General features: G+C 37.5%; 1 protein-coding gene across 2 annotated transcripts; it reads left to right on the top strand.

Annotated features, from left to right (window-relative positions):
• Positions 1-15,659: 15,659 nt before the first annotated feature.
• Positions 15,660-61,595, top strand: LOC145766190 (mannan-binding lectin serine protease 2-like). Of its 2 annotated transcripts, none has more exons than XM_082577849.1 (15): positions 15,660-15,730; positions 32,910-33,165; positions 33,638-33,818; positions 34,137-34,298; positions 34,813-34,916; positions 35,695-35,790; positions 36,071-36,221; positions 36,862-37,053; positions 37,163-37,277; positions 47,154-47,257; positions 56,307-56,475; positions 58,333-58,473; positions 59,035-59,188; positions 59,617-59,825; positions 60,830-61,595. In XM_082577849.1, exons 1-15 carry the CDS (start codon positions 15,726-15,728, stop codon positions 61,032-61,034), a joined length of 2,244 nt encoding a protein of 747 aa, XP_082433975.1. In that variant the 5' UTR covers positions 15,660-15,725; the 3' UTR covers positions 61,035-61,595. The 2 variants fall into 2 exon arrangements, with proteins under 2 accessions (XP_082433975.1, XP_082433974.1); XM_082577848.1 differs by lacking the exon at positions 15,660-15,730 and adding an exon at positions 26,880-26,961.
• The last annotated feature ends 10,494 nt before the right edge of the window (positions 61,596-72,089 follow it).

The raw sequence follows: 72,089 nt of genomic DNA, 5'->3' as shown, positions 1-72,089 counted from the left end.
TCGAGAAACTACAAAAGTTGCAAAACAAAGCAATAAAAATAGTTGCTGGAGGGTTGTGGTCAAAACACGTTAGCCTACGCCATACTTGAAGCAGGTAAAAGTTCTAAAAATAAAAGACATTTACAGACTACTGTAGAGATTGCTAAATTAATGTTTAAATATAACCATAATTCTTTACCCTGTAGGCTACTTTTTCGAATTACTTCAAAAAAAAAAACATCGAACGTTCATAATCGCTCAACTAGATGTTCAATCAAAACTGATAATTACTTTGTTCCTCTGTAGGTGCTACTACAAAACTTCAACGAAGCATCAAGTATAGTGAAGTAAAAATATGGAACTCAATCCCACTAGATATTAAAAAAAATCTTTTGACTCATTTAAAAAACTTTACAAAAACTATCTAATTGCAGAATATTAAAGTTGAATGCAGTGTAATTTACTAATGTGGACCGATACGGTACTCTTTTAATCGTTAACTATCAACACCTAATATTAGAGCTTGAAATTTTTGACATATCATGGATGCAAGTTTGTTTCTGTCTTGACTCTTTGTTGCAAGTGTAGATATTTTAGTGTAATGTTTATTAAATGTTTATCATCGACTTGGCTGAAGGTGGCTGCTTGACTCGAAGACCGTCATGGTCACTTCGCAGCTTCCCGTTGTGATTTACGGTACTTACTTCAAAGATGCAGTGTAGCCTACATTTGTTATTTTTCTTTGTTTCAATTGTGTTCGTTAAGCGTGCTGCATCATTTAATGATTTTGCTGTTATAATATTGCACAACAAAATAAACCAATCAATCAATCAATCAATTGGATAAAACGAAGGCGTTTTTTGACGTTTTTGAACGTAGGGAAAGCAACTTTGAAAGTTGATTTCCCTGGAGCCTCAGTGGTGGTTTCTGACAGGAGCGTTTGCGTAAATTGTCATTTATAGGCAAGACATGCGGTTTGGTGAGGACTTAAACTACTCACAAGCGTTACGAGTAATTCTAGTCACGAACACAATAATTTTCAAGTTGAAATAGACGTGATAAAAATAGCCTAATACGAAGTTAAACCTAGAATTCAGTCATTAGCCTATATTTTGCATAGTTTTCGCTCAGGTAAGCACTGCTTTCCTTGCTTTCCCTCATCGATCGTCTCTGGTCTCAAGGAATCATTTTATTCGTGAGTTCGAATTGCAGAATTTAGAACACTAAATTTAACTAGCGTTTTTTAGAATGAATAGATTTTTAATTTGAAAAGTAAGAATTATCGTAATTATTATGTGTAAAACTTGTTTGTGCGGAGGTATATAAAGACATAACAACCAAGCAACCACACGGCATTTAACATAATCCATTAAAATTGAACATAAACTATAAGCTACAAACGTTTTCGGCCATACACACGTTAGCCCTTATCAAGTAACAAAAAATAACTGTTTATCATATCTACAATGAAAATGAATAACTGATCTAAACACTGAATTGAAAAACGAAATGCATGAAATGAAACGGCAGAGCATAGGAGAAAGGCACATCACATGGCGTTTAACGTGGTGTGTGTATAGGCTACGTGGCTAACGTGTGTATACGTGGCTAAGTAAAGGGCTAACGTGTGTATGGCCGAAAACGTTTGTAGCTTATAGTTTATGTTCAATTTTAATGGATTATGTTAAATGCCGTGTGGTTGCTTGGTCGTATATGTCTGTGGTTGAAGAAAGTGACCTCTTTATCAAAATTGTAGGAATGTAGGTACATAAAGCACTTTCAAAATAAAAGAAAAAGCAAGCAATTAGGCCTACGTAATTTAAAATTGGCAAATTCCAACAATATGTTTGCAATTGTAGAACAGCAAAGGTGAAGTCATGCAGTGAATTGTGGAGATATTGAATAGTTGTTGTTCCACAGCAACAAGCCAACAACTTGAAACTGAAGCTATTTCTTAAAAAGTTATTGTTGATGAAATCACACGATTTGAAGTCAAATGCAACGTTTTGCTACAAGGGAGAAAATTAAACCATCAATCCCTACGGAGCAGAATCACTGGTGAAAGGCTGCGGTTGGGTCATTGCGTAGAAAACGATCGATCAACCACTTTTGCACAAAACAAGTGAGCTTCCTAAGAAACGTAAATATTATAGGAGAATTACATTTTGTAGAAAGTTAAAAACAATGGAAATTCATCAAGGGTCCCTACACTCTCAACTTGGAGATCTTCTGGAAACTAGCCTACTGGTGGAATAGAAGTAGCCCATCTCAATCTCAGAAGATGTGCCTTGAACTTATACAGTTCTTTTGGATCAACTTATTTGTGGCAGTAGGCTATAGGCTACTTTTTCGCCCATCCTAAATATAATTGGTCACAGCGGTAAACCATAATCTCTTCGTGGGAAAATTGTAACGTAAGATTCCCAAATCCGTTCGTCTGCATGCAATGACCCAAAAATAAACACACTTTCGAAACGTCTATTCAAAAGTGTATTCCAGTAAAACTAGCCCACGGCTATCGAAAATAGGTGCAACGCCTACACCTCTAAAAAACTGTCACTACAATACAGATTAATTGGATAAAAGACGGAACTTTTGTCCAGCTAGCAAGCACTAAGCCAACAGTTAAATGAGCGGCCAACTTTCAAGCAATCATTTTACGAATGACCAGAATAGATATCAATATCTCAAATTCACGTATGCAGTACTGTGACGCAATAATGAAAAACAATTATGAAGTCATTCAACAGGTGTTCGAGCTAGTGAACCAATGCATTCATGTTTAAACAGGCCCAAACAGGTCCAAACAGATTTAAACAGGTCTGACACAAGTCTTATTAACGCTGGTGCAATTTTGGCTCATGTTTTAGGAATTTCCATGACGTAATATTCAGTAGACTTGAACGGTTTTTATATGACGTTTGATTTGGTGAAAATTGTCGGGAACAATAATCAAGTCTAAATGAAGATCAACAATAGCCTCCTTGCAGCTTGCCTACGCCTTGTAGCTAACTTCAACACTCCTGACTACTAAAACCTAGTCTAGTTCTCCCTGATCTTGCACTATAGGCCCGAGCCTAAAGCTTTCTTTTTTTCAAACTCGGAGATCTACGCTACTTGTTTCATAATTGCTTTTATGTTCTTCTACCGTGCACCAGGAAATAGCTTACCTGCATACCCGAGTAGGCTATATTGAGAGCCCTGGTAGGCTACGACCCTCAAAAAGGTGCCAGTTCTACACTGCTCAAGAGCATGCAGCTGTGTCTTTGGCACGACACTAGGCATGCCTAAAGTTGGACACGCGAAGATTGATTTCCTTATCTTTCATTCAATTAATCTTCAACTGTCAGGAGTAAGCTAAGTCTAAGCTTGGATAGCCTACGACAAGAAAAAATCAGGAGATTTGCGAGAAAAATAGCTTTTCGTTCAAAAGCACATGTAGGCCTTCACATGTTTCAATGAAGGGCTAAGATTGTTTAAAACAACAGATCAAACAGGTAGCCTAGGCTACTTTTTTTTAAGAATTTATGAATCGGCATGTTACATTGGTAGGCTACAAAAATTTTTGGAAATCAAATAAGTTACATTGTCAAAAAATCCCATAGCAATGAAATCCTGTTGAAAATACAAGCAAGAAAACTAAAAATGTCAAAAAAGAAGACATTTGAGCATTTTTGAGTGTCCTCGGAGGACAATTTATTTTTCTTCAAAAAAAAGGGACAAATCCTCTTAAAAAGCCAATTCCGACTCGATACAAAAAGATGAATAATATTTATGCTTAGGCTACAATACCTTTTTCATAAATATTTTTTGTTGTTCGCTGTAGGCTATTGCGTTTTAAAACTTCACCAGAAAATAAAAGTGTTGTTTCTTCTTAGTTTTTGAGAATGTCGCCGTTTTAATTTTGTTCACAACTGAAGTGAAATAAATTTAAACAAAAATGGGAAAAATCTGGCAACACCTAAACAGGAGTCGGCCAGTTATAAACCGAGGACTCGGAGTTGTATGTTTTTTGCCCGACTCCACAGCAAGGATGCCAGCGCTTGGTTTTTCCACCTAGATCTAGGTTTTTTTGACCACATTTGGGTTTTAAGTTGTTTTTTTTCAAATTTGGGTAAATCTAGGTTTTTTGGTTTGTAGATTTTCTTTGATTTAAAAAGTTGCTCCTGCAGCTCAACATAAAATTCCCAAACTAGCATAAACATGATGGCTTTCTCGAGAACAGGTCATCAGCAGCATATTAGAGCAGTGGGAAGCGCTGGTTTTGTATTTTCAGTCTCAATGTAAGACTGACAAGGTTGATGATACAAAACGGATTTATGATGCACTTGTTAATCGTGGAACAAAGCATATGATCGTTTTTTTGCAATTTGTTCTTGAGAAGGTAAATAATGTCGACCTGGAATGCCATTGTGAGCATTTTCGTCTGCACAAGTTGTATTTTATGGTTTCTAAAGAATATAGATATATGTTGAGTCTCTTCATCAGATAAGATTACCTCATGCACAGAAAATTAGGAGAAATAGATCCAAGCAATGCTGAAAATCGTAGGAACATGTCAGATGTGCAGTATGCACCTTGGTGGATGAACAATGTTCCTGTTGGAACAGGAACCCCATTTGTTTTTGTATATAGTTATATGCCATAACAACTATCAACATAAGCATGTGTATTTGTATAGCCTTATTACATATACGTGTTACTATTTGCAGCTTTCTGAGGCTTCTGTGTAATGATATAAAGTGGTGTTAAAAGCACATGCAGGTACTTTTTACCGCTTTACTACGGTACATCTTTTCTGGACCTAGGTTTTTTTTACCTTATCTGGGTTTTTTTAAACACACGATCTAGGTTTATTAGAAATTTGTCGCTGGCATCCCTGCTCCACAGCTTTAGCTGCCACTAATTTAGCTGCAGTTAGCTGCCCTTAATTACTTTGTACAGTACGAGTTCAAAAAAATGCCTCTTCCTAGTAAGTAGGCTAAACTTCAATTTTAAAGTGATCTTGAAATTATTGTTCTTCAAGATCACACAAAAAAGTGACGTTAGTTAAACTTTAGATCAAGATCACCAAAATAAAAATGATCAGATCACGCCCATGTCTGTATACACGCAGCTGGGGCACAAAAGTAAGGTAGAGTGTAACTTTGGACCAGTTTGTAATTTGGACCAGTCCCCTAACTCAAAAAATAAAAATCTTTTGTCAACATTTTTGAACAGGTTGAAAGAAAACATAATAATAGCCCGGATGTGAAAAACTCGGCTCATTTGGTTTAGAAACGTGGATAGGAGATTGGAATTTGTGATTTTGTGTATGCTGATGTCATTTTGGGGAGTTGGTTGCTTAGCGCTCAGATGTTATTGGTATGACGTTTGAGACTGATATGATGTTGGTATTATCTTTAACCTATAAGGAGATGTTGTGATCAATTACAAGACTTATAACCAAGTATGGAGATCATAGTTGGTAATTTTTAACAGTGTATGACAGTGTGTAGTTTGAACCAGTAATCTCACCTATGCAGCATCGCATCAGTTCAAAATTTCCAAAGCTACATTGTTAAGACATGTCAATAAAACGCTACCAATAAATATGCTACACAAGGGTCAAAAACCATTGGTCGAGAACTTGATTTTCCCGAAAATATTGAAGATGAACTGGTCAAACATGTTTTGGAAATGGAGTCAAAATTTTATGGTTTAAGAGCCATAGACTAAAGAAAGCTTGCATATGACATTGCGTCTGCCAATAATATCAATACCCGCTTCAACAGTGAAAAGGGTCTTGCTGGAAAAGATTGGCTGAAGGGATTCTTGAACCATCATTCAGAAATTTCATTGCGAAAACCTCAAGCAACTTCGTTCAAATTACATACTCCAATGGTCCAAAATACACACCCCAATGGTCTAAAACACGCACCATATGTGTAATTTGGACCATTTTTGAACATTTTTTATTGCTTAATTATTCTGTATTTTTTATTGTAGGCTACGTGGTTTATATTTTCTACACTGGTTTGCAAGTGCCTGGGTGAAAAACAATAGGCTACACATTGACCGGAAGTTGGCTGAGTTGTGCTTATTTTTTCTTTAAGGTGTTCAAAATTACACACTTTTCCCTATTTGAAATGAAATTACGAGCTCATTTTGTTCGTACAACCAACCAGCAAGATCAGCAAACGTTAGGCCTACCATATTTTCATCGCCTAAAAAGAGGACACGTTTCGCCAGCGAGTAAAATACAAGTAGAATGTTACGTATGAAAAATTTTTTACATCCTTTTGGATAATTATTATAGACCTATATGCAGCAAAAGTTACAGCAAAAAAAAACATACCAGTTTGTTTGTTTCTCGAAAGCCGATTTGTTAGATTTGTGTGACAAAATGAAAATGTGATGTGGTAATGTCATAAAAATGTGACAAATCAGGCAGTATCTGCAGGTAGTCATGCCTTACTTTTTCAGAAAAAAAGGATCAGCTTTGACGAAATCATAAAATTACTTGCACAAAATATACAGTAATTGAAGTTGTATACAGCTGTTAATGAGATGCTTAGGACAGACTTAACTAAAAGGCTGTTTCTTTCCTTGTACAATCGTGGCAGTATCATAGATTAAAGTCATTCTACATTTGCACTCACATATGTTATAAGTATCGATGCCACAATTTATTTTGAAATAGGCTACATGCATAGTGCACTTTGGATTTTTGTTCCATTTGCTTCACTTGACAAATTAGCCAAACTATTAAGTTGGTAGGCCTAATCAGCAACGTTTACAAGCGCTGAATCAATACAAAATAGATCTGGGTAAAATAATAATTTATTGTAAAAGTGTGAGAACCTCAAAATGTAAATATATCTAACCCTTTTGCAAGTTTTTGCGTTCTTTAATGTTTTATTTCTTTGTGATTTACTTCACTTTTTAATTTTCTTATTTTTTTTTAATTTGTCCAATTTTTCATTTTCATAAACTGGTTGATCAGATCTCGTCAATGAGGAAATTTCCTCACATGTGGATTTGCAGTTCCACTCGCACTCATCGCTGACCATTATTTGGCTTTTAAAGACAATCGCAAAGCAATGTAGTATATTTCAATGAACATCTAAGATCGTTTAGAACAGCAGATCAAATAGTAGGCTACGTCAATGTTTTTTTTGAAAATCTATAAATCAGAATGTTGCATTGGTACAGAAATGGTTGGAAATTGCGAAAAGGTCACATAACAATAGAATCCTGTTGAAAATATGAGCAAAAAAACTGAAAATGTAAAAAAAGAGGACATTTGAGCATTTTTGGTTGTCCTCGGAAGACAATTTATTTTTCTTCAAAAAAGAGGACAAATCCTCAAGAGGACATATGGTAGCCCTAGCAAACGTGGACTGTTATCTTTGTGCCATGGCGGCTATCAAGGCTAAATATCAGCATGCATATTCTTATTGCAATGAAAACAGTAGTGCAATCTACGATAGCAGTCAGACCTCAAGGAGGCAACAATAGAGCAATAATATCAAATTTTGACTTTATTTTGACCTAACTAAATTGCTTATTTCTAGAGGGCACAGTTCTTCCTTGAATTGATACCAGTTACCCAAACATAGTAATTTGTTGATTTCAGACCCGAACGTAATATTTTGTTGAAAAGTGAAGGTGTATGGACAAATATAATCTCGACAAATCTGACTAACTTTTGCTGAAGACAATTTAGCTTGCTTAGGCATTTTTGTATTACAGAATAATCAGTAGGCTATTCCTAAAATCCAAACTGTTGATCTTCGAAAAGACCGCGTTTGTGAAGAGGGAGTGTTTTATAAAAATTATTTAAATACGTAACAATGAATAAACAAGAGACAATTTGCGATAAAAGTTACTTTTGATCTAAGTGGGCATTATGGCATATTTCCTGCTTTTATGGGTTAATATGGTTTAATTGTGTCGCAGTTCCTGATTACACTGCTTCCACGAGGATTTTGACAAAAATTACTCTCAAGAAACACAAAAAGTTTGTCAAAGCCATAATTTGACAAATTTTGACTTTATTGTCAATTTTGACGTTATTATCAATTTTGACTTTACTTTGACCTATAAAATTCTTAGGAACAGTCCCCTAGGTGCTGAAAACAACTTTATTATTTGATTCGTTGATAAACGAGGTCCTTGAAAATTTTTGACTTTATTGACTTTTGCAGGCCCTTATCATAAGTTATGTCAACACATAAAGTTTATATATTGACTGGAACTGATATTATTTTGTCTTATGTTAAAAATAACTACAGACGTATAAGCTACAACATGCCCTTTAAAAAGGAACATGTACTATTGAGCCATCCAGGGCCCTTGACAGGATTTCTCGGGCCCGGTATCAATTTATTTTCGGGCCCCCTTCATCGACAATGTTATAAGTATAAAGGTTGTGTACAAACTTTTATTGATGTCATTTAAGCATGGTCGTTTATCAAATCTTGTGCAATCTTAAAATTTCTTGAACCACAAAACTTACTATCTCTATCTAGCGGTTGTTTTTTTGAACTTTTATTTGTCTCATGGCGCTAGAGTATTACTTCCCAATTTCAATGATGTTTCATTGGTCATTGTAGACTCACCAGAAGAGAATTTGCAGTGCCAAAGATAGTGCAGACAGTCAGAAAGTTTTCAATTTGATTTGGGAGAGGTGTTTGGGCCTAGGTCAAACATTTGCTGATTGCTGCAATCTGAAAAGCGGTTTTGGTTTAATTTTTAGTACAGAAATAAGGATAATCTTCTTATCTGTGCCATTTCAGTTTTTGAGGTTGAACAAATCTTAGCCTGTTTATTTTGAAATTCGTGTTCTGGATAATATTCGTGGTTAGGGAAATCACTATAGCCTACTAAACTAAACTCTTATTTTACTGTTTGGTGGCTGAAGTGGCTATTTTACCACCAGAAAGCTGGTTGGCCCGGTACCCAGAAGGGGGCTCAGTACTTTACCATGTGATAGCTGAAATGGCAGCTTTAACCTCTAATGGTAATTCCTTTATATCTGATTAAGCTTATAATTAAGATCTTGATAATGTTTGAAGTCGCGGGGAGTTTTTTAAATCCGGGCCTTTTAAATATTCCGGGACCACCACCTAGACCCCCCCTGTCAACGCCCCTGAAGACATCTGAATAAAGCTCGAACTGTTTGGTTCCAAGTGAAAGTCAGCAAGTATATCACGACTCACTCAGGAAATCAGTTGTGTTTTTGCATTGCTTCAGCGTCTATAGACTGCTGAGGATCCGCTACTGAACGACAGATCCTTGATTTGATCACTTATTCTTATTGCAATAATCTTATTTTAGCTTCATTAAAAAGTGATTAGCATTCTAGTGTAACATAGAAACCATACCACTTACATTACATCTACTCTACCCCAAGGGAAATGTTGAAACAATGATATCGTACTTCATCGTAAAATTTTTTGGCAATTTTCATTAGTCAATTATCACCTACACTCTTTAACAAGATTGTTTTCCGACAGGTGGGAGAGAAATACCTGAAGACTGTCTACAAAAACTACGGTACGAAAGATTTATGAAGATCAGGCAGCGGTTGGATCCATCCAATATTTTTATCAATGCTGGAAGAGAATTCTTAGCCGCTAAAGGGCATTATAAGATAAATGCGCAAACATTTTGTGTGTCAAAACTTTGGTCTTGTGAGAATAAATAAACATAGGCTATCGCGATGTATTGACGTGGTTACTCTTTGGTGCTCTCAACTTGTATGAAATCCGCCAGCATCACATAATATGATAAGTAATGAAATGGAAGCGGATGTCTCTCAACCTCTGCTCTCGTTCCTCGATGTTATTGAAGATAAAAAGTTAGACAAGAATAGCTGGATAGTCTACTTCATTTAGGATATAGGCTGCTACGAAACGGTTAAACATAATAAGTAAACTAAATCAGTTGTGTATATTTATTCAATAAGAATAAGATGTTGAAAAAATCCCCTTTACAGTGACGAAAGCATAGATCATTGGTTTTTAAGTTAAAATCCGCGACCCACAAGGGGTCCGCGAAGCGTTTTTAAGGGGACCCTGGAAGTTTTCGAATTTGCAGCATGATTGATGAATTACAACATGTAAAAATTGGTTGTGCAACACAGGTGCAGCATGTGTGTACTGTGTAGGTCTATTAGCCTGCAGTGGTTCTCAAACTTGCGACCAGACGCCCTGTTGCTTTGTTGACATTTTAAAATATAAGTTTTTAGTTACATTTAGTTGAAATTTAGTCGTAATTTGGAAAGGCCTAGCATAAAGGTAAAGGTTTTCTAACCAAACAACTTTTATGTAATAGAATTAAATCTTTTTATAAGGCTATGTATGTTTAACTTAATTCTTGTGAGAAAGCAGATTAACCATTGACCAATGCATAATTAAAAAATGCAAACCTTTGTCAGCAGTCTATATTTTGTACTCACAATTTTGCCATGACTGTAATTAGAACGAAATATTGTTTTGCCTACAAATGAAAAAAGGAAAAGATTCTTTGTTGACCCAAAGATCACAAAAGTTTTATAAATTTAAAAAAAAAAATGTAGAAAAACAATAAATCAGATTATAGCTTAGGCCAGGGGTGTGCAACCTTTATTACAGGAGGGCTAGATATAAATAACTGGGTGAAGCCGCAGGCCGCACGTTTATTTAACATGATTTCTAGGCTAGTAGTTGCAGGCACAAAAAAGTAGTTTTTTTGTTATTCATGTTATTCTTATGGCGTTATTAGGGGCTATCTTCTTTCAGAAATAATAAGTTAAGACACATAAATTTCTGAAGAAAACTGCTAACTTATTCTAATTTATTTAAACGAGTTCAGTGAGAAATTTGCAGCTGGCTTCTTTTCCCAACGGCATTTTTCCAAATTTGGTTTAATGGAAGTGCTCGCAATTCGAAGTCCATTTTCCAAGTGTTTGTCTGTCAAAAGCGATCGATAGGATGATGTCATGACGCCCATTTTAGAAAAAAAATGTTTGCACAAATAGGCTACGTTGAACCAAAAAGAGACATTTTTGAAGCCATGGATTTTTTCAAATGTGGAAAGTCATCTTAGTTGAGATGTTTTTCGTGAAAATCGCCAAGATTCATTTCTAAATACTGTACTTTGCTTTCAAATCCTTTTTTCTCTTGAAGATCAATAAGTTGAAGTTATATCTGCTGGTGCTTTGTCAATGTCTGTGTTGAATGGCGAAGACAACATACCAAACAAATGTTCATGAGATTTGAAGTCCTTGAAACGAGCCAAAAATTCATACAATGTTTTCAAGTTGGTCTGCAAATTCAGTTTTCTTCTCAGGATGCATTCCATAGTCTCTCAAAGTTGGAAAGTGAAAAATATTTCCTGTCTGTACGTGAGCTTGTCAAAGTCGTAAATTGTTCATAATGCCTTTTATGTGACCATACATTTCTACTTTCCACAAATAATTAAATACAATGGATTAGCGGTGGCCGGTAGAAGATTTCTAAAATGGTTAACAGAAGGTGTGAAATCTACAATAATCCGCTCCACAACGAATTGTTTCCACGTACCAGACTAAACTAAATTGTAAACACGTTGCGCGGGCCAGACACAATTCAGAATTGGCACATCTTCGAGGGCCGCAGAATTTTTCTTCGCGGGCCACATTTGGCCCGCGGGCCGCACGTTGCACACCCCTGGCTTAGGCTACTGATTTTTGATCCTCTCTGCCAACATAGGCCTATAGCTTATCCCTCATGACATAACTTCGTCTGTGTCAGCAATCTTCACAAGTGCTTAGCGAGTTCAGCAAATTATTCCAAGTGCGTCGTTTCGGAACTTATGAAACATTTGTTTCTAAAGGGTGTTTCATTAAGACGGATCGATAAAAACAGTAAATAAAACAATGTTAATGGGTAAATTTTATTGATTTCTTTATGGAATTATGTTATTTGGCACATGACATATTATGTGTGAAAAATAAAAACAGTAAATAAAACAATGTTTATCTCATCCTTCAGCTGTTCAATTGTTGTCGGCTTTTTGGCATAAACCTTACTCTTGAGGTAACCCCAAAGGAAGAAATCCAGAGGCGTCAAATCGCACGATCTTGCTGGCCAATTCACTTCGCTGTTTCAAGAGATGATGCGACCTGAGAACCGAGAGTAACACCATTGCGTGCTCGTTTATGCTGTTCAGCTGAAAACATTGCTGCAGTGCGCGAGAATGTGGCCGAGAGCCCAGGCACCTATATTCGCCATCGCGTGCAGAAATTGAACCTCTCCGCAACCACGTTGCATCGAATTTTGACGAAAGATTTATCTCTACACGCTTACAAAATTCAATTGACACAAGAACTCAAGCCTGCTGAAGCGTCGTACGTTCGCCGACTGGGCGCACGAGCAAAGACAAATCGATGATGATTTTTCACAAAAAATCATCTTTAATGATGAAGCCCATTTCCATAAATACCATAAAGAAATCAATAAAATGTACCTATTAACACTGTTTTATTTACTGTTTTTATTTTTCACACATAATATGTCATGTGCCAAATAACATAATTCCATAAAGAAATCAATAAAATTTACCCATTAACATTGTTTTATTTACTGTTTTTATCGATCCGTCTTAATGAAACACCCTTTATTAGGAGACGCGATAAAGGCTACTAAAATTTCAAATATTTTTTGCGGTGTTCGCGACCGCTTTGAAGGTACCAAAAAGGGTCCGCCGAGACAAAAGAGTTGACAACCACTGCCGTAGGGTGTAAGTATTTTGTTAAGGAAGCATTTGGCTGAGTAAAAACTTTACCAACTGATAATAAAAGCTGCTAATTCATAGTGGCTATTGTTCAGTTTTGGAAGCTATAAATTTCGTTTCTTGCTCACAAGTCGATAACTTGGTCATTACAAAATACAGTAGAATTCGCCTATAGTGACACCCGAAGGGACCGCGGAAAAAGTGTCACCATAACCGAAGTGTCACTATAGCCGAATACTACTCAACTGTTGCGTATGCAAACGGGACTTTGCAATAGGTATCACCATAGGCGAAGTGTCACTATAGCCAAAGTCACTAATAGGCGAATTCTACTTTTAGTAGGCTAGTCTACCAAGTAGGCCTCGTCAGTTCGATTCCGTGAAAGCCACACAATATGGTTGACAAAACGCAAGTTCTTAGCTTTGTGCTGGGAGCCGAAGTAAAGTTGAAAACTTTGAGACAGTTTGATGAAATGATGACATCTTTACACGATACTCGTACAATGCCTTCTACAATTAAATCACGTTAGCATCTCTTCTAGAGTTCTCAGATAATAGTTTTCAATTGAAGTCACAAAACATAAAAAATTGATTCGAAATGAAATTGAGACAAAGAAGCAAAGTCAATCTTCAAGACCAAATTTATTGCCAAAGCAATAAATGTTGCTCATAATCGACGCAAATTACTGTATATTAGCTTTAAACAAAAATTTCTGCAATATGTAATTGATTTTGATTATGATTTGTGGCAAATATACGGCATCTGCGATTGTGTGCGACCGGTGATTTCAACTGTGTTTGCCTGTTGAGTACATCAATTAACTGCTTGGGATGGCATGATGCATCATTCAAATGGTCTCATGACAACATCGTGCTTGTATCCATGTTTGTGGATTTGTAGACATGAGCTGGACGCTGTAAAGTTATGTATTTCCTATGTTCCGTTGAATGCTTTGTGAAGTCAAAACACGCGCTGCAGCCAAAACGTGACAAGGAAATATTGCGATTTAAAATAAAATATCAAATTTCAGGGGTGTCTAATGTGCAACTACTAGGACAAAATTATTAAAACCATTGATAGTCGAATTGGTGCGTACAATTTTATAGTCTAGAGGAGTTTTATTTGTAAGCCTATGTCTTCACGAAGTGTTTTAGGCCAAATTGACATCACCTAAACAGCAAAATTCGTCATTTCAACGTTTGCAAACGTTGAATGAATCCAATGTAAAAATGACTAATATTGCTGTCTTGGTATGTACAATGTGAATTAACATTTTCTGCAAGTTCTATTGTCATTCTCTGAAAAGTTTTTGTTGTTCAAAGTTATGTATTATAGCCCATACAATCCTTAGCTTTTATGACTCATGCACATAGGCTACTATATGAGAAAGATTCAAAATAAAGTTGCGTAGTCAAGTCAATTTATTTTGTTTTCAGTAGCAGCATCAATAAAAAATCAGCCCTTTTACGTTGATTTTACGTTTGTGGACATTAAACTAATATAGGCTGATTTGGTGGTTTGGTAACACTTTAGCAGCAGAGCGCGTTGCTGGTTTCATATTCCTAAGAGAGCAACAGCAGGGGAACAAAATGTTCATACCATTCAACATTTTATTTCAAACATGACATTGACAATAAATGCGTTCTATGATTTATACTACAACTAAACTACTATAGTATAGCAGGCTATAAATCAACCTGCGACCAGGCTGAGATTTCTGTGCGGCCCGTTGGCCTTTTCACTTCAAGTAGTATTTTTTAGCAAAATTGCTAAAAATGGAAAAATACTAACATTTAAAAATATTTTCCTTCATCTTATAGGCTACTATATATTATAGAAGTAAATTTCGATTTCTTTCTATGTGTGTGTTATTAGTTCCTATTTTCAAAAGTGAAATTCATGGTTTTTTAATTGTTTTTTTTTTATGTACCCATTTTTCTTAAAATTTAAGTTTTGCGGCCCATTGAATAAGTTCAAGTGACAAAGCGGCCTACTATAACAACAGGTTGGACATACCTGATCTATACACATTTAATATGTCTTACCTTACACCTACAGGTGGTGATGGTATGGCGCAGCAGATAAAGCGTTGGCTTTCGAATAATACAGTCATGGTTCGACTCCCGGTTTAAGCTGGCTGTTAAAAACCCAGCTCACCTCTACACAGGGTGTAACAGATTGCGTGGGTATAATTGCTAAAGACCTTATCTTCTCATCCTTGACACTTGAAATCAATTATGGGACTTTTCACCTACAGGACAAGCACTGTGCAAGATTATGTTTACATTTGCAACCCACAAACTTTAATTTTCAGACGTAATAGGCTAAGCTTTAGAATAGATTACAAATAAAATCTACAGAAGTTTAGAACTAGAATTACAACCAAACCAGGATGTTTAGATTCATAAATTTACTGTCTACCAGTTGGGTTGATTGTTTTAACAACGTAGGCGCTAGGCACATACGTTGTTAAAACTAGGCACGTAGGCACATAAAAAGTCAGTAACTTTGTGTACCCCTTCATTGCCAGGCAAAGAGATACTTTGTTCACCCCTTGATCAACAAAGTTGTGAACGAAGCGAATCCAAAATTGCCTGACGTCTAACATAGTACTCTCTTAATGCATTCATTAAAAGAATTGAGAGTTTGTTTTCTTGAAATCTACATTGCGTGACGTTGCAACGTCGACTTAGTTTCTGAATTGTGTCTCACAAATTCTGACATTTCAGACCTCTATTCAAGCGTTAAGGTAGGCTTGTTAAGAGCAGGGAAATAATTTGAAAACAAGTTAGCTAATGCTACAATCAGGAAGTGAGGCATTGAAAACTTGTAAGATTAAAAATAACTAAACAGCGTTCCATTCAAATGTGTCCTCTTCGACTATTTCATAAGTGATTTTAATCTTTTCGATTGTTTTTTTTGTACAAATTTCCAGCTAAGCTAAAAGAAACAAATTCTTTCAGTTTGAAGCTGACAAGTTTTCTGCTGAAATCCCCACAACAATTATGAGGTAAGTGACTACAACGATGGCTCTTATCCTTTTTTGAAGTTCCTCCCTTTAGCAATGGTTACATGTTCTTCACCCCCCCGATTTAAACAACTGTAACACCAAAGTAGTTTTGTTTTTGTTAATTACGGTACATATTAGGCCTACTTGAAATTGATTCTAGGCAACTAGATTTTTAATGTAAGGAGTCCAGAAATTGCGCATTAATTAACTCTACGCCTGACCTTGGTCTTGATAGCAATTGCAATGACGATAATAATGATGATCTAAAAACATGACCTGCGCGTGATTTTGTTTTAAGTGAGGGAGGGTTGTGCACTGTGCAGTGCACTGTGCAGGACTCCAACTTCACTCTCTCGCAGTCATGCTCTGAGGCACGTCTTGCGACCATGATACTTTGCGGGGTTTTCCTGTCGTTGAACTACATCACTGATGAGTTTCTTCAGCACAGTCTACCAACACCCAGGTTTCGAATAAGGTGGAAATAGTTTTGAATGAACTGCAGTAGAAAAGCGAGCAAAGACATGTGTAATTGTGTATTGTACTTAACATAAGACAGAATAAGGCAAAGTAACAGAATAAGGCAAAGTAAGTCGAAGTGAAATATTGTGGATGATTGCAGTGCTGTAGTTACGTGTAGTAGACTCACCTATAGTGATTAAGAGTACAAAGCGTTGATTTGGTCGGAAAGCCATGCAAGTAATCAAATCAGACGTTTGTACCCTATAGACCAGTGGTTTTCAACCAGGGGTCCGCGAAGCGATTTCAGGGGGTCCGTGAAAGTTTCCGAGTTTGCAGCATGATTGACAAATTAAGAAATTTAAAAATTGATTGGTTGTGCTTTATTTGTGTATTGCCGTGATTTTCAAACTGTACTTCCCAACCAATTAGTGTTTTTTAAAGGACATTGCACAAAGGTTTGGTTTCCCAACTAAAATATATCATATAGCCTAATGAATTAATTTTTTAATAAGGCTATGTTCAACAACTTAATTCTTTTGAGACAGCAGTCTATTGATCAATGCCTTAGAAATGCAAATGTTACTCAGCAGTCTCTCACCACTTACAGTTTTGCAATGACCAAGATTATAACGAATTTATATCGATCAAAAATCAAAAAAGGAAGAAATTCTTTGTAACGGTCGCAAAATTCGATTGGATGTTTGATAAAATTTTTTAGAAAAACATCAAATTAACATATAAATTACTGATTTTCGATGGTGTGCCAACATAAAGCTCATCATAATTTCGTCAATGTCATTAATCGTCATTAAGTGCGTCGCGAGTTCAGCAAATTCTTTTAAGTGTGTCGTTTAGAAACTTCTGAAACATTTGATTCCATTATAGGAGTAGGAAAAGCAATATACTAAAATTTTAGATGAAAAATTTTAAGGGTCCGCGACCGCTTCGAAGGTACCAAAAGGGTCCGCCAAAACAAAAAGGTTGAGAGCCACTGCTATAGACAAAAAGTTACTTTTAACTAACGAAAGACCAGAACAATGTGAGTTCGAGCCTTATTAGTATGGTAGGAGGGGAGTTAATCGGCTGTTTTTTTTTGTTTTTTTTTCAAAATCAACTTTAGCCATGGTTTTAAAATACACCAGGACATACTAAAACCTCTGACTTTTTTTAAAATTTTTGTCCAAAAACTTTCCCTACCTTGAAATTTACTTTTCGCGTTTTATTGGCTATAATATTGTACGGACGTTACTTTTTGTTTATGCCATTTAAAGTTTAAATATTATTTGCTACTGTACTAAAACACATTAAATATGTTGCAAGACTGCCGTAAACATTTTTTTGGTCTTGGTTTCATCGTAAAACACTGGAAAGTGGTCATTTCGGTTTGTGCAAATGACTACGCGCATGCTCAAAAGCGTGATCTTATTGCAAACAGCTTGTATGAAACTGGTTGTAGTTGAGTTGCCGTAAATTGATCAAAACTTATCTCCAAAAAGTGCTTTTCAAAACATTAAGTCGATCTTAGCTTGTTTTGTTATGATAACTCAACGTCTTTGGCTTCTGTGTGCAAAAATTTACTTTGTATTTTTGATATATTATACGTACTCATTCTGAAATTCTTTGCTCAATCCTTTTCCATCTGCCGGTCTATTTTATCTGCTGGTTTCAGTTTAATCACTTAGATTGAGTTGCCTTTAGTATGCTTCTGCTGCAACAACCAATTGAAAATTTCAGGCTGACAACTGCTGCTCAACATTCAACATGCCTCTCAACATCATATTGTTGTAATGGATGTTTGTCAAAGAGAGGTGTTTGTTGAGAAAGCTCCATCAAAATGACATTGGACAATGCGGTGATCCTGTGAAGTGAACTGTTAGAACGTTTTTCCTTAATTTCCCTTACAATGATTGATTGATTGAATCTTTATCCTCGGACTGGGAAACCTTCTTGGAGAGCTTAGAATCCTGGCAGTTTCGCATACTTGTACAGCAGTGGTTTTCAACCTTTTTGGTGGAACGGAACCCAATGAAACATTCCAAAAGCTAAAGGAACCCCTGTTCAATAATTAAATTGCCTTATGCAAAAAACATCGTTTGATTAATAAAATTAAATTAAAATACTCGTGTTCAGATTTACTTATGTACAATACTGTAAAAATACAAACTGTAAAAAATTACATTTATTCTCATGAAAAATTCGATGAGAAACTTGAGCCATGTATTAATAAAATAGGCTCTCGGATTTAAATATAAACTTGCGGAACCCTTAAACTTACTGGCAGAACCTTAGGGTTCCGGGGAACCCTGGTTGAAAACCACTGTTGTAGAGGCTTGGAATCACTGACGCAGGGCCGGTCACGTCCGGTCAGATTGACAGAGTGAAGTTTCCGATTGTTGAAGTCTTGTTGCTAGGGAATTATTCCATCCATTAGATGCCGCTGAATGGAGAGCAGTCCTTTACGTGCGTTGCTCAAGCGCACAAGCCGCACACCCCGAGAGTCGAACCAGCGCCGCTTGACCTTGAAGCTTCATCGTTCCAGAAGTGACGCGCTAACCAACTGAGCTATCGGTACAGAATAATGCACACTGCACAGCATTGCACTCCAGGCAAGAAAAGGCAACATTATATTAATGAATGAACTGTTTTTTCTTGAAACCTATCGTGTTTCCCCGATTGTTTTTTGACCCACAGGCCAAATATGGAAGGTTTTGGCACCACAGTTTTTAATTAACGTGTACACCGTTGGAAGCCCTGCCAGCTTTCCCTATATTTAGCCTATAGCTCAGCTAACCGTGGACAATTGACTCTATACGCAAAGATGCACATTTGACTTGTTTCATAATAAAAAGTAGGCGATTGCCATCACTATCTGTTCTAGCAAAAATAACAACCATCACTAATTTGCATACCGTATTTTGCATAATTATCTGGACATGACCTAGGCTACAATGGATCTTGTCATTAAACTTTTTACAATGTCTTAAAAGTAATTTTTCGATACAACATATACGGTACGTATAACATGATTAAACAGCTGTAGTTTTTTTTAAATGTTCCAGGTAAATATTTCCATGGAATATCCGAAGTTGTTGCACTATATTTTGGATACGAAACTTCCAATTAGCTTATTTTTGAACAATCATCAATAATAGGTGTGAAAATTCACCAGATTATATAATATTCACAATCAGAGTGCATCTCCGACACAGGTTAAACAGGCAACTGCCCAGACTTCTAGCTTTTGTAAAGTTTTCTGTTTTTGTAAAATTGACCACCTTCTCAGTTCAGGTCATCCTTCATTGGTTTACTGAAGGCAAAGTTTTGGATGCTCAGGCTTTGCCATAAATAATGCAATGAGTGTTCACACTTAAAAGATTTTATTCTTTTCGTTTTCACGTACGTTATAACGAAACCAGATTGCAGAACAAGGGAAACAAAAGCTACGTCTGCATATGGCCCTAGGTGATTCCCAGTTTTCAAGAAATATAAATGGAAAAAAAATGTTTCAAGATATTGAAATCACTGCAAACAAATATCGTTGTCAAGCTCGCGCCCCTCAGGAAAAGTGATTAACTCCCCCCAAGAGAGGCATGTCCCCCGGTTCACAACCACAGCACTGGATGACATCTTTTTGCATATTTCTTTTACAGCCACTTTTCTGTCCATGCCTAAGCAAAATTGTTAAATCTCTTATATTCCTGAATGAGAATTTCTCATTCTTTTGCGTTCAAAACATTTCGATATCGTATTTTGTTTTCTTTTTTATTATAACAAGTAGCCTATTTTAGTATGTTCTATCTAATAATGCGACAACGCCACTGCTTCTTAATTAATTTTTCTTTAAACAATCCTGTAATGTTAGACACGTTATGACTTCTGCGTTTTGTCGCTTCCATGTTTAGCATAATATATTGTTTTTCGCTCTGATGGTCAAAAATGAAAACAAACTGAACTTAATTTTGCGATATTTGAGGGATAGCCTACATACCTTAACTTAGAGCTTTTTCAAAAAAATATGGCGCAGTTTGCAACTGTTGAAAGGTTCTTTTTTTTAATTTGGAAAGTGATCATTCAACTGGTTAAATTTTATCGTTTTATACGCTACGCTCTCTATCCTACTAATGGTTTCCATAATTATTACTAGCTACATAATGAAGAAGAAGACGAAGTTCTTTTATTTTGCATCATTAGCACATGTGAAAAAATAACAAAAAACAATACAAGATTACTATGTGAGTTAGGTTGGTTGCTGATGATGATGGGAGTGGCAAAAGGACCGAACTTGTCATCAAGTCTGCCACGTCCACACCCGTTTGGTGTCATGTCATAGCTTATTTGACATGGAGCGGTGTCGGAGTTAAACGCAAACACATTAGGGTGGTCCCGAAATTTTTTTTTTAGAATTTTGTTACAACCACCTTACCTTTTTTTTACATTGCCTAAAAGAAGTTAATGTGCAAAATTTGGTTAAAATTGAACAATGTTTAGAGGTGCCACAAAGCCATTTAATTTTTCTCTCAAGACACAATATAAAATAGTGTGGCTTATTAACTGTTTCTAAACCCTTCTGTACTATGTTATACTGTAATGTCACCACGACCTTAACAAATGTTTTTTCCATGGGCATTGGGCCAGCTTTAACCAAGTTTTTTAGCCCAGCAACAACAGTTCTTTTTGTTGCATCTGGAAAGTTCTTGCGGTGATCGGCCACCACTTGAAGGAGGCATTGTCTTTGTTTCTCCTCCTTTGTCAGAACATGGGTATACTCCTGAATTGGAGCCACTCCTCTCTCAGCTGTGTCGTTAAGCACTCGAAATTGTGCTGCTTTCTTTTTTCCTGCAATGTAACCATCATTTGACAGCCACAGTGACGGTGGCAATGACAGGAAATCTGTCGACAAATTCAGAGCTTTGAAGAAGTGCATAGATTTTATTGAAACAAAGTCTTCTATCTCACTTGCTTCAATCTCTTCCATCTTCAAGCTGGCTTTCACGGCACGACTACTCTTTCCAGGCTTTTTAAGGTTCTTAACCATTCTTTGCTTCCTCTCTTCAGCAACACCATCATCAAAGAATGCAAATGCCACAACTTCTTCACTCAGGTACCAAAGATGGTTGAAGAATTTTCTGCATGTCACTTTGGAGACACTGCTGTTGATGGAGGCATAAGCTTTCAAATTCTTCAAGAAGGCCAGGTCATTGGCTGGTGCTGAAACTGCTACCGGTGCATCAAACCAGGCTCTGAAATACACCAACACTGCGAACAGAACAACTTATGCAAGCCCTTTCTTTTGCTTTTCTGTCAGCTTTACTTGTGCCCGGAACATTCAAATCTTGAGAAAATAAAGGACCTTGCTCATCCACCGTGCTCTGTGGAAAACTCCGGGCTTTCTGATAACCAAAACACCCTGATCTGGCAATTCACCAAGGAAGATGATGATCAGTTCCAGAAATTCTCTGTAATCTTCTCTTGGTTGTTGTTTGCATAAATATTTCTTTGCAGACATCAACAAGGAATCACGTTCTGGTGCGATATAAATCTCCACTGAAGGTTCATTTGCTGCGGTTTCATAATCATCTTGCCTGAGATGTGGCCAGCGCGCTTAAAACTGCTTGAAAATCTCGATGTCAGGTCCTGATGACGGTCCCATTGTATTGTTGAATACTGCACCTATCACTAGTTCAAATATATGATGCCGGCACGGCAACCATAGAAGTTCCTTCTCTAGCTGGACCTCAAGAAGATGACATGCTCCATTCCTTTTTCCTGTGTTGCTGCTAGTTGTATCAAAACTCATTGCTACAACATTGTCTTCTAGTAGGCTACCCAATCATTCAGGACTTTTTTGACTGCCAAAGCCATCGATTGTCCAGACCCACTTGTCAACTTTGGTACAGCAAGCAACTTTTCTGTACCATCATACGATACAATCACTGGTAACCTATCGTATTTGTCCTGACACCCTGCTGTGTATGGGATTAGCTTTCCATCCCAATGCACAACAACCTTAACTCCCGGGTCAAGAATGTCAAGACTGAAATTGTCCTTAGGCTACTGGAAATAGCAGCTTCTTGTCTTAGCGACCTTCTTGACTGACGGATAGTTTTTCGATTAATGGCCAATTCATCCACATTGTGGCCTAAACTTTGAGCTGTTGCAGCAATGATATGAACAGCTGCTCTGTCACTGACTTTGGTTCGGTCCAGAGCTTTTGCTAGTCCTGGAGAAATCACATTCTTCGCTCTAGCTTTAATTGTACATTTCCGTTTTTTTGGTGTCTGCACTTCTGAAGAACTGGACTGTTCACACTGTTCAGTATTTTCAGACTCTGATGACGATATTGAGATATATTCTTGATAACATGCTTGCACTGCAGAAGATGATACTTTTGCCTTTTCAGCTCGAGCTTGCTCCTTTTGTTTCCGCTTGACAGTTCGTGCTTCTTTCGCAGCAAGTTCGTGATCAACTAAATCTAGGAAACCTCTTCGTCCATCTCTTTGTGCCATCAGAAAAGCACGGTCTTCTTCAATAGTAGTCAGATCCAGTGCTTTCGCGTGTGCTATGTCAAACAGTTTGTCAAGATCGGCACTGAACTTTTCTTCTTTCTTCATCTGTGTATCTGTTCTCCTTAAAGCCGCCTTCTGGAGTCCGTTCCATTGCAGAAATAACTTTTTCAGTCTTTCTCTTGCATGTATTTCTGTGCATGTTATAATCCTGGCTCTCTCCCAGAATGGAATACGCAATTTGATAACTTCTTTGCAAATTTCTTTGATGGTTACCTTCTCAATCTTGTGGAGATGGTAGAACACGCTAAGGACTTCCTCAGCAGAAGGAAGCTTTCTCCCAGACAGTTCCTTGGAAGTGGGACCAATCAACCAAACATAATTGTCCTTTCTGGTTTTGGGCTTTGCACCACCGATAGGCCTACTACTATTATTACTGTTGCTAGCCATCTAAAAAACATAGAAAGAAAAACGTTCACAACTTCATCAGTACACTACGATCAGTGCTCATCGTTTAAGGACCCCTTAGTGCATGAAAGTTAACCTTCTGTCAGTCTATAAACTCCTCCTGCCTCTTATTTTTCATAGAAGTAGCATATTCAATTTAGAACTGCAACTTGTTTGCTATGCTTGCTATCTTGCAAGTTCTTGGCTTCGCTATCAAATTCTAGCCATCGAAGAAACTACGCAATACTCATTGATTTGGGTTAGTCCCTAATTTGGGTGTATAAAGAATTTGCTTGAAGAGAAAAATTCTGCACTGGGGAATTTTTATTTCGAATTGGCAGTACCAAAAAAAAAGATTTCGAATCGTATCAAATCGAAATACTGAAATAAGCACTTTTAACTCGATTTGCAACCTCGTGTAGCACCTCTAAATATTAGCCAATTTTTCTGAAATTTAGCTTGTTACCTTCTTTTAGCCTATGTAAAAAAATTGTAGGGTGGTCGGAATGTTTCGAATAAAAAAAAATTTTCCCATACATTTCGGGACCACCCTAAAACACATATTATTAATACAAGATAAAAAACAATATACATACGAAATTTAACAGTACAGTATGCAAACAGGAATACAGAAATGATGCAGAAATACAAAATGGCATATGCATACAACACACAACACAGCATAGGCTAATGGTAAGCAGGGCCTCCGAGAGAAATCATGACTGGTCGGGAAACAATACTAAAAAAAGTGGGCCCCAAAACAACATTTTTCAACAAAAATACAAGTAACGAATTTGTATCATGCGTTGCATCATGTGTCTTAAGCTGAACTTGGCTACTTTCCTTATCGTGAAATTGAATTCTTTTAAAGTTTCGATTTTAAACAACGTATATATCTATATGAAAAAACTTCTTTCAATATGAAAATCAACAAAAATCACTCGACTAAACTTGCAGCAAAATTGCCATTGTTGCGCAATATTTTCTCTTGAAAGAATTGCAGTGAAGTTATATGATGTGCACATGCACATCTCATACATGGTGCCTTTGACCACAGCCGTAGGAAGAAGAATTTAGGTCCCGTACCAAAACGATTCTCTGGCCCCAAATAAAGACACTTCCAAGAAAAATGCACCATATCCAAAGAATGCAGTGGTTTGTGCAAACTCTCTGGCGTTTGGGCAGTGTGGGCGTGTTTGCTAATGAATTCTTGTCTGTTTGTTGTGTGAAATCCTGGAAGAGTCGCTTTTGGGTCGGTGATAACGTCTCCTCCTTTGACAAGTCTGCGTCACTGCGTCTGCGTTGGTTCCACTTATGTTGTGAATCGAAATTGTTATAGGTGGTTGTTTCAGTATAACCTACAATAGATAGAGAAAAAATTGTAAGCACGCAATGTGGGCAATGAAAATAGCTCAACAAAGCATTCAATCCATTCCGAACGTTTTGCAATGCAAAGTTACGGATCACAGCATCAAACAATAAAGATTTTGCAAGGTCTAATTTGATGCACAACTTGCATAAACTGTTCACTCGGTTTTGAGTTGTCGTGGAGCGTAAACAATTCTTACAAATTTCAATGTGCTAAAACCACGTTTTCAACTCGCAACCGTTGGAGGTACTGATTTACGTAACAAATTTTCAAAGCAACAAAAATATTTGGAAAAGTGTTTCGAAAGTTGCAATCAATGATTTCCTTGAGTAGATATCATGGGGTGATGCGTTCTGGTTCGCAGGTCAATTTTGCTATGTTGCTTTCTTTCAAAAGTAGCCTACCAGCTCATGCAAAATGTCATTGTTGTACAACTTGTATAAATTTGTTCCACGTGCCTGCAACTACACATCAGACATACAATGATATTTCCATCGGACTTCACTTATCGATATCTGTGAGTTTCTTAATACATTTGTGAATGAACTACCAACAGCTAGCAAATCCTTTGCAACATTAGCGTACTGTAGAATAAATTTCGTTTGTAAGATTGAGCTGGTGAAGCGGAGTTGTTGGAGCGTTCCGTCCCCAGAAAAATAAAATCTTTTTTTAAATTCATAGTCCCAATAACAACTTAAGCTTGCGAGTAGCCTACTTTCCAGCTTTCTGTAACTTTGATTACATCTTCCTTTAACTTCATTAAATTCATCACCTTATTATCCATTCGTCGTCGTCCTGCGAGCCTCCTCTGGGGCCGAAAAATATTTCCCTTTATCGTTGCATAAATAGGTTAGTAGAGTGAATCTCACTTAGGAATGTAATCTGCATAATGGAGAAAAGCACAGGTTTGAAACTGCTCAAGTAGGCTGCTTGAAAATGGGATAGCTTTCTTTAGAATTTTCTATCTGGCTTGGCTGCAATTGAAAATGACATAAATTTAGTCGATCAATTAGACTACTCAAAAATGATATAATATTTGGACAACACTACACTCCATGAACTCCAACTCTAGTGCATTTAAGCAATGACATCCATAAGCAGAAAATAGGCAAGAAGGGTTTTCTTCCTTCAATCTTGCTTGGACACTTTTTCAGATATGTTGGATCCATTATTATATGCCTCGCCAACGCAGTGTTTCATGTCAAGGTACAGTTGTTCAAGCAAACATAAACACACGCTTAGCCAAAGCAGTACCAGTCTTCAAGTTAGAACAACATAAAACGTTTTGTGATACAGAGATCAGCAGGCTTAACAGCAACAGATTTCACGTATTGAAGCAGTTTAACATAGCCGGACTCAATACGAGAATGGTTTGTTCTTGATGAGAAACATCTAAAGTAGCATCTATAATGATCGAAAAATACTTGTAACTATACGCATTTCATTAAAAATTTGTTTATTTTTAAGTTGATAATTATTTATTTTAGTAGTAAAAATGGCCCCCCCCTCAAAAGTGACAAAACGAAAAACTACTCGTTTTTCCTTTACAATGTTATGCTAGGGGGGAAAGTAGCCCGACTTCCCCCTCTCGGAGTTCCTGCTGGTAAGACAAAAGCGAATATACAGTCATTAGCGAGATACGGTGAGAATAAGTAGAAACAGTTTGATGGTAGGCTACTATACTAGTTACTTATACCCAGACATTAAGTGCAGTTTTAATTTTTTAGAAAACATACTAATTGTTTAAGCTTTTCTTAGCTGTTCCGGTACTTTGAGTTTCTGAAGAAGCCGATTATCCGTAGCAATGAGAAGCTATAATGAAAATTGCCAGAGATCAGCTTCATAGTCTATTTATTGTAACATCACATTCTTTGCTTACCAACGTTTTGCCTGTCGTAGTTTCATTTTCTAGTTTCACCTCTGCAGCAAATTTGGTTCAAGGAAATGAAAGTGGCTTTTTGACCAGCTTTTTTGGAGTCCAACTTCAATCTGAATGTGATTTAAAATTGAGAAAATATCACTGAATTCAAAGAGCAGCAATTTTTGGCTAAACACATAAACAGTAGGCTGCAGATGTACAGTAGGGGAAGGTGAGGTAAGTTGAGCCAGTGGGTAAGTTGAGCCACCCCCCGTAACTCAAAAAATAAAAATCGCATCAACTTTCTACTGCCACCTACCTGACCGTTTATTTTATATGGAGCTGTTCTGTAAAGATTATAAGTCTTTGTCTTGTAGAAAGACAGAAAAACTGTTTTTAGTGATTTTGGGAAGCTTTTTGAACTTTTTGAAAAAAAATATTTTTTGAGTTTTACAAAATGTTTATGGCATTCACCAGTATTGATATGTCTAACAGTAATCACTAATGTTAGCTTATTCAGAAACTATTAAAGTGAGGTTGCTAGCTCATATATGACTGGAGAAATTCCCGTTTAACTTTTAATGGCGGCCTTGAGGTAAGTTGAGCCAGTGATGTACAGGTAAGTTGAGCCGGTGGCTCAACTTACCTCACTTCAGCTGCCAGTGTTAAGTGATGATATATGTAGTCATTAAATAGATAACAAAGTGTATTTTACTCTTTAATAGTCTAAATCTCTGGAAAAAATAATTTGTCCATTGGTCTATTGAAGTTTAAATTTATTTGTAGTGTAACTTGCAGCCTCCTAGCAACATGCAAAGGAAAACCCGATCTGTGCATTACATTGGTAAAATCGAATGCTTCAATGAAGATGGAGAAGTTGAGGCCAACTTTTTAAGAAAAGTGCCTGGAAAGTCCGAGGAAAAGTTGTCCTTTGTCTTTAAAGCAGACGATGAGTGTGCTTTTCTTAAAGAGGATGTCGTTAAAGCTTCCTCACACGACCAGTTGGAGAAACTTTCTGCCGTCAGCAGAAATTCCGGTTTCCATGCTCTCTTGATCAGTGGCATATGGAATAAGTTTAGCTCCGGCAGACAACGGAAATTGATTTAGAAAATTCACATATGGAGGTTTATTTAATCAGGATTGTGTAATAATTCATCGTTTTATTTTCTGCAGGTCAGTTGACACGATCTGCTAGTACTAGGCTACATTGATTCAACGTCTGTTGACGTTTAATCAACAAAAAAGTGGCAGATTTGTCGGCTGGGAAGTGCGCAATTTCACAGTCGAACAGTCACAACCAGGCCCGGATTTAGGGGGGAAGAGGGGGCAGGTGCCCCGGGCCCCCCGACTTTTGAAGGGCCCCCCTACGTGGAAAAAATGTGATTTTGTGTTATTTTTTCTTCCTTTCAGCCTTTGAAGTTTCTGCAAAATGCTGTGCAGTGCTGGATTGATGCTACTGTAGACCCAGAGGTGGTTTTTCGCGCCGTAGGCTTGAAAAAAAATTTTGCAGGGGGGCCCCCCGATCTAAAAGTGCTCCGGGCTCCCATCAGATAAATCCGGCCCTGGTCACAACAAAATAAATTTATCCTTTTACATGTTGTTCTTTTTTCCTGGTAGCAGCTATGTATTAACTGCTACCCAACCTGTCTTCTTTCTAACTTTCGACTCAGGTTCCACATGTGTTGAGTTAAGATTGTATATTGTCAAAAAGAGACGGATTCAATTGTGATGTGGAATAGTCACTGCACACTATAATACGTCCGTCCGATAGATTTATCACATCGTAAAAGGCCGAACCACGCTTTCGCCAAGCAGCAAAATACGAGTTAGTAAATAGAGAAAAAATAATGAGAGATTGTCGCTCAAGCATGACAGTGCATCGCAATGATGACGTCACCATTGCGTCACAGTCCATGTTACAATTCGGGACAAATATCTGGGCAATAATTTCGTGAGCATATGTATTGCATAGCATTTTATAATGTAGGCTACCATCGCTACAGCTTTTGTTATTGAACAAAAACGAGTGGCTCAACTTTCCTCACACCCCGGCTCAACTTACCACGTGGGGTAGGTAAGTTGAGCCAAAATGACGTAATATTTAAAACATGTTTTTTTTTAATATTTTTATGAGTTATGAAAAATTTTTTTTTGTTAAATTAAGGCCAAAGCATCAACCATTATGCTGCCACTTTCACTTTTGTTGTAAACCAAGCGGTTTTCTTAGTAGAAGCGTTTAAGTAAAAAGTGGCTCAACTTACCTCATCCTCCCCTACAATGAGTACAGTAGGCTATAGGCTACTGTTGGAAATACGGCTGGTTGTCTTCTGATTGGTGAGGCGAACAGTCAACAGCATCATATACGGTTGCTCTATAGTTAACCAGTGCTATCATTGCTATAATCGAGCCTTAGTAGTCTATATGTTACAATTCTGCTGCCAAGTTTGCGGCCCACTGCGAGGTTTCTGATTGGGAATCACACATTCCATTAATTACCTAACTAAAGGTTAAAGACCACTTTGTGACAAAGCATGGGTCTCCATTTTCTTTCTGACTTTCTTTGTGCCCGAAAAATAACCAAAGACCAAATAAAACGCTGTTTCACAATCTTGTAACACATTTCTGTAACACAACCTATTCTTGGCAGGGAGTTTTCCACCTGCTTTCAATAGGGTGTTGCGTTTTTCAAAAAATTTTTGAATCTTATTTTGGAAGTATGATTTTCTGACCGGAAATGGCGTGAAACGACACCAGAAGAAATTTTTTTTGAAAAATGTCAAGGTTTAGGTGTCCCACGCTCACCCCAAAAATTTTGGGTTTTGCCGCAAGTGAACATATTTTCAAACGCATGCAATTTCTACATTTTACATCATAACGATACCATGTTGGGTATCATTTTGATCAAAATTTTATGGAGAACATCACTAAACTATCAAAAGTTAATTTTCTGCAAGAATGTAAAATTTGAAAATTTGGCCTGGCGTAATATTTTGACAAAAATCCATTCAAAAAAGGTGGAAAAAATTGGAAAATTAGACACAAAATGTTTTGAAACATATGTACATTTTGAAACATTTTGAAACAATTTTCAAATTTTACATTCTTGCAGAAAATTAACTTTTGATAGTTTAGTGGTGTTTTCCATAAAATTTTGATCAAAATGATACCCAACATGGTGTGGTTATGATGTAAAATGTAGAAATTGCATGCGTTTGAAAATATGTTCATTTGCGGCAAAACCCAAAATTTTTGGGGTGAGCGTGGGACACCTAAAGCGTAAAATTTTTCGAAAATTTTGGTGTCGTTTCACGCCATTTCCGGTCAGAAAATCATATTTTCAACATAGGTTGTAAAATTTCCAACACCCTAGCTTTCAACAATCACTGACATAAACTTATTAACCCAATTTAGATACAATCCTGTTCTTTTTGAACGTATCCGTTTCCTTTACTCATCTACTTTCAATGCCCTTCTCAGAAAACTTCCTTCCCCCCTCTCAGTAAGTGCCCATACTGCCCATACCAGCTTATAGTAGGCCATTTCATAACACAAAAATAAAATAAAGCGAACATTTTCAACTATACACATAGGCTAGTTCTTTTCAAGCCTTTAAAAAAAATAATTATACATTCATAAGAAAATACTACAGAAACACAGCATAACATCAAAAATATTGTTTAATGCGAACATTAAAAAATTGCCTATCCTGGTCACATACAAAATGATTACACAACACAAAGGATCAAGTAGAGAATTGAGTTCCGAGGAGAAGCATCCAGGCAGATTGCGCAAGATGGATTAAACGGGGCTTTTCAAACTGGGGGTCGCGACCCCGCAAGGGGTCGCGTAACGAACTTCAGAAGTCGCAGAGAGTAGCCTATAGGCCTACCAATTTTACACAAAGTACTGCACATTAACACTTCTATGCAAGTTATTAACTGTATTGATAGTCGGGCACTCAATACGCGTGTTTTTGCAAGTTAATGTGGTAAAACGGAATCGGAAATTAAACCTTATATTGCAATGTGAAGTAAGATGGCTTTTAAAAGTTGAAGCTAAAAAGATTATTAGTGTTGAAAATTGCAGTCGTGATTTTTCTAACAAAAAAAAATGCAGAAATTGCCCACCATTTTGGCAATAACATCTGGTTCTTGAAATTATGCTATTTATCAGATTTGCTTAAAAAACTGAACGAACTTAAGTTGTCCCTCCATAGAGAAAACATTTATGTTTTTACATTGAAATCTAAAATTAAAGTGTTCATTTCAACACATTAAACGTCTGGAAACAAAAAGTTGCAAATAATTTGTTTGAAATGTTCTCATTTACTGAAAAAATTTGGTTAACAATGATGTAAAATCAAACGCCTTTGGTTAACGTTTGTCAAATCTTTTAACAGTTTCAAAAGTATTTTTTTCCAGAATTGGACAATAACAAATTATATTGAATCCAAAACCTATTTGCACCGCAAAAACATAGCAGCTAGCCTACCGAGAACTTCTCTCAGAAAGATTTTACTGATCTATCTTCTGACTTGAAATTTAAATTTAGTGGAAATTTAAATTTAGTGGAAATTTATAAATTTCATGCAAAACACCTTTACACTTTTTGGTTTAACGTTAATTAAAGCGGAATATCTACCATTACCTGATTCAGCAGTAGGCCTAACCGCACTCCTGTCGTTTGTTTTGACGTAGTGTCTTGAAAATTTCCAGCGGAGGAAACCGGCAAATGCTGGGTAGGCTACTCGTTCAGAGAATCGTCTCACCAACGACGCAATTACAAGGATCAGTTAAAGTCTCCCTCGACCCAGCAAACATTGATCTAGAATCGTGGGGAAATTTTGCCAGTGATAGGTCAATCTGGAGGAAGAGAACGAGGGAAGACACGGAATTTTTCGAAAAAAAAAACAGGATACAAAAGGTTCAGAAAAAATCAAACATTAGAAAAAAAGCTAATACAACCACGTCCCCAATTCTCCATAGAATGTGACTTTTTCCCACGTCTGTTCCATTATAGACCAGGCCTCCAAAGTCACATCTGACTGGAAAATAAAACCAATGCTTGGACACGAGCTGGAGCCTACGACGACAATTTGTGCGAGTTAGCGTTTTCAACGTTGACGAACAACCATCAAAACTACTGCAAGCAGCTTTGAAACTGCCTTGGAATCAGCATTAACTAACATTGAGTCACGGCTAGACTTGCTTTGTGGCAAAAGATGTGTTTGGTTCTTTATTTTGTTTCCAGTAGGCTAGGCTGCGTGTAAACTGTAAAGTAACAGTCATTGAGTACCGTTAGCTTTTTTCAAGTTTTCCTTTGAAAACCTTTTCATCAATATCACAAATGTAGGCTATAATTAATAATTATCCTTTTAACCTTAAAGGGTGGCGAAAAATTTTAGGAGATTAAAAGGGGTCGCGAGCAAAAACGTTTGGGAAGCCTTAGCACAAAACAGAATAATTGCACAAAACAATTAAAGCAACAATGAGTGAAACACACACATGACAATTTAATCAAAGACGGTTAAGAAATAGGAGTTTCCGCCGGCAAACAATTGCCCATAAAGCCCTGAGTTAGAAGATTTATTAATTACGGTTTAATAATCACTAGAGTAGGGAGCATCTGAATTTGGCTAATTTTAGTTAAAATACTACTATCAACGGTCGTATTCAAGACTGCCAATCGTGTTCAAGTAATAAACTCTCATTAGAGTCTTTTGAGGTTGTTCGTAATTGTTTGTCCGAGTTCGACACAAAAATTCACGAAGTACTAATTATTAAATCTTCTAACCCAGGATGTTTGGCCGCGGAGCCTCCTGTCTCTGAACCGCCTTTGATTAATTTTTTACGTGTAGCCTACGTTTCATTCATTGTTGCTTTGTTTTATGCAATTATTCCGTTTTGTGCTTTAATCCATCTTGCGCAATCAGTTGTGTTGTGTAATCATTTTGTATGTGACCAGGATTGGCACTCTTTTAATGTTCACATTAAACAATATTTTTGATGCTATGCTGTATTTCTCTAGTATTAATTATTTTGTTGTTTTAAAGGCTTGAAAAGTACTATATTATGTATGGTCGAAACCGTTCGCTTTATTTTATTTTTCTGTTATAATGTTAAATATCGTAATGTTAATGAGCTATAGGTGAAAAAAGTAGTGTCCCCACCCAAGTCATTTCATGTGCCTTTGCAAGTATGGTTTATACAGGCTCCCTCATCTCTAGCGTATTCATACGTTTATCAGTTTTTCTTTCCTTCATCGTTTTTACTACACCATTGCTCTCACCATTTCCATTGCCAGTTTTTTCAGAACTACCAGTTCACTCTCTCTTAGTATCCAATATCCATGTCTCGCTACCGTAATTAACAAATTGTTTCTTGGTGTTCCTTCTGTTCTTTGTCAAAACTTTGAACAGTTTTTAACTTGAACGCTGCTGCGCCCACTGCTTCGTTGTAACTTACTTTACTCTTCTCATAATCAGAGTTATTGTTATTACAAAAACTTACTCGGCACTTTGATTTATAATAGATTTTGTTTCAGATTTGCGTTGCTTGCTTCAACCACCTTGCTTGCCCTATTCGCAACCAAGTGCACTGGAGTAACCATTGAATTAAATGACGAATATGGTGAGTTGGTGAGTCCTGGCTATCCAGAGCCCTACAACGACAATGAAGACATCACTTGGGTGATTTCAACTGAACCTGGCTATCAAATCATCATCTACTTTACTGTGTTCGATCTCGAAGATTCGTTCGACGAAGAACTGGGTGGGGCATGTGTCTATGACTACATTGAGGTCAGTTTCACTTTTAAAAAGGCAACATTTTAATCCAACCAAACAGACGAAATAAAAGTAACCTATTTGCAATTTTGAAATATACCGGATTATTTTTTGAAGTAAACAATCAATTTCTTAGTTTCTTGTTATACTAGCTCATAAAAATTACTAAAACTAGCTTTGACAACGCTCATTTACAAACCAAATTTTAATAATTTAGTGAGAACGATTATACTTTCAAGCTTTTTGAAAAGTTTGAGAGTTTTTTTTTTAACTTATAACTTAACTCGAAAAAGTTACTGAAACTAGCTATGTGTAGGTTTTTTAGTTTGTAAAGTTTTTTTTCCTGTTGATAATCAAAGTTGGGATTCCATGCTATTCTTTGGATTGCGACTACTTTAAAGATATGTTTGTTTTCATGTTTTTGTCACATTGTTAAGATTCAAACTAATACAATGTAAAAATTAAACCATGTGGTTAATGCATGCAGTTGGAAGACTGGGGCAAAACGAGGCGTTACTGTGGCAACAGCAGATCTTTTCCAGACGATGCTCCCAAATCCTGGCAACGCTTCCGATCCCAGAATAATACGATGACAGTGAGGTTCATTTCGGATTACTCGAATGAAGAACCTCGTCCACTGGGATTCCATGCTCACTACAGAGTAGAAGGTTGATAATCCAAGTGATGTTCAGCGTTTATTGTTCTGATTATTTGACATAATACAATACTTTGTAGCTTCAGACTAGTTATGCTGGTGTGCAGCCTAACCTGAGAACTTTGGATTTTTTAGGCATTGGGCAATCAAATTGACATGAGTGTGGCCGAAAAAGTGAAAACTAGAGTTACAAGCCACTTCTTGACAAACTAAGTGCAAAAACTGCTTTCTTTTTATTTTTTGTTAAAGTTTGGGTCAAGCAGTCTCCTGGCTTGTCTCTTTGAAATTAACCTTAAGTTGTGTTAATATTGCTTGTTTATGACGTGCATAGACAAAGACGAATGTGACGAAATGGCTCGCGAAGTGAAAAATGCATTTGAAGACTGGGACGAGTTGGTTTATTGCAACCACTTCTGCGTGAACGTGCCCGGGTCCTACTACTGCACATGCAGGCATGGATTTGAACTTCATGACAACCGGCATACTTGCAAAGGTAGGCGACAGACGGTTGATGTGGATTTGTTATTGTTCCAATGAATAAGACTATGGTATGTATAAACATTCAGTTAAAACTTAAAATAATCTAAATCCTTAAGAAGCTAAAGCATTTTAACAAAAATAGACATTTTAATTTTGTTTACGCTCTCTTGCAACCAAGTAGATAGAACAATCTTGTTTTTGCAGTATTCGGGCTTATGCCGGGTGATCGAATCAAGGACATCAATCTTTGTGTTTGCTTTCAGCAAGCACATTATGTAGTGTCGTTTTACAGATACAGGCGCACGCTCTGGAGACGTGTCGAACCGGTGCCCGTTCAGATGTCGAAACAGCCCTCTAACACTTAACTCTGTATCCATCAATGTTAGTTTCCTTAAAGCTTTGTCTGTCAACCGATGCTAGAGCAGCTAGAGCAGCTAGAGCATTTCAAGTCTATTGACATTGACCGTAGCAATGCATAGAACAACTGGTGAAATTACAGATTGTTGTTTGACATTATTTCCTTCCAGCGTCGTGCGAAGGTCAGATGGTGACCTCAGATGAGGGAGTGATTAAGAGCCCTGACTACCCCAAACCTTATTCGAGGCTCACCGATTGTGATTGGACTATCACGGTAGGACAACCCTTCGGTAAACTGCTGAAACTTTTGTGTCGCTACGACTCTGTAAGAATCGCACAATAATTATTGAGAAGAAATTTATTTTCACACGAGTCAGTTCAATCATATATAGCTAAAAATCGATTTCGATCAGCTAGAAGCTAGATCATCTTCAGTTAAGCTTATTCAAATAGATTCTATTTGAATAAGCTTAACTGAAGATGATCTAGCTTCTAGCTGATCGAAATCGATTTTTAGCTATATGATTGAACTGACTCGTGTGAAAATAAATTTCTTTGCATTACAAGACATGTAACTGAGTGGTTCATATCAAGCATTGTTGTGGGTTTGACAACTGTCAGAAGATAGGCTAGGCTACTTCATTTTCTTAATTATTGAGAACAATTAATTGCCAAATTTTAAAGTGTTAAAATTATACCTTATAGTAGGCTATAGGCCTATCATAAAATACACGTAGGCTACTAGGTTCAGACTTTACTTCCGAGGACAACGAAACCAATGATCTATTTTGTAAAAACCTGGATGTGTAACCTCAGCAAGAGTCTTGAGGCAAATGTAGTCAAGATATCAGTTTGAGCCAGTTACCCAACTATAAATACTTCAAGCAATTACGACACCATCGCAGTATACTCTGCTGAGAAGAAGTTTGGAATGAAATGAGGTGCACCTTCAACAACAGGCCATGACTTTGTACAATTTACAGCTCATCATTTCTAAACTGTAACTGCAAACGAAAATTGTTAGTTAAGCTTACTGGTAAGTTATGTTTCAGGTACGAGAAGGTTTATCGCTCAACCTCCAATTCGAACCAGTGTTTGCGATTGAAAACCACTTTAACTACACCGAGTGCTTGTATGACTATCTTGAGGTAGGAAAGTCATCAAATATCGACTCCGACTCTGTTCATCTCGTTGGCTTGACTACGCAGAATCAAGATTAATGTGATCGGCAACTCTGTCGTGTTTGTTAGCATGGTAAAATTTGTACACGTCTTAGCGCTTCCACAAATGAAAGTGATCTCACTGAAATTTCTCCACAAGGTCGAGTTCGTATTTGTTTGTCCAAACAAGTTGCTTTAAAATCAATCACTGTTGTTAATTCAGGAGAAGTTGATTAAAATTTGTGACAAAACATTTGCGTTACGTCAGGTCTCGTACGCTGACGTCACAGAGGAATACTGCCACGATGTACCGGCCAATGGTGACGCCATTCGTACAAACGTGCGAGAGGTGCGCTTGGCATTCCACACCGACAACGCGATAGAAGAAAAAGGATTCAAAATGAATTTTACGACAACAAGTAGCCGTTATTACATCTTGCTTAGAAACTACTTGGCTAACATTAGTTTACTTGTTCAAATTTAAAAGTTTAAAAATCAAATATTAAGTAAATTAAGACTTAAAGTTTTTCAAATTTACAAATTAAAATAAAAAATCAGCAAACTCTGAAAGAAAGCTGCTCCACACATAGCAAACATAATGTTGATTTCTATTAATTTTAACTTGAAGATCAGAAAATGCCCCACCAGGCATTGTTAGTTCTAGACATAAGCCAACTTTTTTGACTTTATTGTTAGTAGGCTACAGAACATTAATTAATTATTTTACAGTAGCCTATATTTAACTTGTAGCTTATTTTCCGAAGTTAGATTAAAAGTTTGGTTTTATGTGTTTGTTTGTACTTTGTGTAGTTTTGTGTGGAAGTAAAATTATGCTAATGCCTAAGTTATTAAGATATGTGGTATTGCATGCTTGTGGAATAACAAAGCATGTAATCTTCCAAAGCCGTCTCGCTTAAAACCCTAGACACGAATAAAACTCCATTATTGCGTCGCGTTGGCATTGTCATTTGCTGCTTCGTCATAAAATTTTACCACTAATAGTTGTTTTGTTACATTGACTGGATTTCCATGAAATCATTCACTTGATAAATTTTTCAGGAACAAGATGTCTTTCATCACGTGAAGCTCCCAACAACGGATACATTTCACCAAACCCGAAAGGCTACTACGAGTTTGAGGATGAGATTGTGTTCAAATGCAACCCCGGCTACAACATGGTTCCCCAAGATGGGGAGTTACTCACTTGTCTGAGTGATGGGTCGTGGGATAAACCGGCACCCACATGTCAAAGTGAGATGTCTCCATTTTGTTTTAATCGTCGCAGTCAAGCACAGAGTCGCATGGAATTTTAAGCATACCTTAAACGCAGTCTTGTTATAGTTTGTTCATTTGTTTTCAGTCAAATCGTGTGGACCTCCCGCAAATCTTCAAGCAATACCTAACTCCAACATTATCGACGTAATGAACTTGGACTTCACATATCAAGATATAGTTGTTGTGGAGTGCAATGAGTGGTGAGTAGCCAAAGCAGATTTTTGAGATTCAATCATTTGCTTGCAGCTACATCACACTACGTTTATGCTAACTTAATTTTATTCTGCAACAAATGTAGGTTTGTATTGGGTCAAAAAACGTAGGTCTATTGGAGTAACAATGAAGGATGTGAACAGGCGAAGATAGATAATACAGTACATTTCCTATAATCTTGGGCTAATGTAAGTTAGCCTATATGGGAGTTTTTAAACCTTTCCACCTACTTCGCCTTTGCGTATGCTGCTAGATGAGTTGGTTACTTGGGTGACCAGACATTTGTGTCAGATGGGTGAAACATTGCTAAAATAAGCCAACTGGCCACATGTATGAAGCCAACTGGCCACATGTATGAACCAACTTTTACTTTTTAATGTAGGCAGTGGCGTAGCAACCACCTGGCGGTTCTGGCTCTGTGCCAGGGGCGGCAGGCTGCAAGGGGGAGGCAAAATGAGGCTGCACAGTGCACACAGCACGTGAAATGAAGTCATGCAAAAATAAATAAAAAGTAAAGCAAGAAAATGATTTACAAAGAGACAGCTAGCACACCTTAAAAAATTTAAGGATAGAACAACAGCTAAAAAGCTCGAGTTGCTTCTTGCGTGATGTTGGATAGCTGTAGCCTGTACTAGTGTACTCCGTCTGTTGTTCAATTCTTAGTAACATTTATTACGTCATAAATCTAGAGGAGTTTCTCAAAGCTCAAAATGATAAAGTCGTATTTACGTTCTACCATGAATGGTGATCGGCTATCAGCAGTGTTGGGCGCGATAACTCATTTTTCAGTTAAGCGATAACGATAATCGATAAACGAAAAATGCCTAAAGCGATAACGATAAACGATAAATCAAAAAAAAGTTAAGCGATAACGATAAACGATAAATTATCGCCGATAATGTCCGATAACGATAATTTTTTTTTTCTTGATTAGCGCTGCCCCACCCCATGCAGCACGAACTGTTTTCATCAACATGACGAAAAATCGAACATAATGTGCTGTAAAGGGTCAAAACTTTTTGTAAGTTATGCATGAATAGAATCGCAACAGCGGCAGTAGGTATCTAATCTTCAACCTCTTGATCCAGAATCAAACCACTGAGGTAACCGCCGTGCTTATAATTATACCTTCAGATACCAGTTGGATGCTTTTATCAATTGAGTTACACTGCCGCTTACGTGCAGTAGGCAAAATAATTAAATCAAATGAAAATACCATAAAAAATTCCAAACTTTGTATTTTGCTTTCTACGGGCTGTTTACAGCAAAGTCAGCAATAATTGAAAAAATTCCAAAAACCGCAAAATGCTTGAAAATTTATCAGTAATCTTAACACTTTGATCCTCAAAGGGAGGCCAGATCTGGCCCCCCCCTCACATTTCTTTTAATTACTTGAAGCACAGTAATGTTATGCACTTGGTTTTTCTTGACTTTTCCCAAAATTGCAAGGCGGATCTGATGATGTAAAGTTTGATAGCAAAAGTTGTGTAGTTTGTTTGTAAATTCAAGATTTTGGTGAATTTTTGCTGTTTTTGGCCAACGTTTGGCAAAGCATGAAATCGATTACTTTCCGCTTACAAGGGATAAGCTCATAATTGCTCCGTGAATCAACATGCGCGAGGAGAGAGACTATCGCGGAGTTTTCCATTGTTTTGTTTGACCTAAATTTGTCCCGAGCGGATGGCTAGAGCAATCCAGTTAGAAAATCACTTCTTTTTTATATTGATTCAACGTCTCAAGACGTGAAACCAAAATAAAACAGAAAAGATTTTCCTATTGAGTGGACAATAGAACATGTTATTCCTTTTTCATAGCATTGCATTGAAAAATCGCACAATGCCCAAACATTTCTTGTGCTATAATATACCAGCCAGTGAGACTGCAGTTGTTCATGAAAAAGAATACGTTCTATCTTGTCTTTTTAGCGACTCGGGAAATAGTTACCCACCACCAAATGCTCACATACAATTTATTGAAAACAGTAGAAGTTCGATCCAACAAATATCCATTGCCGTATACAATACGTCACTGTACGAAAGACATATAAAACCAATACAAATCAAAATTCTATGGAATGAGCAAAAATTGCCGTAAATGTGCTTGATTAGATTTGAAGGCTTGATGTAGCTATAAAAATTACCAGAAACGTGTTCTTTATTCAAGTATTGGTAGATCTATTACGCAGATTGTTGCCATTGATAAAGTTTTTTGTGCTGTCGTTACAGAGAGCCTTGTATCATAATCATATCATTTTATTCGAAATTGCATGCTCATATCAGCAGTGTTGGAAAACTTGTGTTCATGTTTGCGTAAAAAAAGCATTTAGAACATGAGAAAATCCATCATGAAACTTCAATTAGTGTAGCCTAATTAGCGGTATATAGTAAGGGTTTTCAGAAATTCAAGGTTGATGATTTGGACCGTGTTTTTTTAGGTGGTGGACAGATACTAAACTCGATGATCATTTACTTTTTGTCATTGTGACATCACATTTTTACCACTGGATACAGCTATGAATGGATTTTGATATAAAATTATATAAGTTATTTTTGATCAACCTTTGTTTTATGTTTATTTTTTATAGTTTTATGATTTCATGGCATTGATTTTCCTACAGAATTCAATTATTAAAAAATATATATTGCCTAAATGATGTATACACAATGGGATAGCTTTTTTTACTCCACATGTCAGATTGCCAGTAGGCTATTGCCATAAACATTCAACTACGTTTTATTTGTGCAGGATCTATGTTTGAATAATAGAAAACTCGCTCTTTTCGTTTCCATAATCTTGAAATTTTTGTTGATTTGCTAAATCGCGTTAGAGGTTTCAAATTATTACGTGACTTACTGCACAAGTTTCGTTTTCTACATAGCTAATATTATGGACAACGGATCGACAACAAAGTAGGCTATTAGTTTGGACAACTATTAGAGTAGATAGACAACAATATGGGATTGATTAGTGTTTTTCGATCCAATTACTTTGTTGTCTATCAATTGTTTATGGTACAACAAAATAACTTCTCTTCCAAGTAACTAACAAAACGTAATTTTCAGCTTTGTAATAACAGGAGACTACCATAGACAGACATAGATTACACCACACACAGATGATAGACCGAAGGGTAATTGGGTTTCAATAGGGTCATTCAAACCCAATTGATTTGTTTTGCTTCTGTCTAATGTACAGAAAAATTACTTCTTTACAAAATAACTAATAAACGGTGACAATTTTATTTTATCAAAGCCGGATTTATTCCATTCTAAAAAAAATCAGACAACACGTAAGCTTATTAGGTCGATGCAGCAAATGGTGATAATTAATTAGTCGTTCGACTATCCAATGAAAAAAATTCCACATATACGAATCAAAGTAGAAGTAAAAAAGCAACAGAGTCGGAAAGGGTGTGTAGAACAAAGGGTAGCTTAGTACCACAGCAACGTTACTTTAGCTAGCAAATGAATATACGCCATATCTAGCAATCAATATTATTTTGCAATAATGAAAGGAGAATAAAGATCTGATCTACAAAACGGCACCTCATCTAGATAGTGAATAGATTATGCTATTGGTGTATATTACTATGCTGCTACTTATTTAACCAACTGCTACTAATCGGGGTAGCCTACGGTAAAAATGAAAATTTGTTTTGTTTTACGCAGGAGGGGTACGACAAAACAAGAAAAGATTGACGCATAAATTCAATTTGTAATAGAGCTTCGGAAAACTGTTGCATACCGTTAGGATATTTTTTATGTGCTTTATTTAGTTTATTACTGAAAGTGTAGAACGTGTAACATTCATAGAATGGCAAGACAATGCTTCACGGCCGAGGAAGCGATAGAGCAGTTGATTTCTGGCGCAGAAGAAGAAGAATCAATCAACCAATTGTACGCAGACGATGATTTTTCATCAATGGATTCATTGTCAGCATCCGATTTGACTTCTGAAAGTGAAAATGAAGAAGATGGAGTTTCTACAACTCATTGCCCCAGGAAAGCCACATCTCTTCCCTCAAGGCCAGTGCATGACCTTGACTCTGCTCTGAATATTAACAATTATTCTATCCTTCCACTTGCGTCAGAACCGAAATGTTACAGTGCCATTCTGGATAGACCCGCAAGTAAACGTGCTGCACCTACTTTCATAACGTGGAAAAGTGAAAGGCCTCTCAGCAGTGGTCGCCAACCACTGCATAACGTAATCCTTGGCAATCCTGGTCCATCACAAGAATCGCAGCTGAAAACTGATTCCCGTGGTGTATGGGAACTGTTCTTTACTTCGGTAATGCTGGAAATGGTAGTAACCGCAACAAACAATCGTATACGAAATGCTCGTAAGTCTTTCGATGCTTCCACAAGTCGCAGTACATTCACCTTCACGAACGATACTGACAACACTGAAACATCCGCATTTTTGGGGCTAATGTACGTGAGGGGGCTTACAGGAATGAATGATAAAAACGTGCAGGTACTTTATGATCCCATAGTTGGTCCACCAGTGTTTGGTGCCACTATGAGTAAGAACCGGTTTCAATTTCTTAATTCTTGCATTTCTTTTGATAATCAGGAAACAAGAAACGAAAGATGGAAGTCAGATAGGTTTGCTGCAATACGGGAACTCTTTGAAAAGTTCAACTATAATTGCTCCAAGCATGTTGTGCCTGACGATTACCTATCAATTGATGAGACTCTCTATCCGATGCGCACCAAAATAGGATTTAAACAGTTCAACCCGAGCAAGCCGGCGAAATATGGACTTTTATTCAAATCGGTAAATGCTGTTAGATACAGCTATACCTTCATTGCAGCACCTTATTGCGGAAAACCAGTTGAAGATCCAATGCCTTACTATGTTTCAGGCACAGAAAATATTGTGAAATACCTCATCGAAAAGTTGCAAGGCCAAGTCGATCTCCAAGGAAGAAATATTTCTTTTGATAGACTCTACACCAGCATTTCTCTTGCAAACTGGTTGCTATCCCACAACATCACGTGCGTGGGAACTTTGCAAGCTAACAGGAGAGGGTTACCTGTTGAACTGAAAACCTGTGGAAATCGGGAAGTTTACTCCTACGAATGTTTTTGGGAAGAACAAGAAAAAAAAATTGTTTTGCATTCTTACATTGTAAAAACAAAAAGCAAAGGTATGAGAAACGTCCTGCTTCTGTCAACGGTCCAGCCACTGCTAGGAGTCACAAAAGACGATAAGAAAAAACCCGCCATTTACAAGCTTTATGACTTTACGAAAGGTGGTACAGACGTGATGGACCAACGAATGGGAAACAACACAGTAAAAACCAAATCAAAGCGATGGACAATCCCGGCCTTTTCATATATTTTAGATACTTGCCGCATAAATGCATCCACTGTGTTTGCAATGAACAATGGCAAAGATCCTCGAAAACAAAATTCTTTTGAGTTTGGCATGGATTTAGCTATGAGCCTAATTAAGCCCCAGATACAACGGCGGTCACTCAATGGCTTACAAATGGCCGTACGACACAAGATCAACCTGGTTATGGGCATTACATGCGGCATTCAAGCAGATAGTAGTGCCTCCAACGATACACTACTGAAACGATTTCCACTAAAGGCTGAGTCGCGAAAGCGATGTGGAATGTGCTGCACAGAAGCTGCAGGTCCAGGGCAGAAGAAGCGGAAAAACAGCATGTCAAAAATAAAAACTTCATGTGAAAACTGCGGAAAACCGTCTTGTAATAGACATGCCATAAATGCGTGTATTGCATGCTGCTCCAAGCTGGCCGAAAATCAACAGGATAGACAATAAAGGTAATTTGCAACTCGATAATTGCATGATAACCATTATAATTGTGTAGATCAGATAGTGTTCTTTTGCAGATGCTTCATGTCTTGTGATGAATTTGCTGCAACAAATCTTAGAGGAAGAATTATAAAACACGTGTTTTGTTGAATCATTCACCATCATCATTTTTTACGTTTCAGATGCAACTAAACATAGTCAGAACTTATCCCAAGAAGATTTCTTTCATATTTCAAGGTTTCAAACTGTATTTATTTGTATAATAGCAGCCAAATTGTTTCAACAACGCTGTGTTGTTTAGACAATGTGAGGTCATAAAGAAGATTCTCAATCCTGTGGGGTATCTATAGGTTTGGAAAAGTTGAAAAAGTGTTGGAGCAATCGGGTAGCCTACAAATTAACTGTTTTTTATTGTAGCTCTATGTCAACTTTTATCATAAACTTTGAAACTACGTTGAAATCACATCTGTTGTTGAAACCATATGGTAATATTTTTGTTCTTGTTAAAAACTATTCCTAGAAAGAAAATTCTGTCATTTTTACATTGCTTTAACGTCTGAAGACGTTACATCAATGTAGAGAAAGGACAGATTTTGCTGTCTGGGATAATCTCTGCTTAGCTTGTACTCATTGTTTGACCACCTCTTTCACGTATAAATTTCTGTCCAACCATATTTTCTTTTTGTTTTGTCTTTGTTGCTTACCACGACGGCGCAAGTAAACTGTCTGATAAAAATCTACAATAAAAGAGGTACTCAAACCTAGCGTGATTTGTATTTGTGTTTAGTGAGTATCCTACATGATTAGTAATAAACGTGCTAAAGTGAAAATGGAATGGCTTTTGGTTGTTTGTTAGACGCTGTCGTGAAAATCAATAATTTAAAAATCAACAAGTTTACAAGTTAGAAATTTCAGATAATTTCAACAGTAGGTCTATTGCAAGCTGCTCTTCTCAAATCGAAATGTCTACATGCGATTGTTAGCCAAAACCACACAAACAAAAAATTCAATATTTTAGGTACTATTGCTGAGGGATGCTTGGTTCCATAAAAACTAAACATTATGTGTTTCGGAAAGCAATGGCTTATGAAAAACTAATGGAATTTTTGTTTCAATTTGATATCGAAAACGATATAAACCATTGATATTAGGCGGATATAATTAGTCATTCTTGCATTGCACAACAATGCAAACCGTCATTATTTACTAAAAATTTCAGTCATTGTTTACATTGTAACAAAATGTAAACTATGCCAGATTTTCCAACTAGTAAAATATCTATGGGCTTCTTGCATCAAAGATTTCTGAAGTAAAGCACGATGTAAGATTCGCTCGCAAAGCTATCTAATATAATACACTGGCACACACACTCCGCATTGCGTTGGAGCGAGCTCATTGTTTTGCAGCGCTTTGCGTAAAATTGGATTAGCACAGTAATTATAAGGCGGCAAGATGAAGTAAAATAAGCGTTTTTGGGTATCTTTGCAAAAACTGAGATATCAAGTTAAGCATACAAAATGTCAGAATATTAATATTTCAAACTTATAGACAAGTGATTTTGCTATACATCAGTACAAATTCTGTTCAAAAAGAACCAGCAGATCAGACGTAACAGCTGGTTGAAATTGGTCCAACAACGGCCCCCCCTTGAGCAGTCAACTTGCGAAAAAAGGTTGAAAAGCAAAGGGTTAAGCGTTATTGGTAGTAAAAATGTGCATACTGTGAAATCCATCAAGCTTGTCAAATTAGTCGTGTTTGTTCAAGAACAATAACATAATTATCGTAACTTATTGATAATTTCAGACAATTTTTTCTGTTTTCTTTGTGAACACCATCATTAAAGCAATGGCAGAACGCTGAGTTGTTGAGATAAGAATTACAATATAGGCACTGTATTATTAGTGGGAATAAAAATATTTGATTGAGCGTTGGCTATGTCACATAGGTAAATTGTCGTCGTATCCAGGCTTACGCCCGGTGGTTGAAGATTTAGATTAAGTGGACGGTAAGACAAAGAAGCCAATCTTCATGTCCACTTTCAGACATGCCTTTAAGTGTCCTGCGAAAGACAGTGTCCTGTCCTTTCGATTGCCGTTCCAGCGCTCTCACCACTCGGCTATGCAGCATAGGTAAATGAGAAAGGTTATACTGTATTTAGCATAATTTTACCACGCAACTCGATGCGCCTATTGTCATGCAAAAACTACTACAAGATGCAAAAAGTGTGATGTCGGTCTGCATGTCAAATGCTTCAAGCAATAGCCTATCATATTCTGCAATGACTTGTTTCAGTGATGGTGGCGCGAAAGACCATGTTTCCGATGTAAAAGCGGCCTCGTATTGCGACACTTTCATAAACCACTTGCCAATTTCTTTCGCTTCGCTTCAAAGGAATCTGTACCGCCTGCGCGCTTACATTTTAATTGTAAAATTCACTCGCGATTGCCGATTGCAGCAAAACAACAAGAGACTTGTTCCATGCATTTCATTGCATTGCAATTTGCAACTCTAAAAATTATTGTGTTGTCAGGGCCGTCGCTGCAGGGGGCGTGCCCCTCCCATGACAACGACTTGTGCACACACACTTCAGGCACTGAAGAAGAACTGGTTTTAATTTTAGTTTCATAAACTAGGTGGCTAGTAAAAATATTACTTTTCATGTTCTTTCCACTTGTGTGTTGATCCGAAATAAAATTTATCGGCGATTAATTATCGGCGATAATCAAATATTGCCTTTGACGATAACGATAAACGATAACTGAAAAAATAATGAAGCGATAACGATAAGCGATAAAAATTTATCGCCGATAATTATCGCTGATAAATTATCGCCGATAATGCCCATCACTGGCTATCAGCTCTATCGATTTTTTCTATAGAAAGAGACTACATTCAAAAACTTGATTTTGAAGATATTATCGCTGACTTTGCTTCGGCGAAAGCTCGAAAAGTTCAATTTTGAGGCGGCTATTGATCTTTTATTTGCCTAATACATTTGTTGTCCATTTTTTGTCTTTTATTTTTGGCCTTAAAGCTGAGACAGTGAGGCTTCTTTCTCAATTAAGCAATATAGAACTTCTGAGACGCGGCACATTATTTGTAATTATTTTTATTGAAAAGATTGCTTGAACATGAAACTATTTCAAAATTTGCTGCAGTCTACTTAGGGCGGCATTTTCAACGAAAGCCCGGGGCGGCAGCATATGCTCCTACCATAAGCGTAGCCAGGGGGGGCGAAAGGGGCCATGGCCCCCCCAAATTTTCAAAGTTTGGATTCCGAAGTTGAACTCTTTGTTGAAAATATAATATAATTTGTATAAATTTATATCGTTTTTCAAGACATCTGGCTATTAACACCCCCCAGGACTTGTTTTAGACACACAAAAAGACACCAATAAATTTTGCAAATCGTAAATCGCGCAAAGTTTACGCGATTTATGCTTCTTTTAACTAATCTGTGGAAGCAATTTCAGAATCGCTTACCCTGTTGGGTTTTTGTGTAGCTGAGTTTTTTGTGTTCTGTAATTTTAGCCGCAGTTTTTGCCCGTTCGTGTGTAACAGCTACCTTTAATAAGTTAATAGCTGTTTATCTGCTATAAATTTCATACAAATATTACTCTGAAAGTGTTTCCAGAAAGCGCTATAATCCATTATTTGAGTGTAATTTTGCAAAAATTTTCCGGGGGAGCATGCCCCCGGACCCCCTAGAATACGCGTGCCTTCGGCACGCTCTAGCCCCCCGCCAGCTTTATTGCTTCCCTTGCTTAATCCACCAGGATACGCCACTGCACATCAAGTGGCGATGTCTTAAATCAAACACTTTGTCGTTCTCTTCAATTCATCAAATATTTGGCCCCCCCCAAATTTTTTTTCTGGCTACGCCACTGGCTCCTACGCCACTGAATGTAGGCCTATAACTTACAACTCCAACTGTTGCGACAGAACATAGAAAGATGCTAACTCGCCTAACTATGCTAACTTGGCATTGCTACATAGCAGCAACCATCAAGATATGAAAATCATCTGCTAAAGTAAAAAGTAGTCGTTGGTAAGCAAGTAATTTAAATGTACAGGTACCAGCTAACATCCGGGAATAGCGAGTGGGTATGTTCGGAGAATGCCGAATGGGTTCCGAGCTCCCCTGACGAAGGTGATGATATTCCAGTTTGTGAACCAGGTAAGGTCGCTATCTTTGCATCGTGATGTCTATACAAGTAATTGTTCATCGTCCAGTGTACAGTAAAATCACACATGGATAAGAAGGTTACAATAACAAGCATTTTCAGAACTATTTCCTACACTGATAATGACAATTTACAAACATTTATTCTGTGACTGAAAGCGTAGCTTGGGAGTGCTGGAAAGTAGGGGAGATGTGGGACCTATGAACCACTTTTTGCAGTTTAGCTTCCAACTCAAAAAGTTAAACTAACCTGACCCTGAAACTTGGCTGGAAAATCGATAACTACCTTACCTCACTACACTAAAAAGAACGGATGGGTTGAATATTATAAAATACCTCAAAATTGCATTTAAACATTTTTTAGAAAAGTGGTTCATAGGTCCCACACCGGTGGGACCTATGCACCACTCATGTGGGAATCATGAACCCCTTCTCAGAATTCGTTGGGGTTCTTTAAAGTTTCTGACTTCATCTTGTCACCTATTCACTGCTACTATCCCGAGTAGGCTATAGGCTATAGCGTAACCAACAAACTCTTTCGAAAAATATACCTGCTTTTCGAAACTTTAAACAAATTTAAATGAAAAATTTTACTTTTTTTCTTGAAAAGTAACTTTTGAGCACGAAAGACAAAACAGTGAACCAAGTCTGACCAAAACGCACATGGCAGCAAGAAATCAAATCTCGATTTCACCACTGCAATTACAATTTTTTTTATCCACTCGGTGGCCAAATAACGCCATGGTTTATAGGTCCCACCCTGTTCCTAGGTCCTACATCTCCCCTAAGCTACAGGCTATTTGATTCCGATATAAAATTCCTCTGTCAAGCGTCGTAAATAATTTAATTTTTTGTTGTATGTTAAATTGAAAATCATTGATTGTGTAAGACATACCAGTGCACAGCGTTACTATCAAACACTTCTCAGCATCTTTCAATGGAAATTGGGTTCATTAGCCTATTGTTACACCCTAAAGCAGGGGTCACCAAACTACGGCCCGCGGGCCGGAACCGACCCGCGAACTGATTTTATCCGGCCCGCTACGTGCTGCGGAAATAACAGCTGCACTACAACTGAGGAAAAAAGTTACCAAACTTTTTGTAAAGGACTGACGTTGCTGTTGAGCTACACCCAACTTGCTTGTGCTAAATAATGATTTTTCCATATTGTTTTTTTTATGACGTCACAAACTTTGTTGTTCAAAACACCAATGTTTGATCAGTGCGATATCTCTGTTTAGGCAAATCATACCAGCCAGACTAGACATCATAAGAAGAAAAATTTGGACAATTTAAGTCAATGGAGATTCTAAATAGTTGTACTGTATATCTTTTCGCAATTTGCATCCGGCCCTCAGCTGCAATCTCGCAGCAATCCGGCCCTCAGAGAAAAAAGTTTGGTGACCCCTGCCCTAAAGCAAGCCAAGCTCACTAAAAGTTCTGAAGCAGACACGACAGTTTTCTGAGTTCACCTTTTTTCTACTTTTCAATGCTTACACATGGAAAGTCTGTTGGTTCTGCTTTTATGTTGATACATGAATCTGATGTGAATTTGAAGTCATGTGTGTTGTGTAGCCCAGTGCTCTTCAACCGGGTATACTGTATACCCAAGCGCATACCAAATCAAAACTAAGGTATACAGCTGGAGAAGGGTATACGAAGGGTATACAGCTTAGATCTGTGATAGTGGAAGTCACAACAGAGACAGCAATTGGCATATTTGTAAACTTTTAACCGGACCTACTGGTGTGCGGTTATTAGCCTACTCGCCAACCTGCTTTGTGCTTTTGAAACAGATACGCTCATTTTGGATGCGTTTGCCGTGTGGTTCGCATTTGACTTTGGGATTGTTGCGTCATTAATGCGCAAGTACGGGCTGAGTTGTGGATGCTGGATGGATTAGTTCTTTGAAAAAGAGGGGTTAGATTGGTCCAAATGTAAAGCTGTGACAATAGATGGCGCTGCAGCTATGCAAGGCTCACAGAAGGGTGTGGTTAAGAGAATACAACGACTGTCACCCAAATGCGTAAGAATTCATTGTATTCTTCACAGCGAAGCATTAGTAACGAAGAAACTCAATCTGAATCCAGGTGAGGTTGGTGGTCAAGAACATGAATTAAAGGATGTTCTACTGGAAGTTGTGGCTATTGTTAATGCCATTCGAAAAAGTGCAAAGCAACAGAGTTTTTTTTCAAAACTTTGTGAAGAAATGACCTTCTCTTCTAAAAAAACTTATTCTGCACTCAGAGGTAACCTACGGTGGCTATCGCGAGGGAACATTCTTTCCCGTGTGTTTGAACTTCGCGAACAATTAAGGGCATTTTACACTGAACACGGAGACCCAAGGACTTCCAAGTTTCGTGACATATTCTGGATTGCAAAATTGGCATAGCCTACTTGGCGTCGATTTTTGATCGTTTGAACCAAGTGAACATCAGTCTTCAAGGGAGAGGGGGTGATATATTTCGGTCAACTAACAAGATCAATGCGCTGAAGATGAAAATTGGACTCTGGAAAGAGAATGCTTTGTCGAGGAACTTCAATGACTTTCCTGTATTAAGTCAATACATGAAAGGGTCTAGCTGGGAGTTTGAGGACGTTTCTACTGAAGATAACTTGTCTGCCCTTATTGTTGGTCACCTGAAATTACTTGCCGACAATTTGACTACGTATTTTCCGGAAGACAACGACCAATGTCTCGAAGCAAACTCGGGGATTAGGCTATCCAACTATTTAATGAAGAGAACCAACTGAGGATGAGGAATTATTAGAACTACGGGCTGATTTAAATCAAAAATACTCATTCCGAGAAGTGGATTACACAGAATGTTGGGCTTCTCTTCTTGAATTTCCCGAATACAAAAATCTCGCGCAAAAAGCCATTGATGTCTTGATGCAGATGCCTACCACTTATTTGTGTGAAGAAGGATTTTCTATTCTTGTTGAGATCAAGACAAACAAACGAAACTCGATACTTGACATTGATTCTTTAATGCGTAGGAATAGAGAAAGAGCTAACACCGCGTTATGTCCAACTTGCCGAAACAATGAAACAACAAGCTAGCCATTAAATCAACTTCAATTTTGACGTTTTTTGCACTTTTGCATGCGTAGTTTCTTGTGCCCAGTTCAAGACTACTATGATCACTTTAACAAACAATTAATTAATTAATTATTTGTTTTTTTTTTACTTCCTGTGCACAATTAAACATTGCTATTTGTGAGGTATACGAAGTTATTAAAAATTGAAAAAAAGTGTACCACGGACGAAAAGGTTGAAGAGCACTGGTGTAGCCTACTGATGAAATAGAAGTGGGCTTTGTTTTAAAACATCAACTTGAAATTAAAAAAATAGGAGCTAATGTCTCTCAACCTCTGTTCTAGTTTCTCGGTTTTATTGAGGGTGAATAGTAATACAAGGATCCTTCAATTCATAGCATCTTTTAACAAATTGGGACTAAGTGGGCAAATTTTTAAAAAAGGGCACTTTTCGCGCGTAAATGATGGAAAAAAGGCAAATTGTGGGTAAAAAGACATAACTTATTATACTTAGGCTAACCTTTTGAGATCCATAATTGATTCCTATATTCATCCCCGCTCACAATATTTTATAACTAATAATGTAATAAAATTTAATCTAGCAACATTTAGTTGCAGAGGTCTCTTGTACTAAAGTAAAAAGAAACAACTATCATAATATATGACGCACAACTGCAAAGATATTATAGTGAGTTGAATCTTTGCAGAATTATATGATTCTAAAGAGCTGGTATTTCGTTTTGATGAAAATCAGGAAACAAAATTCGGTAATTCAGACTTTTAAAATCTCACCCAAAATTTGAGGTACTCACAATACAAATTGATAATCTGCTTGAATGGAACATTAAAGATATTATAAGTAAGGTCAACGCAGTGGCGTAGCTAGTGGGGCGGGGCAGCACTTTCAGACTACGATTTTCAATTTTGAATCTGATAAAAAAACGCATTTCATTTTCACATGTTTTTTCTTGAAGGGGAGGCAAAATCTGAATCCGCCCCGGGTGGCACATTTCCTAGCTACGCCACTGGGTCAACGTAGGATCATACGTTCTAATCTAGATGTATGCTGAAGCTTTCCATTTAGCTGTTCGTTCTTTAACTGTCAAAGAAATAAAATAGTTCAAAATGTGAAGTAGTTGCGTTGGCAGGCAGGTTTCGTTCGTAAGAAATGATGTAGGTATCTAGTGATGTCACCCTATGTTGCTATAGCATAAATATATAAAAATAACTGCAATGAAATACAATCGAATTTCCACGTTCGGTAGCCTACTGGTACTGCTGCGCACTCTATAACTTAGGCCATCACAACAACTTCACACCAGAATACTGGTTTTGGTTGGCAGCGCGGGTGCCAGATGTTTCGTCCCAACGTTTCGGCCCTACAAGACATCGGCTGCTTTGGTGGAAAGTGCGAGATTGAGAGTGGCTAAACACCGCGACCGAAAAGAAGTCTCATTCGAGGTCATTTGTTAGTAACTATACTTCGTGAAGAAGTTGGCGACATTCCAATGAATGTCCAGCTCTTTGATGTGGCAGAGCTAACCCACTCCAGTAAGCTAAATTTTACATTTGGCTTAAAAAGCTGAAGTCACCAGACCTTGAAAACGCTGCATTTGCCCCTTGCTGTTTTCAGTGCTGCTACCTCGTTTTCATCTGATAGATCGCAGAAATGAAGTGTTCCATAAGAATGTAAAAAAACTACAGACTTGTTGTTTGAGATAAAACTAGGATCAAACTAAAACAAAAACTAAGTCTTAAAAAGTGCCCACCTTGTTTCAAACTAGGGGGCAAAGAAAGGGCTAGGGAGACAAGGGAACAGGGTTGTCGGTATTTTACCCGACCCAAAAAAAAACGGGTAGGTTTTTTTTAAAAAGTGAGTTTTTTTTTAAAAAAACACTTAAAAAAACCAAAAAAAAACATAAAAAAACCCAGAGCATCATATTTGTCCAGTTTTTAATAGAAAATTAAAAAAATGAACAAAAGCACTACAAGGCACTTAAAACAAACTTTAAATTAGGACTTAAGGATGTGATTGTGAAGCAAATTTCCAAGAAAAAACTGAAAACGCAGTGGATATTGTACAGTGCACAAAAATCAAGTAATGCCACTTTGTGTATACTACACTAAAACTCATTTATGCAAGAAGGCCTTATAGTTAAACTGGGGAAAGTACTACTCTATTGAAGTCTGTATATATGATGTGAAATGCAATTTAGGAGGCTATTTACCAATTTCAGATTCTGGATTCTAACGCATGGCTGTTTCAAAGCATTTGCCTAAATGGCCATTGGCCACGCAATTGCTCATCCATTAGTCATTACTATATATAATATATATATTAGGGTGTTTCATTTGCTCCCTTTATTTGAATTTTGATCTGTCCCTAAGTTAATTCTGTTCCATTTGGGAAAAAAATAACCTGGAAATAATTTTTAATTTCATGGCCCCTCGTTTACCCCCCCACCGCGACTTCGAAATTTTTGCCTACTCCAATCGCCATAACTCAAAAACCACTTTAGATAAACATGGGTTGTTGGGTATCAAAGTTATTGCCATACCCCACTTTAATTCAAAAATGCTGTCAAAATAATAATCTGAGCAAAAAAATTTTTTTTTTAATTTTGCACAACATAAGAAAAGCAGTTGGCATGAATATTGAATAGCCAAACATACGATGTGAACAACCAAACATAAGTGGCAACTGACACAACACCAAAATTAATCACATGACACAATATTATCAAAAACCATCTATGAAGTAATAGGACATCACAATAAGTAATAGCACAGCAGGGGCTCACACAACCTCCATTAAGCAGGCAACAACGTGGTGTGTGTTGTGCTTAGCGCATTGGTCTTCGCACCAAAGAGTGTTTACATTAATTTCAGCTACTGAAACCACTGTGTTGCTGTTTTCTTGTGCAAGAAAGGTCAAAATGATTGCCTCCAACCAGTAATGGGTAGTTAAAATAAATTCCAGTCATACTAATATAAGTCACTGGAAACAGTGTATTACTGGCAACTCCAAAGCGAGTGCAGCAAAAATTGCCTACTATGTGCTGTGCTTCAATGATGTTTTTCCATCCTGGAGGATAAAAATTCAATGATGACAACACAAGTGGGACATGAATCATGAATAGCAACACAGCAACAGCTAACGCTCATTAAGTAGGACATGGATAGGATACTAAGGCCTGTATTCTAAGATCCAACTTGAGTTCAAGCTGGAACACAAGTTGGACTTGGGTTATGGTATACCAAATGCATGGACCAAGTCAAACTTGAGTTTCAGCTTGAACTCAAGTTGGATCTTAGAATGCGGGCTTAAGTTATCTATAATCCTGCAAATAGTTACATTTTTTCAAAAACTGCAAGTACGATTAGTATCCAAGCCAGTTGGTTGACATATTATCATGATTGATGATGCATGCATATAATCATCAAGGAGGCAGTTGGGCATCATCAACAGTGGGTGCTTCTTTTGCGAAGGAATGGTTGACACTTTCTGTGTTTTTCTGCCACTTGCAGGGTGTCTTGGTAGGCCTAATGGTCTTCGCTGTGAGAAGATCCCAAGAAGTCTGAGCTTAATTTTATATACCTTTCAGCACAGTCATTAATTACATTGCTTCCTAGGATATTTACCAGGTTTTCTTTTAAGATGCTGTTATCATGCCATTCATTAACAGGCAGGTGCAAAAATTTATGGTTCAGATTTAACAAGTTGATAAAATAGCATGAATCTTGTCCAACTAAATCACCAAGCCTTGTTGATGGTGGGATGGCTGAGTGTGTATGTATCAATGCATTGTAGCATTCGATCAGCAATAAACCAAGTTTCTTCAACATGGGTCTGTTCTCTGAATAGAGAAAGAGAAATCATTTCCTCTGTCAAGTACCAAAGGTGTCTCTTTAATGCCTTCAGAGCAATACAGTTATTGATGTCGCTAAAATAAAGTGAACAGCATCTTGTAAAACTTTAGATCATTCCATGGAGCATCAGTGGGCGATGGACATGTCAACCACCACTGAGAATACACAAGACATGAGTGACGAAGTTGACAAAGCCTCTTATCTTTGAGGTTTGTTGAGTGGTAGTAACAGTGCCAAGTGGAAGCTCTCCAATGTACTTTCCCAGAAGATATGGAGTAAATCAGCTTTGCCGTCCATCTGGTTTTATGCAAAGCTCCTGGGTTTTTGAAGGTTATTGGATTTTGCAGTGAATTTTCCAGGAAAATACGACAGAGTTCAATGAACTCTAATTAATCACCCCTCTGGAAACCATGCTGAGCAGTACAGCGTAACATCAGGAGACTTGGTAATTTCAAATTTTAGATCATTAAACATTCGAGACAAAGTGACTTCCCCTATACTATGGTGTCTACAGGCAGACTACAAGGGACGCTGCAGACTATCTTGTTGATACATGCTGCTGAATACATCAGAAAGTTGGACTTGGGTTATGGTATACCAAATACATGGACCAAGCCAAACTTGAGTTTCAGTTTGAACTCAAGTTGGATTTTAGAATACAGGCCTTAGTATCCTATCCATGTCCTACTTAATCAGCATTAGCTGTTGCTGTGTTACTATTCATGATTCATGTCCCACTTGTATTGTCGTCATTGAATTTTATCCTCCAGGATGGAAAAACATCATTGAAGCACAGCACATAGTAGGCAATTTTTGCAGCACTCGCTTTGGAGTTGCCTGCAATACACTGTTTCCAGTGACTTGTTTGGTATGACTAGAATTTATTTTAACTACCCATTACTGGATGGAGGCAATCATTTTGACCTTTCTTGCACAAGAAAACAGCAACACAGTGGTTTCAGTAGCTGAAATTTATGTAAACACTCTTTGGTGCGAAGACCAATGCGCTAAGCACAACACACACCACGTTGTTGCCTGCTTAATGGAGGTTGTGTGAGCCCCTGCTGTGCTATTACTTATTGTGATGTCCTATTACTTCATAGATGGTTTTTGATAATATTGTGTCATGTGATTAATTTTGGTGTTGTGTCAGTTGCCACTTATGTTTGGTTGTTCACATCGTATGTTTGGCTATTCAATATTCATGCCAACTGCTTTTCTTATGTTGTGCAATAATGAAAAAAAAATTTTTTTTGCTCAGATTGTTATTTTGACAGCATTTTTGAATTAAAGTGGGGTATGGCAATAACTTTGATACCCAACAACCCATATCTATCTAAAGTGGTTTTTGAGTTATGGCGATTGGAGTAGGCAAAAATTTCGGAGTCGCGGTGGGGGGCTAAACGGGGGACCATGAAATTAAAAATTATTTCCAGGTTATTTTTTTCCCAAATGGAACAGAATTAACTTAGGGACAGATCAAAATTCAAATAAAGGGAGCAAATGAAACACCCTAATATATATATATATAAATGATAACAAATATTTAAACATGATGGCATAAATGCTCCTTGCCTTCAAATCTAAAGCAAATGATGCAATAATGTGATTTCTACCACGGTAGCATCAACTTGGTATAGAAATCAGTGGATGATGCAACATCCTACTTGATCTTGAAATTAATGGATGATGATTTTGCATTCAAGCAACAACAGCCCTAGTGCATTATTTTATTGAGTTATGCAAGCATGTACTGTGAGTGAAAGGCACTTCATTCGTAAAAAGTAGTTTTGAGGTGAAATCAGCATGAATCTATCTTTTTTTGCATCTTTTTTAAAAAACCCAATAAAACCCAAAAAAACCTGTTTTTTTAAAAAAAAAACCCGGGCGGGTTGGGCTTTTTTAAAAAAACCCGTGTTTTTCTCAACCCTGCAAGGGAAGGGACTATGTGGGCAATTGCCCTTTTGCCCACCTAGCTTATATGTGAAAAGATGCTATGCTTCAATTAGGATGCAACTACTGACTGTTTAGGCTACTTATTAACGTGAAAACAACCAGATTTTCAGCAAGAGTTGTGTTGGCTTAAGCAAGCCAAGGTATTGACTGCCCATGTGTAATTTCATTACTTTTTTAGTGTGCGGAATGAAGAACGGTGCAGATCGACCTTTGCTTGGAGTCTTTATCGCTGGAGGAGAGCTTGCTAATCCTCATGAGTGGCCATGGATGGTGTTCATCAACTTCGGATTCCGTTCCAACGTGGCTGCGATCCATGCGACTTGTGGAGGAGCTCTCATATCTCCAGAGTAAGGGAATCAATATATCACCTGCTATGCCACACTAGAGTCTAGTCATCATCCGGTAGAGCAGTTGGATGTTTGTGGAAGAGCTGGATGTCCGTCCAAAGAGAGAGAATATTTTTAAAATGAGCCCCCACCACAGTTTTGACAACAATGCAGTAGTTTTGACTCAAAAAAAGCAAATACAGTAGAATTCGCCTATAACGGCTTCGTGTATAACGTCAATTCGCCTATTACGTCACATTTTGCTCGGTCCCGGCAGAATTCCTATCTTTTACGTACATTGTAGTTCGGCTACAACAGCATCGCCTATAACGTCAATTCGCATGTAACAGCACCCTTTATTGGTCCCCAGACGTCTTTTGTTCGTTTATAACGTCACTTTTAGCCATCACTAGAGCCATTTTTATATGACATTAAAAAATCATTAATATGACTTTATTTTTTGGAAAATATGACTTTATATGACTTTATGTGAAAATCGTTTATTTTTACATGCAAACAATGTCACTCACGGAACTAAAGAGTAAAACATACGCAACATAACAGTAATACACATCCATTTTTATTTTAAACCACTGTTGTAGTACAGTTTCATGTAGTGTGGAATGTTAAGAGTCTTTGAAGTTACAATTTGGATGTAAAAATGACTTTAGTAATGAAAATGAGCACTCCACAGACGTTGATGTGGGTTGACACTTCTGCAGTTTTGCATAAAGCGCTGGTGAAATGTCTTGTCTTTGTAGCTCCATAATTTGTTTCACATCGTTTTTGTCCAATCGCTTCTTAATGTAATTTTAAAGCTCAAGCGGATCTTCGCTTAATTGCTTCACCGCTTAAATTGGTACTTTTTATTTAAAGTATACAACGGTATATATGACTTTATAACTCAAAAATATGACTATATAACATAAAAAGCTGATTTATGACCTAACCAGGAAAATATGACTTTATATGACTTCATAACTTTCTTAATATACCTCATAGGGATGCGGTTTTTGTGTTAAAGTTGATTTCACGAGTTACTGATGCATAGAAAATAATATGACTTTAATGACTTTAAATGGGCCTAGCCCATCACCTTCACCACGAACGGTCAGTCTTTTAATCCAGTTAGCGCTGCTGCTTGCAAAATGTCTTCTCTTTATTTTGCTACGTTGTTCTCAACAGGGACTTTAACTAAATTAATTTTTTCCCCGCGTGAAAAACTATCTCGTGTAAAAAGCAGCTCTACAGCTGACCTTTAAACAACTCAAAGCAACAGTTGTACGTGCAGTACTGTATAAACTAATTAACTTTTTTTTCCCGCGTGAAAAACTATCACGTGTAAAAAGCAGCTCTACAGCTGTGTCAAATCCGAAACAGCTCAAGATCAATGCCTTTTTTGCTAATAAACAATGAACTTCTCTACTACTGTATGTAACGAGCTGTATTGCGCAAATTTCCTGTACTTTTCGCTGTAGGTTATTTTTTTAAAACAATTTCTTTGTTTACTGTATTTTCTGCGTGCCTTTTGTCAGTTTGGTGGTACACAGTAACCCTGATTGGATTATACACCTCTTTCTTTAATCAAAAGACAGTTGTGGAATAGTTTGCGGTAGTTCGTCTATAACGTCAATTCGGCTATAACGTCAGTTTTTGCAAATCCCCTAGAGGTGCCGTTATAGGCGAATTCTACTGTAATTACATTTTCCAAAATCGTTACCCATTCCTGTTCTACATTGTGATGACAAACAATAGGCCTAATTACCATTAACTAATTTATGAATAATAATCGGTAAATTTAGCCTACATGTTTTTCATTATTAAAATTAATCAAAGGAATCATGCGTTACCTTTTTGACTGTTTGTTTTACCTTCCAGCTATGTGCTCACTGCTGCTCATTGCGTCAGTGCAGACGTTCGAGATTATCCGCCAGATGGCTTACGCTTTCCTAACCATACCCACGTGTGGTTGGGGGCGCACGACCGACTAAAGGACCGTGGTAGAAACAGTGTCGCAAGGTGACGTGTACAAAAATTATGAAGTCAATAGAAATAAATCATCATATTAGAAAATATACAAAATGGAAAACTGAAAATTTTTCATTTCACAGCAATGTTGATATTAACGACTTGTTTTAGCCTGATGCTGCAAGTTCGCTGTGGTAACAGCGAATTACACAAGCTTTTGGAACACTGTTCCCTAGTCATGTGCTATAACGAATGGTGTTGAAGTCAGTGAGTCGTTGTTTAATGCGGCTCTTTTGATTGGTTTGAGCATTGCACTTGACATTGAACACTCTTTTGTGATATTAAATACCATTTATCGTACCACTGCGTTTCTCTGTAGATTGAAAACATTTGTAAATTTGTATACGAGTACAACGATGCTGGTACGATAAATGGTATGGATGTTTAATGGATGGTACGGAATATGGATGCTAATGGATGTTTTTCCAAATTAATTTTCAATTTTTATAGTTGAAGAAAAACACATTGGTAAGTTCCTCCATGTGATGTCACCTGGAACCAAACTTTAACTAATTACAATCTCGTTGTCTAGTTTAAACTGATCCTCTTCAGGTCTGTTCGTGTGGCGGAGATCATAGTGCATCCGGACTACAATGTAAGATTCTGGGATTCCGACATAGCTCTCCTAAGACTGGATGAAACTGTTATCATGGACCACCACGTTCGTCCTATATGCTTGCCGAAAAGTCAAAGACAAATCAATATGGTGAGATGTGCAACTCTTCTGCGTTGAGTGTCGAACGTTCGTCACATTCCTTACGATTGAACAACGTAATAAAATCTTCTTTTGGCCATAAAGGAATCAACTAGCAATATTATTATAACAAAAAAACTAGACAAGAAATCAGCAGTTGATGTAGAGGTTCGTAATTGGTTAAAAGTCATAAAACTGCTCAACTTCGTCAAAAATCAGATGTCGTAACAAAATAAACCCCCCAAACCACAACAACATTGATACTAAATCATTGTAAAATAGTGTTTGCGGAATCTACCTTTGTATTCAGGCAGTCGAGACATGGTGGGTTTATCATTAAAAATTTTGTAGCTGACTGCCTTGGATACGTTACGTGGATTACTGAGCGGTTTTGAAAAGTGCAACTTATTTTTTCAGCAGTTTTTTACATTTTGTTTCAGTTGAATCCTGGAGATGCAAACGGAGAAGTGGCTGGTTGGGGATTGTCAAACTCCCGCAGAACAGCATCCTATAAACTCCGCTTTACGGAACTTCCCACAGTTAACAACGAGACCTGCTGGAGGAGCTTCCTGGACACAGCGGCGCAACTCGAAATCCGTCTCGACCCGAGGCTAACCCTCACTGAAAACATGTTCTGCGCAGGATTTGTGTAAGTATATGATCCAACTATTCCACAATGTGTAATTTCCTAAAACTTTTGTAAACTCAATGAAAAGCGTTCTCGAGATAAATAAGAAAAAAGGAACAGAGAACAAAACGGTTCGCATTCGCCCTTTTGGACAAGACAGAGAGACGAGACATGGAAAATTAACGTTAAATAAATCTCGTATCTGTGTATTAACTTCTTATTTCTCCATGAAGTAATTTTTTAATTCATATTGTTACACTTACAAAGTTATATGAACATTGAACACCTTCTGTTAACTTCAACAATATAATTCGAGGAACAATTACGTGGAGAGAGTATTTTGGGTCAGACATGGCCACCTAAAGATACGGCCTGATTTGTCACATTTTGCAGAAATTTCCAGGTTTTCCTAACTTTGGGCGAACGTTTAAATAAATTTTTTTAAAAATTAGATTTTTACGCTTTCTTTACTGCTTTCCCCAGATGACACAATAGGTTTTAACATCCTCACATGTTGAAAAACAAAGAAAATTTGATTTCGAAGATTTAAGTCAGACTGTTAATTTTCAATAACAGTCTGATTTAGCATTTTTCAACTTACTTTTTCTCATTTGCTACTGCTTCCTCAAGGCAACAAAAAAGTTTTATGCCATTAGGAAACCGCAAAAAGTAAAAACATCTCAAAAAATATCAGTCAAGCACTAGCAGTAATCAAAATCTGCAAAATGTGACAAATCAGGCCACATCTTCAGGTGGCCATGGGTCAGATAACCAAGTTAATTTACTTTTGTGGTATTTTTTATATTAGGTATAGGCCTACTGTAATTATGATTTATATTTCTAAAATAAAATAAATGAAAGTAAATTAATGTTATTTTGACTACCTAATGAATATTTTAGCTAATTTGGCTATCTGGCTCCATCCACAAAATTGTGACGTCTGGATATCCATGTTTTACGGTTGCATGCGTGAACGTCACTAATGGTAATGTTACAGATTGCAAGCTAACCCATCCTTATTGCAGATCGGGAGGAACTGGAGCGACTTGTGAGGGAGACTCGGGGGGGCCGTACATGCTCCTCAACGACCACGACCGAAAGTACTATTCTCACGGAGTTGTGTCGTTTGGTATCGCTCGTATGCCGTGTGGACAGTCAGTGTCATACTCGGTGTTTGCGAAATTGACCACCGAAAATTTGCGATGGATCCGCAATACCATGGCTCCTTAACTCCCCAATACTGCCACCACTTTCTTAATGAATCTCGATATCTTGACTATTTGTCGTAATCATCATTGTATACTAAATAGGAGTAGTCAGAAGTTTTCAAGTACCGGTAATACAAGTTCTATTATTTCAGTTTATCTTGGCCTTAGTAATATAGCCTACGATAACCAACATAATTGTTTTAAGCGTGTAAATATTTTAGCAACACTGATAAACGCCTAAGCCTACTCAAACAAGCTTACTAGAAAAACTAAAGTCCTTTGTTGCGAACCAACCGCGTAGCAGTCAAATAGAAATAGAAATAATTGAAATAATAAAAATAGCAGTCAACATATCAAATAGAAATAATTGCTTAAAAGTGTAGGCTAACCTGTAACAACATTCATCAAGAAACTGCATAGGATCGCAGTTGATAGCCTAAATGTCAATTGCATAGTTTCATAAAAAAAAGTTTGAATTTCCCATAAACTACGTCACAACGTAGGCCGACTCAATTTTATTCATTGCTTGCCTTGTTATCCAAACAATTTTCAGAAGTGTTCAAATAAAGTTCATTTGCATTTTTGTCGTGGTGCTGAATAGTTGCAAAGAGCTTTTTTGCGTAGACCAGGATTCGTCAAAGCGCAGTGCGCGGACAGGATATGGATTCGTCATTCTAGCAGTAGCTCCTGATAGCTACTGAACAAATAGATACAGACAGCTACCGTACTGAACACACTTATTTTTTTACCCGAAATAAACGAATGAGATCAACGAAGTGGCTAAAACAGGAGAAAATAAGTTGATACAATATTTCATTGTTTTATACTTGATTAAACTACCATTTTAACGTTTTATAGGCAGAGAAAACTTTTTCTCGAACGGTAGAAAATTTCATTATCAGATCACCGCTTCAATGCGTGATGGAAATCTACTGATAAATCTGCATCAGGCATTGCAGAGTGCAAAAAACAGTGTTGCAGAACGTGTTTTCGAATATTAAATTCTCATCAGTGCAACTACGTTTATGAACGCAATAACAACGGTTAAATTTAAACACAATACAATACATTACAAACATTATAAGGACATATTCTCAGTGTTCAATTGAATATTAATAAATCCAGAGACATCAGAAAATCACTTCCCGCATGCAATTCCAGACCGACATTACTCGCTTAAGGTTTTTTTTGTTAAAACAAACTTAATGTTCAAAGCAAAAAAGCCATCACAATGAACATCTACCGAAGTATACTAATTTACAGTAGGATAAGATAAGAAATTAGATACTTAGATAAGCACTGAAAATTAATAGACGGTATTGTTATTAATATCAATTCAATATGATTTCAGTGATTATAATACAATGTAATATAGTAGCGTATCCAATTAATTAGCGACAACCTTTTAAAGTACACGTTAATTCGAACAGAAATAAGAATTTATCAAAAGTCTCAGTCATTTTAGAAGACTTCACCACCGGTTACAGGACCATCAATGATTGTTACCTTGACAGAGTCAACTCTGATTGATCATATCCGCCTTAAAGAGTAGCTAGTTGAGAAAATTCAGATAATATGAAACCAAGGAACTTTCAGAAATACCGTAATTGATTAAACTACCATTCAACGTTTGCACTCTGCAATGCCTGATGCAGATTTATCAGTAGATTTCCATCACGCATTGAAGCGGTGATCTGATAATGAAATTTTCTATGGTTCGAGAAAAAGTTTTCTCTGCCTATAAAACGTTGAATGGTAGTTTAATCAATTATTTCTGAAAGTTCCTTGGTTTCATATTATCTGTTTTATACTCGTAGGATCGCTTAACCTGGTCATAGGCTAAAAAGCTAATTTTTGCACAAAACATCTTCATAACGTTTAAGAAGCCTAACTTATTCCAGAAAATTGGAGGCCCCTGAACCCCGATTCCGAGTGATCAAAATACAACAACAAAAGGGTTTTATGAAATAACATAAAATAGCACAAGTCATGCATTTGCTTAGCACAAAACTACAAGGTAGTACTGGTAGCCTAGTGATTAATGTAAGTTTTTACTTTGCTACATCAATCCTGGGTAGATTGATCTTATAGCGCTTTACGAAGTAGATAGTTTGAATAATATTAATAGCAGCAACAAGTTCAGCAAACAATTCAAATGTTTATACCAATTTTTGCCAAGTAGGCTGGATGAATTTCGACAACATCGTAGTAAAGTCTGAAATTCTTTATACAGAATAGCAATGCGGTTATAATTCATCTATCGTCATCATTAAGTTCCTTCCCCTCCTCGAGGGTTGGAGGCAATGGGACCAGTGGCGTAGCTAGGGAATGTGCCGCCCGGGGCGGATTCACATTTTGCCGCCCCTTCAAGAAAAAGCATGTGAAAATGAAAGTTTTTTAATTGAGTTTAAGTGGAATTATTCTATGTTTTGAACCAGTAGCGTAGCCAGGAATTTTGAAAGAGGAGGTTTTAAGGCCCTTATACAAACTGTATAGTTTTCCTTTACAAAACTGTACTGTGCCGATATCGGATTGCCCTTGTAAACACAAACTGTATAGTTTCTCCTTTACAAAACTGTATTGTGCCGATATCGGATTGCCCTTATACAAACTGTATAGTTTTCCTTTACAAAACTGTATTGTGCCGATATCGGATTGCCCTTACACAAACTGTATAGTTTTTCCTTTACAAAACTGTACTGTGCCGATATTGGGTTTGTATCGGACAAACTGTACCGTTTCTCGATACAATACGGTACGTAACCGGTATCGGCCCGATACGGTGCAAACGTTACCCATACACCCCATACGCGCCGATACAAAAACAGTATTGGCCCGATAATGTGATGTTTACTGGGAAATTCCTTTCCAGCATTGTTCACTCTTTCTATTATTGTTTGGAGAGCTTCTGCTGATTCCCCCAACAAAGCAGTATCGTCTGGATACCGTAGGTTGGATATATTCATACCTCCTATGCTGATATATATCCTTCATTCCATCAATCTGTGTGAAGATCATTTCAGTAGGCTATACTGTAGGATGTAGGCTACAGGTTCAATCGACATGGAGATAGTGTACATCCCTGGCAAACTCCACGTTTTGTACATTGCACCAGATAAACCATCTTCCATCTGAATATACGCCTTTTGCGTCCAGTATAGATTAGCCATCAGTCGCAGATCTTTTCCATTTGAACCTAGGCTATATCAGCCAAACATTGCATCAATTTTTCGTGTTTAACTCGGTCGAAGGCCTTTTCATAGTCAATTCAACTATAATAAATAAAAATAACGCATTACGTAGTGGCGTATCCTGGCTGGTTGAGCAAGGAAAGCACCAAAACTTGTGGGAGATTAAAGCGTGCCGCAGGCACGTGTTTTGTAGGGGGTCGGGGGGCATGCCCCCCGCAAAATTGTTGCAAAATTACACTCAAATAATGGATTATAGTGTTTCTGGAAACACTTTTAGGGTAGCCTAATAGCCTTTACACACGAACGGGCAAAAAATGCGGATAAAATTAGAGAACACCAAAAACTCAGCTACAGCTAGGCCTACCTACTGCTCAGGCGCGGATTTATGGGGGGGCCCAGGGGGCCCGGGCCCCCCCGAAATTTTTTGAAAAATTGTAGAAATTGTATGTTTCCGCATCAAATGGTTTGATATGCTTCTAAACAGCTGATATTAGTCCCTCAGCATCACAATTGATGAAAATGGTTGTTTTAATGTCTATTTTATGGCATATCGTATATGTTGTAGTATCATTGTTCATATCTGTTTAGCTTTTTCTTTCTTTTTAATTGATTTTCAAATTTTCTGGTCTCCCCCGAAAAAAACTCTTACGGTAGATTCGCGCCTGCTACTGCTGTAGCAGCTTAAGCCAAAATTCATTTCAGTCAAGCCAAGTCTAACCTAAACCTCGCATATCCTGTCTTATGCCAAAGTCTATCCAGACAGGATAACAATGTAAAGCCAACATTTGGCTCAAACTTTTGCTTTTGCTAGGCCAATATTATATTATAACCATAACAGCACCTTAGATTTTCTCATTACATAGCCTACTAGACCGAGAGCCTACGACAGAAGATTTCACCCCATAAGGTACAAAAGGTTTGAGCCCTTGAAGTTACTGGGGTCAACCATGTCACTCACAAAAAGTATGGAAGATTGACCGCACCGGGTGGATCTGGACCCTAGAGCCCCCTAAAAAGCCCAAAAAGGGGGTTAATTTCACCCAGGCCCGCAACCAGGGGGGGGCATTGGGGGCATTTGCCCCCCCCGAAATTTTTTGAAAAAATTTTAAGCGTTCTATGCAGTATGAAATGTAGGCTACTATGAATAGTACGTCGTACACGTAAAGCCATCTATCGAAACCGAAAGTAGGCTACGCTGGTTGGAAGCCATGCTAACGATTTTGTTCGATAAACTATAGGCTGGCATCCTCATTATCTGTTACTCAAATTCCAGGCGCGGAATTGGTGTTAAACAAAATTGCCAAATCAAGTAGAAAGTTAGACATTATGCTCTAAATTAAAATGTCATTTTGCATTTGCAAAGTCAACTTCTTTGGGCCTACAAACATAAAAGCTTGTTGAGCCAACAAAATGTTTCAGGATTGTAATTTGTAATTACCGTGTTGAGTTTATTCATATGTACGGTATCTGTTTGTTTATGTTGATGTAAACATATGTTATTGATTAATTTATGACTCCAGTCGTGCCAATGCAGTTCGTAGCCTACAGATGTTGTATTTTATTTGCAACCGACTGAACACATTACTGTAGCCTATTATCGTAATTTTCTTCCTCGGGTAGTCATAGCTAAATGAGAAAAGGTTACAAAGACTAGTTTCCTTTAATGCTGTACTAAACAAAAACGTGATTGACATAAGTTATGACCATTGAACCGTAACATGGTAGTGTCACACATAGGCGTAGCCAGGGGGGGGCGAAAGGGGCCATGCCCCCCCAAATTTTCAAAGTTTGAGTTCCGAAGTTGAACCCTTTGTTGAAATATATAATATAATTTGTAGAAATTTATATCGTTTTTCAAGACATCTGGCTATTAACACCCCCCAGGACTTGTTTTAGGCACACAGAAAGACACTAATAAATTTTGTAAATCGTAAATCGAGCAAAATTTACGCGATTTACGCTTCTTTTAACTAATCTGTTGAAGCAATTTCAGAATCACTTAGGCTACCGTACTCTGTTGGGTTTTTGTGTAGCTGAGTTTTTTGTGTTCTCTAATTTTAGCCGCAGTTTTTGCCCGTTCGTGTTTAACAGCTACCTTTAATAAATTAATAGCTGTTTATGTGCTAATAAATTTGATACAAATATTACTCTGAAAGTGTTTCCAGAAAGCGCTATAATCCATTATTTGAGTGTAATTTTGCAAAAATTTTCCGGGGGAGCATGCCCCCGGACCCCCATAGAATACGCATGCCTTCGGCACGCTCTAACCCCTCACCAGCTTTATTGCTTCCCTTGCCCCACCAGGATACGTCACTGCACATCAGGTGGCAATGTTTTAAATCAAACACTTTGTTGTTCTCTTCAATTCATCAAATATTTGGCCGCCCCAAAAAATTTTTTCTGGCTATGCCACTGGTGTCACACACTCTTGTCCCTTATCAATGGGCGTGGACATTAACATAAAAATGTCACAATGCATCATTTTAATGTTTGTTCTTTGATAAAAATTAAATGCCCCCCCCGAAAATATTTGCTGGTTGCGGGCCTGATTTCACCCCATGAGGTACATGGACCAAAGTTGGTCAAAACGAAGTCTTATGTCAGGACATCACAAAAATATCAAATCTAACAATATTTTCGGGTGGAAAGGTGATGTAAGATGCCTTCAAAGTGACTTCCCTTAATGTGACCCCCTCGGAAGGTTTATTCCACCCCATAAGGTACATGGACCAAACTTGGTCAAAATGAAGTCTTATGTCAGGACATCACAAAAATATCAAATCTAACAATATTTTCGGGTGGAAAGGTGATGTAAGATGCCTTCAAAGTGACTTCCCTTAATGTGACCCCCTCGGAAGGTTTATTCCACCCCATAAGGTACATAGACCAAACTTGGTCAAAATGAAGTCTTATGTCAGGACATCACAAAAATATCAAATCTAACAATATTTTCGGGTGGAAAGGTGGTGTAAGATGACTTCAAAGTGACTTTCCTTAATGTGACCCCCTCGGAAGGTGTATTTCACCCCGTAAAGTACATGGACCAAACTTGGTCAAAACGAAGTCTTATGTCAGGACATCACAAAAATATCAAATCTAACAATATTTTCGGGTGGAAAGGTGATGTAAGATGTCATCAAAGTGACCCCCAGAGGGTTTATTTCACCATAGAGTACATGGACCAAACGTGGTCAAAACGAAGTCTTCTAGGGCACCACAAAATATCAAATCTAACAATACTCTCAGTTGGAAAGGTGATAAAAGACCTACCCAAAAGTGAATCTCCTCCTATAGTTTAATTTACTTCATCCCTTTCTCGAACCAACCTTGGTGTAACGAAAGTGCTATGCCAGGACAGTACGAATGGATTAAATTTAAAAATATTTTTATATAGGTTTTGATGAAATACATTCACAAGCTGTCCCATGATGCATGAAATGGAACTATAGCCTACTTTACAAAAAGTTTTTGTATAAATCATATTAAGTCAATCGAAAAAAGGCAACAGGACATGACAATACATGGCTTTGTAACACCAAAAACAGAAAGTACGTAAGAAGCATATAGGCTACAGTAGCCAGAAAATTGATCCAAGATCTTGATACCACCACTAAATGTGGACTTAATCGAACAACTGACTATCCAAATCAAAACGTTTCGAAATGAATCATTTGGAACGTTAATTTAGGCAGTAATGAACATTTTCCAGCTGCTACAATAAATAACCCAATAAACCCAATGTAGTAAATTTTTGTTTAATGCCATTTGCTTCATGTCTCCAATCAGTTATTGTAACTGTTCATTCATAAACAGAGATTGTTTGTGTAAATGTAAACGGTAACTCAATTGGTTAGCGCGTCACTTCTGGAACGAAGAAGCTTCAAGATCAATAGCGGCGCTGGTTCGACTCTCGGGGTGTGCGCTTGAGCAACGCACGTTAAGGGCTGCTCTCCATTCAGCGGCATCTAATGGATGGAATAATTCCCCGACAACAAGCCTTCAACAATCGGAAACTTCACTCAGTCAATCTCGGTGACCGGGCCTGCGCCAGTGATTCAAAGCCTCTACAAGTATGCGAAACTGCCAGGATTAAGCTCTGCAAGAAGCTTTCCCAGTCCGAGGATAAAGATTCAATCAATCAATCAATCACTGGTGTCGCTTTTACTTTCTTCGTCTTATTCTTCAGATTCATACAATTCTCCTGTTATATACAGAGAAATAAAGACTGTACGAAACAATTGCTATTATGCACTACAGATATGCGTAACATACAATAGTAATTTTATTATCTTTTACAGACGTCTATTTTTCTTGGAATAATGCAACATTGCAACTTACTATTAACTGGAAAAAGTTCAACATTTATTTGTTATTTAGTGCACCCAGGCATTTTTCTCAAGATTGCAGAAACTATTGGTTATAGGTTCCTAAAACGAAACTTTACAGCCAGTTATTGGCTAATGTTTACAGTAAGAAAGTAAACGACTGATAGACCAGGAGAAAGTTTTATATTTATAAAGGGTAACCCAAGCGACATCCAATGCTGTTTACCTTCTTCTTGACTTTCCTGGATGAGATCAGATTCCACGCAGAGACATCTAAAGATGCTTTATACCTTTACCTTCAAACCACACCACTTTATAAGAACCTCCTTCTTCTTTCCAGCCATACTCTAGCAGCAACGTTGCTGCTTGTTCACTTCTAGTTGAAGATAACCACCATCTTGTGATGAGATGTGTGCGCCTTGTCTTCTGGAGAAGTACTCGTAAACAAAGTGGTAGAGTACTACTATCTACAGTAGCTTCTGGTATGCATGATATCCTTTCATTTTCTTTTTTGGGTTTGTAGCCGTCTAAAAACATTTGTAAACGGACTTCGTTGACATAATTAATTTTCTTGTTTTTGTACATGTTACACACAAAGTTCTCTATGGCGATGATAGTGTCTTCACTAATTTCTTTGTCGTGTCCGAGTTGGCTAAAAGCTGCCTGCGCTTCGTGGTTTCCTTGGAGTAATTTCAGCGGCCGCACTTTCCCTTTCCTGCTAAATGACGAGGTGTAATCAGAATCTGTAAAGGCATGATATGCAGGTAAACACTTGCAAATTGTCACTCCAAGTGCGGTAGGCCTATGCAGCTGGTTGATGTTGATGTACCGCTGCGTGTTATTGCTTTGCAAGCCAGCTTCTATCCATATCTTTAATAAAGGATCAAAAGTACCATAGCAACCTAAGCCAATTACAAGACAGTCAGTGTCAGACGTGCGGATAACCACATTGCTTGGGGCTGGTACATCGCAGACAGCTTGCTTTATCTCTGTATATAACAGGAGAATTGTATGAATCTGAAGAATAAGATGAAGAAAGTGAAAGCGACAGCAGTGACAATGAAGAATAAAGAAACGACCGTTTACATTTACACGAACAATCTCTGTTTATGAATGAACAGTTACGATAACTGATTGGAGACATGAAGCAAATGGCATTAAACAAAAATTTACTGCATTGGGTTTATTAGGTTATTTATTGTAGCAGCTGGAAAATGTTCATTACTGCCTAAATTAACGTTCCAAATGATTCATTTCGAAACGTTTTGATTTGGATAGTCAGTTGTTCGATTAAGTCCACATTTAGTGGTGGTATCAAGATCTTGGATCAATTTTCTGGCTACTGTAGCCTATATGCTTCTTGTGTACTTTCTGTTTTTGGTGTTACAAAGCCATGTATTGTCATGTCTTGTTGCCTTTTTTCGATTGACTTAATATGATTTATACAAAAACTTTTTGTAAAGTAGGCTATAGTTCCATTTCATGCATCATGGGACAGCTTGTGAATGTATTTCATCAAAACCTATATAAAAATATTTTTAAATTTAATCCATTCGTACTGTCCTGGCATAGCACTTTCGTTACACCAAGGTTGGTTCGAGAAAGGGATGAAGTAAATTAAACTATAGGAGGAGATTCACTTTTGGGTAGGTCTTTTATCACCTTTCCAACTGAGAGTATTGTTAGATTTGATATTTTGTGGTGCCCTAGAAGACTTCGTTTTGACCACGTTTGGTCCATGTACTCTATGGTGAAATAAACCCTCTGGGGGTCACTTTGATGACATCTTACATCACCTTTCCACCCGAAAATATTGTTAGATTTGATATTTTTGTGATGTCCTGACATAAGACTTCATTTTGACCAAGTTTGGTCCATGTACTTTATGGGGTGAAATACACCTTCCGAGGGGGTCACATTAAGGAAAGTCACTTTGAAGTCATCTTACACCACCTTTCCACCCGAAAATATTGTTAGATTTGATATTTTTGTGATGTTCTGACATAAGACTTCATTTTGACCAAGTTTGGTCCATGTACCTTATGGGGTGGAATAAACCTTCCGAGGGGGTCACATTAAGGGAAGTCACTTTGAAGGCATCTTACATCACCTTTCCACCCGAAAATATTGTTAGATTTGATATTTTTGTGATGTCCTGACATAAGACTTCATTTTGACCAAGTTTGGTCCATGTACCTTATGGGGTGGAATAAACCTTCCGAGGGGGTCACATTAAGGGAAGTCACTTTGAAGGCATCTTACATCACCTTTCCACCCGAAAATATTGTTAGATTTGATATTTTTGTGATGTCCTGACATAAGACTTCATTTTGACCAAGTTTGGTCCATGTACCTTATGGGGTGGAATAAACCTTCCGAGGGGGTCACATTAAGGGAAGTCACTTTGAAGGCATCTTACATCACCTTTCCACCCGAAAATATTGTTAGATTTGATATTTTTGTGATGTCCTGACATAAGACTTCGTTTTGACCAACTTTGGTCCATGTACCTTATGGGGTGAAATTAACCCCCTGGGGGGTCACTTTGGGGGGAGTCTTACATCACCTTTCCACTCGAAAATATTGTTAGATTTGATATTTTTGTGATGTCCTGACATAGAACTTCGTTTTCACCAAGTTTGGTCCATGCACCTTATGGGGTGAAATTAACCCCCTTTTTGGGCTTTTTAGGGGGCTCTAGGGTCCAGATCCACCCGGTGCGGTCAATCTTCCATACTTTTTGTGAGTGACATGGTTGACCCCAGTAACTTCAAGGGGTCAAACCTTTTGTACCTTATGGGGTGAAATCTTCTGTCGTAGGCTCCCAGACTATACTGGCACCATAGATATCTTATATATAGATATGCAACTCAGCAATCGTGGAATTATCGTCACGCTCGACTGACTTTATGGACACAATCAACAATCAAGGTTGCCAGCTTGGTTAGCGTATCTATGGTAGGCTATTATTGTACGGTTTGGGCTTGGCGAGTGGTGGCTTTTGAGCTCCTTTGGAATATTTTGTTTGGCGTATATTTCAAGTTTTCACAGAATAGCCTACTATGAAAAATCAAGACAATAATCTTTCTTCACGTAGGTTATGCAACTTCTGTTTTATGATCGTTGGAACTACCATTTAAGCTTATTTCCAGTGACTCATTAAAGCTTGTTGTAGGCAGTTTACAAATCTGAGATAGAGGGGCGCCGGAACGATTTTAGGGTGAAATATACGGTAGCGATAATGCTGGGCAACTCGTTCGTTTTCCCGTTATTAGCCATGAAAGTCGAAATGTGAGACAGATGAATAATTGCAATAGCTTGAACAAGAAACGAAAGGTAAATTTCCCATTCATAGCATCACAATCTGCTGCAAAGTATAAAATGTGTCCACGGGATAATTTGTGTGGGCCTACTGTAGGCTATAGGCCCTATAATTTGGCTAAAAGCGGATAGCAGAAGTTGTTAGCCTATATTGCAAAATGTGCAGTAGCTTACATGACCTTAAAAGGGCACCATTGCCCCCCATCCAGAGAAAATTTGAGGGCAGGGGGCATCCTCCCC

This window comes from Aplidium turbinatum, chromosome 3 (assembly GCF_918807975.1).
Source record: "Aplidium turbinatum chromosome 3, kaAplTurb1.1, whole genome shotgun sequence".
Lineage (NCBI taxonomy): Eukaryota > Metazoa > Chordata > Ascidiacea > Aplousobranchia > Polyclinidae > Aplidium > Aplidium turbinatum.
The sequence above is the reverse complement of the archived record's forward strand: the minus strand, read 5'-3'. Positions and strand labels throughout refer to the sequence as shown.

Excerpts from the sequence above, each read along its gene's own strand:
- LOC145766190 (XM_082577848.1), top strand. Across the intron at positions 34,299-34,812 it reads CAACCGGCATACTTGCAAAG|CGTCGTGCGAAGGTCAGATG; the intron begins GTAGGCGACAGA and ends ATTTCCTTCCAG. Across the intron at positions 59,826-60,829 it reads ATGTTCTGCGCAGGATTTGT|ATCGGGAGGAACTGGAGCGA; the intron begins GTAAGTATATGA and ends TCCTTATTGCAG.